The sequence below is a fragment of the Rutidosis leptorrhynchoides genome, chromosome 6, assembly GCF_046630445.1.
Source record: "Rutidosis leptorrhynchoides isolate AG116_Rl617_1_P2 chromosome 6, CSIRO_AGI_Rlap_v1, whole genome shotgun sequence".
Taxonomy (NCBI): domain Eukaryota; kingdom Viridiplantae; phylum Streptophyta; class Magnoliopsida; order Asterales; family Asteraceae; genus Rutidosis; species Rutidosis leptorrhynchoides.
This window is the reverse complement of record NC_092338.1, coordinates 142,726,631-142,798,719: the sequence shown is the minus strand read 5'-3', so window position 1 is coordinate 142,798,719 and position 72,089 is coordinate 142,726,631. Positions and strand designations below refer to the sequence as shown.

The 72,089-nt window shown below is 36.0% G+C and overlaps 1 protein-coding gene across 1 annotated transcript; it reads right to left on the bottom strand.

Annotated features, from left to right (window-relative positions):
* Positions 1–15,842: 15,842 nt before the first annotated feature.
* Positions 15,843–60,562, bottom strand: LOC139851818 (very-long-chain aldehyde decarbonylase CER1-like). Its single transcript, XM_071840996.1, has 10 exons — positions 60,503–60,562; positions 59,573–59,796; positions 58,116–58,348; positions 21,112–21,331; positions 19,852–20,230; positions 19,620–19,727; positions 17,221–17,421; positions 17,029–17,133; positions 16,705–16,878; positions 15,843–16,143 (listed from the first exon to the last, which is right to left on the bottom strand). The coding sequence occupies exons 1-10, from the start codon at positions 60,560–60,562 to the stop codon at positions 15,985–15,987; spliced, it is 1,863 nt and encodes a 620-aa protein (XP_071697097.1). The 3' UTR covers positions 15,843–15,984.
* Between the last annotated feature and the right edge of the window lie 11,527 nt (positions 60,563–72,089).

The following is a 72,089-nucleotide window of genomic DNA, read 5'->3' as shown; positions in this document are numbered from 1 at the left end:
GTTAAATATTCCAACTAATTGGGGATTCGAATTGTAACAAGGTTTTAATACTTTGTTTAATGAATACACCAGGTTATCGACTGCGTGTAAACCAAGGTTTTACTACTTTGTTAACAATTACACCAATTACCCTTGAATGTAATTTCACCCCTGTTTTAATTATTCTAGTGGCTATTAATCCATTCCCGTGTCCGGTTAAATGAACGATTATTCGTACATATAAATACCCCGCCCATCGTGTCCGATCGAGTGTATATGGTAATTTATAGGGACGCCCAATTGTAAATCTTTATATTAACATTAACAAACTTTCATTTAGTTAAACAAATATAAAGCCCATTAATAGCCCATAGTCTAATTTCCACAAGTGTCGTTCTTTTGTCCAAACCCCAATTATGGTACAAAGCCCAATTACCCAATTTTAGTAATTAGCCCAACATCATGATTACTTCGTTTTAAATAAGCATAATAATAACTTAGCTACGAGACATTAATGTAAAAAGGTTGAACATAACTTACAATGATTAAAAATAGCGTAGCGTTACACGAACAGAATTTCGACTTACACCCTTACAATATTCGCTAACATACCCTTATTATTAGAATTATAATTAAAATTAAAATTAAAATATAAATTATATATATATATATATATATATATCGTTTACGTATATATGAGAGAAGAGAGAAAAAGATATCGAATTGCGATCAGAATTCGGTTGCTTTTACAGGAAAAGTCGAATTTTGGGGCTCCGCGACTCGCGGTGAAAACCTCTTCAAACTCCGCGAGTCGCGGAGGTTACTTTTATAGCTCAGAGGAGTTTGGCTCTTTGTTTACCGACGGTTTATAATATATATATAATATATATATAATTATTATAATTAATTATATATTATATTATATTTATATGCATAGTTAACTTGTAATTTTTAGTCCGTTGCGTCGAGCGTTAAGAGTTGACTCTGGTCCCGGTTCCGGATTTTCGAACGTCCTTGCGTACAATTTTATATTTTGTACTTTGCGTTTTGAATCTTGTACTCTTGTGATTTCGAGACGTTTCTTATCAATAATTGGAACCTCTTTGATTGTCTTTTGTTCTTTTGAGCTTTTTGGTCGTTTGCGTCTTCAATTCGTCGAATCTGTCTTTTGTCTTCACCTTTTATTATTTAAACGAATATCTCTTGTAAATAGAACAATTGCAACTAAAAGCTTGTCTTTCTTGAGGAATAATGCTATGAAATATATATTCGTTTTTAGCATTATCACTAATAAGAAAAGGTTGCTATGCTGTTCTAGCACACGTTGAGAAACTACAAACTGAAGAAAAGAGCATCAATGATGTTCCCGTCGCAAAAGAATTTCCCGATGTATTTTCGAAAGAATTACCGGGACTACCTCCACATCGATCTGTTGAATTTCAAATAGATCTTGTACCAGGAGCTGCACCAATAGCTCGTGCTCCTTATAGACTCGCACCCAGCGAGATGAAAGAACTGCAAAGCCAACTGCAAGAACTATTAGAACGTAGTTTCATTCGACCAAGCACATCACCATGGGGAGCTCCTGTTTTGTTTGTCAAGAAGAAGGATGGTACATTTAGGTTGTGTATTGACTACAGAGAGTTGAACAAACTTACCATCAAAAACCGTTATCCACTGCCGAGAATTGACGACTTATTTGATCAACTACAAGGCTTGTCGGTTTATTCGAAGATCGATTTACATTCTGGATATCATCAAATGCGAGTAAAGGATGATGATATTCCAAAAATTGCTTTTAGGACGCGTTATGGTCATTACGAGTTTATGGTTATGCCGTTTGGATTGACTAACGCACCAGCTATGTTCATGGACCTTATGAACCGAGTGTGTGGGCCATATCTTGACAAGTTTGTCATTGTTTTCATCGATGACTGATAAGGCTAAAAAGGAACATATATTTCATAGCAATATCCCTCCTAAATAATAGGTTTTCATATGTAATTGTATTATATTTTCATTGTAATTGTTTAAATAAATAAGTGCGAAGACAAAAGGCGAAAACGAAGATTTGAAGACACAAACGTCCAAAAAGCTCAAATGTACAAAATACAATTCAAAAGGTTCAATTTATTGATGAGAAACGTCTCAAAATGACAAGAGTACAAGTTACAAAACGCAAAGTACAAGATATTAAATTGTACGCAAGGACGTTCAAAAATCCGGAACCGGGACATGAGTCAACTATCAACGCCCGACGCAATGGACCAAAAATTATGAGTCCTTTATGCACAAGAATACAATATAATATATAAATAATTATATAAATTATTTATATATTATAAATATATATATATATATATATATATATATATATATATATATATAATCATGTCGACAAGCTATGAGACAAAGGATCCTGAGCTGGATTTTCAAACTCCACGACTCGCGGAGTTTGAAGGCCAAAAACTCCACGACTCGCGGAGCTGTCAGAAATCAAAACGCCTATAAAAGGCCATGCATTCTGCCGAGTTTAAATAAAAAAATAATAATAATAATAATACTCTGTAATAAATAAATAAATAAATATATATATAATATATATAGTATAGGGTAGTTTTATATTAGATTAGTTCGGGTTATGTAAAGGTTATTTTACGGGTTTTTGAAGTCGAAATTCTGTCTGTTTAACACTACGCGATAAATACTCAATGTAAGTTATGTTCTCCTTTTTAAATTAATGTCTAGTGCTTAAGTTATTATTATGCTTATTTGAGCCGAAGTAATCATGATGTTGGGCTAAAAATTAAAGATGGGGTAATTGGGCTTTGTACCATAATTGGGGTTTGGACAAAAGAACGACATTTGTGGAAATTAGACTATGGGCTATTAATGGGCTTTATATTTGTTAATTAAATGATAGTTTATTAATTAAATATAAAGATTTACAATTGGACGTCCCTATAAATAACCATATACACTCGATCGGACACGATGGGCTGGATATTTATATGTACGAATAATCGTTCATTTAACCGGATACGGGAATGGATTAATAGTCTATGGAATTATTAAAACAGGGGTGAAATTATGTACAAGGACAATTGGCATAATTGATAACAAAGTATTAAAATCTTGGGTTACACGCAGTTGATATCCTGGTGTAATTATTAAACAAAGTATTAAAACCTTGTTACAGTTTAAGTCCTCAATTAGTTGGAATATTTGACTTCGGGTATAAGGATAATTTGACGAGGACACTCACACTTTAAATTTATGACCGATGGACTGTTATGGACAAAAACCAGACGGACATATTAAATAATCCAGGACAAAGGACAATTAACCCATGGGCATAAAACTAAAATCAACACGTCAACCATCATGGTTACGGAAGTTTAAATAAGCATAATATATTTTATTTCATTTTTCCTCGTACTTTTATTTATTGTTATTTTATTTATTGTTATTTATTTTATATTTTTATTTAAATATCGTCATTTACTATACACTTCGCTTAAAATATAAATCGACAAACCGGTCATTAAACGGTAAACCCCCTTTTATATATTATTATATATAATTATATATATTTTGTACAAATATAGTTGTTTAAAAATATAGTGTGCAATAAGCCCGCTCCCTGTGGAACGAACTGGACTTACTAAAAACTATACTACTATACGATTAGGTACACTGCATATAGTGTTGTAGCAAGGTTTAGGTATATCCCATTTGTAAATAAATAATTAAAACTTGTGTAATTTGTAACGTATTTCGTAGTAAAATATAGTACTATCACGTACCCCCACGCTACCACATCAAGTTTTTGGCGCCGCTGCCGGGGACTCGGCGAAACGCTATATTTTTAATTTATTTTTCTATAAATATATTTATATATCATTTTAGAAAAACAATATAAAATTAAAAAAAAAACGTCTTTCAAACTCCACGACTCGCGGAGCCACCCTGACAGGCGCACCCAGGAACCCTACATCGCATTAATTACGGATTATATTAATTATTATTATTTTTAAAACCCTAAATTAGTTTAATTAATTTATTATTTAGTTTTAGTTTTAATTAATTAGTTTTAATTAATTAGAATTAGTTTTATTATATATAAAAATTAATACTTTTATAAAATAAATATAAAAATAATATTTTTATAAAAATAAGTAATTTTATCACTTTTTATTTTTATATTTTGTATCCTTTTATTTAGTGTAATCGTAATATTTTTATTTTTATCGTTCGTAGTTAATTTTAAATTTAGTTTTGCCGTAGCTTATTTTTATTTTCTAGATTTTTAGGCTTTGCCGTAAAATCCCTTAAGTGCTTTTTCTTTAGACTAAGATTTAGGCGCTTTAGAATTTTGCGACGCCGTTTTTAGATTTTAGTGCCTAATTAAGTTATTGCCGTTTTGGATATAGAATTCCTTTAAGCTTTAATACCTTTAGGCGTAACTTTTTAGATTTAATTTTTAGACTTTTAAGTTACGACGCGCTATTTTCTTATTTTTATTTTTCGACGTTTTTCGACGCGCATTCTTTTTCTTTCTTATTTCTCGACGCTTTAGTTTTTAGGACTTAGAAATTTTCTCTATTTCTTATCTAATATCTCAAACGGAAAGAAAAATTATTTAAGTGGTTAAATTAATGGACGTTGACAATTTTCTGCTTCGTAGTAATAGTTGGATTTGTTAGTGGCTGAGTTGTGAGCTTCCGATTTAAAGGGTTCTGGCTCCCTGCTGCATCTTTTAGCTATTCGAAACGTGGGCAAAAGCAGAAAAGTCTATTAATTGGACAACTTATATAAGTTTTTCTATTTTTATAACTAATAGGATAATTAGTAAATGCACCACATTGTAGCTAAAATTTGGCCATCGCAATAAAATGGAAAATTTTGAAAACAAGGCTATGGAAACCCTTTTTGATATCCAAAATCAATTAAATCAATACTCTCAAATGGGTGTTGATGACAATTCGTTCGGTCAATCTTGGATCACGAATGACGAAACAATAACTGGTTGTGAAATCTGTGGAGATTATCACTCAACATGGGAATGTTATTATTACGTTCCTGTGGAAAATTACGCACCCACGGAACCTGAATGGAATGATTATGAGGAATACAATTCTAATTGGGATTATTCCCAAGAATATATCCAAACTCAACAACCAGTAGACGAGGAAAATTATGTGTCTGAAAATTTATTAGACAATATGAAAATCAAACTCGAAGAACTTTATGCTCAAAATGAACAAATGAGAGAGTTTGTAAATAGGCAAGCTAAAACTCTATCAGACTACACACCTGTTGATCTGAGGAGTATTGTGCAAGAAAGTCTCATATCATCGAATTTTGATGAATTCGAGAGCTCCAAAATCACCAACTATCCCGATGATACTTTTTATTCAGTCTTACCAATTTCACAACATATCAACACATTAGCCTCTACCGACGAAATCATCAATCCATCAATGGATGATGAAGAAGAAGAAAGGGTGACAAATTGGTACTATTGGGAAAACGATAACGTTGAAAATTTTTCCCCCGAGACCAATCCAAACTTCTCCATTCCACAACCTTCCAGCCCAATATTCTCAATAGACGAGTCATCTACCAAAGATGAACTACAAGCTGTAATAGATATTGACACCTCGAATTTCACCCAATTGGGTAATAGAGGTGAAAACTTTGATCCCAAGAATAAACGGAAGGAAATGTTAGGAATTATCCACCCTATAGAAATATGTATGTCGGTGTATATCGATCCATTTGATCAAGAACCAGAAAAGAGACATATCCATTTACTAAAAGCTACACTTAAAAAAGAATTAAGTAGTGACGATCGGGTGAGTCTAAACTTTAAACCCATTGATATATTTTATACCACCCGAGATGTAAATAACTGGCTCACTATTCTAATTCGTGGAACTTATTCTACCGACTTCACATGTCGTCAGCTAAGTATGGGGAAGTCTAACCCCACTTAACGTTAAATTAGGGGTTCGGGTTAGTGCATAACTCGTTAAATAAACATGAATAATAAGTAAGGGTAAAAAACGCATTTTCAAATATTAGCAAACAGTTCAGAAAAGCAACCATTTTTGAAGAAAAACATGTGTGATAAAACAAAAAGGAATGACGATGAGGCGCACCATCTATCATTCGACGAGCTTTGTAAGTACAAACTAGGTATTCTTAATCACTTTTCTACACTAATCACCCTCATGAATTTATAATTATAGTCTGATTTCATGCAAATGAGGGCATTGCATGATCTCAAGTGTGGGGATATTAGGGTTATAAATTCTCTCGGGTTTACACTTGGTTTTATTGGCCAAATTTTGTGAAAATTTGAAAAAATTTTAAATAAATGAATTTAAAATCATGTTTATACATATTTATGAACGATGAAAATTAGGTGTTAATACCGAAATTATCGTTACCTCGGAAAGGACATAAATTGAGAAACAACTAAAACGCTTGAATTTATTTATTAGGATATAAAAAGACGCATGAAAAAAGCCAAGTGTGGGGAGAATATACCAAGTTATTCAATAAAAAATTATCTATCACATGTTTCTGTAAAGTTTATTGCAGGTGCTTTTGTTTTGGACTAAATTAACTGTTTTACCCGATTTACTGTAATGAAAGATGGATCTACACGATGAATCAATTCCATTATTAAAAGGAAGTAAAGTCTTCCGAAAAAGACACGCGCTTCTTGATTTAGGTCAGGAAGTTGTCGTCCAGACCAGCTGTAGGTTGACGAAAAATCTAGAAAAGTCATCAATAAAATCAGCAGGAAATCCACGGACCTCAGCATCAAACAGGGTCACCATGTGGTCAGACTTATCCTAGCCATGAGAGGATCTGTCTTGTAAAATGGGGAGGACGCCGTGCAAATTAGCTTGATAAGACTAATGAATCAGACCCCCAGAAAGGATAATCTCCTTAAAAGATCAAAAATCAGCTTTTAAGACTGATATTACTCAATCCTTGAGATTGACCTTAAAGATTGAGAATTACAAACTCATGGAATTCGATGATATCTAAACTCGAGCTTGAACGAGAAAATATTTTGATCAAATTAAAACCGATTTGTTTTCTGAAAACCCATTTTCAATGTGTTCATTACCATTGAACGTAAAATCCTAGGAATTCACCTGGAATTCATTAGGTCACCTGGACCAAATCGGGTGTCAACCGTAAGAACGGTGGTTGCATAGCATGGTCGAAGACAGGACCTTGTGCCAGACCAAAAAATCATAGGATGATCTTTACTATTGCTCCTACAAAGGATAGTTCTAGCATCCGACACATTTATAGACCATAATCAAATGCATGTCATTAGACATTGCCTTAACAGTTTCTTGTTCAACGCTTTCCTTTACAACCGGACGGTAGTTTATCGAAAGGTAATATACGGAGCAAGTATACTGGACGTGTTGCTTTCCCAATACAAGGTTAGCAAGTGGGTGACACTAAACCACAAGTGTTGAGCTAAAATTTTCAAATCTGAAACCCACACAACCCACAAAAATATTTTGCAAACACCGGTGAAGGGTTATTCCGAAAAACTTATCTAGGGTAAAAGCTAGATTGAATTTTCAAAGATCAAATGTTTTCATAAAGATCCAATTTCCTAACGGATCTAAATTTTTATAGTCATGTGGGACTGTAAACCGCCTTTCAAATGTGCACTTTACTTTGGAAACCGAAAGTAAATCGGCTATTTGATTGCAAGTGTCGTTGACCTAAACCCGAGGCAACTGTCGATGACACACCCACCTTTAACCATGGTTCTATCGTTACTATCATTGTTTATACCACCATATCAAAATCACTGATGTACAAAGTGTGATGAATAAAAAAGTGATTCATGTATGTTTTTATTTCAAGTTCTGTATTGCTTGAGGACAAGCAACGCTCAAGTGTGGGGATGTTTGATAAGGCTAAAAAGGAACATATATTTCATAGCAATATCTCTCCTAAATAATAGGTTTTCATATGTAATTGTATTATATTTTCATTGTAATTGTTTAAATAAATAAGTGCGAAGACAAAAGGCGAAAATGAAGATTTGAAGACACAAACGTCCAAAAAGCTCAAATGTACAAAATACAATTCAAAAGGTTCAATTTATTGATGAGAAACGTCTCAAAATGACAAGAGTACAAGTTACAAAATGCAAAGTACAAGATATTAAATTGTACGCAAGGACGTTCGAAAATCTGGAACTGGGACATGAGTCAACTATCAATGCCCGACGCAATGGACCAAAAATTATGAGTCAATTATGCACAAGAATAAAATATAATATATAAATAATTATATAAATTATTTATATATTATAAATATATATATAATCATGTCGACAAGCTATGAGACAAAGGATCCTGAGCTGGATTTTCAAACTCCACGACTCACGGAGTTTGAAGGCCAAAAACTCCACGACTCGCGGAGCTGTCAGAAATCAAAACGCCTATAAAAGGCCATGCATTCTGCCGAGTTTAAATAAAAAAATAATAATAATAATACTCTGTAATAAATAAATAAATAAATATATATATAATATATATAGTATAGGGTAGTTTTATATTAGATTAGTTCGGGTTATGTAAAGGTTATTTTACGGGTTTTTGAAGTCGAAATTCTGTCCGTGTAACACTACGCGATAAATACTCAATGTAAGTTATGTTCTCCTTTTTAAATTAATGTCTCGTGCTTAAGTTATTATTATGCTTATTTGAGCCGAAGTAATCATGATGTTGGGCTAAAAATTAAAGACGGGGTAATTGGGCTTTGTACCATAATTGGGGTTTGGACAAAAGAATGACACTTGTGGAAATTAGACTATGGGCTATTAATGGGCTTTATATTTGTTAATTAAATGATAGTTTGTTAATTAAATATAAAGATTTACAATTGGACGTCCCTATAAATAACCATATACACTCGATCGGACACGATGGGCGGGATATTTATATGTACGAATAATCGTTCATTTAACCGGATACGGGAATGGATTAATAGTCTATGGAATTATTAAAACAGGGGTGAAATTATGTACAAGGACACTTGGCATAATTGATAACAAAGTATTAAAATCTTGGGTTACACGCAGTTGATATCCTGGTGTAATTATTAAACAAAGTATTAAAACCTTGTTACAGTTTAAGTCCTCAATTAGTTAGAATATTTGACTTCGGGTATAAGGATAATTTGACGAGGACACTCACACTTTAAATTTATGACCGATGGACTGTTATGGACAAAAACCAGACGGACATATTAAATAATCCAGGACAAAGGACAATTAACCCATGGGCATAAAACTAAAATCAACACGTCAACCATCATGGTTACGGAAGTTTAAATAAGCATAATATATTTTATTTCATTTTTCCTCGTAGTTTTATTTATTGTTATTTTATTTATTGTTATTTATTTTATATTGTTATTTAAATATCGTCATTTACTATACGCTTCGCTTAAAATATAAATCGACAAACCGGTCATTAAACGGTAAACCCCCTTTTATATATTATTATATATAATTATATATTTTTTGTACAAATATAGTTGTTTAAAAATATAGTGTGCAATAAGCCCGCTCCCTGTGGAACGAACCGGACTTACTAAAAACTATACTACTCTACGATTAGGTACACTGCCTATAGTGTTGTAGCAAGGTTTAGGTATATCCCATTTGTAAATAAATAATTAAAACTTGTGTAATTTGTAACGTATTTCGTAGTAAAATATAGTACTATCACGTACCCCAACGCTACCACATCAATGACATACTTATTTACTCAAAGAATGATCAAGAGCACGAAGAACATTTGAGAAAAGTGCTAGAAGTATTGAGGAAAGAAAAACTGTACGCTAAGTTTTCAAAGTGTGTATTTTGGTTGGAAGAAGTTCAATTCCTCGGTCACATAGTGAACAAAGAAGGTATCCAGGTGGACCCGGCAAAGATCGAAACCGTTGAAAAGTGGGAAACCCCAAAAACTCCGAAGCATATACGTTAATTTTTAGGATTGGCTGGTTACTACAGAAGATTCATCCAAGATTTCTCCAAAATAGCAAAACCCTTGACTGCATTAACGCATAAAGGGAAGAAATTTGAATGGAAGGATGAACAAGAGAAGGCGTTTCAATTATTGAAGAAAAAGCTAACTACGGCACCTATATTGTCATTGCCTGAAGGGAATGATGATTTTGTGATTTATTGTGACGCATTAAAGCAAGGTATCAGTTGTGTATTAATGCAACGGACGAAGGTGATTGCTTATGCGTCTAGACAATTGAAGATTCACGAGCAAAATTATACGACGCATGATTTGGAATTAGGCGCGGTTGTTTTTGCATTAAAGACTTAGAGGCACTACTTATATGGGGTCAAAAGTATTATATATATCGACCACAAAAGTCTTCAACACATATTTAATCAAAAACAACTGAATATGAGGCAGCGTAGGTGGATTGAATTGTTAAATGATTACGACTTTGAGATTCGTTACCACCCGGGGAAGGCAAATGTGGTAGCCGACTCCTTGAGCAGAAAGGACAGAGAACCCATTCGAGTAAAATCTATGAATATAATGATTCACACTAACCTTACTACTCAAATAAAGGAGGCGCAACAAGGAGTTTTAAAAGAGGGAAATTTAAAGGATGAAATACCCAGAGGATCGGAGAAGCATCTTAATATTCGGGAAGATGGAACCCGGTATAGGGCTGAAAGAATTTGGGTACCAAAATTTGGAGATATGAGAGAAATGGTACTTAGAGAAGCTCATAAAACCAGATACTCAATACATCCTGGAACGGGAAAGATGTACAAGGATCTTAAGAAACATTTTTGGTGGCCAGGTATGAAAGCTGATATTGCTAAATATGTAGGAGAATGTTTGACGTGTTCTAAGGTCAAATCTGAACATCAGAAACCATCAGGTCTACTACAACAACCTGAAATCCCGGAATGGAAATGGGAAAACATTACCATAGATTTCATTACTAAATTGCCAAGGACTACAAGTGGTTATGATACTATTTGGGTAATAGTCGATCGTCTCACCAAGTCAGCACACTTCCTGCCAATAAGAGAAGATGACAAGATGGAGAAGTTAGCATGACTGTATTTAAAGGAAGTCGTCTCCAGACATGGAATACCAATCTCTATTATCTCTGATAGGGATGGCAGATTTATTTCAAGATTCTGGCAGACATTACAGCAAGCATTAGGAACTCGTCTAGACATGAGTACTGCCTATCATCCACAAACTGATAGGCAGAGCGAAAGGACGATACAAACTCTTGAAGACATGCTACGAGCATGTGTTATTGATTTCGGAAATAGTTAGGATCGACATCTACCGTTAGCAGAATTTTCCTACAACAACAGCTATCATTCAAGCATTGAGATGGCACCGTTTGAAGCACTTTATGGTAGAAAGTGCAGGTCTCCGATTTATTGGAGTGAAGTGGAGGATAGACAGATTACGGGTCCAGAGATAATACAAGAAACTACCGAGAAGATCATCCAAATTCAACAACGGTTGAAAACCGCCCAAAGTCGACAAAAGAGCTACGCCGACATTAAAAGAAAAGACATAGAATTTGAAATTGGAGAGATGGTCATGCTTAAGGTTGCACCTTGGAAAGGTGTTGTTCAATTTGGTAAATGAGGGAAATTAAATTCAAGGTATATTGGACCATTCAAGATTATTGATCGTGTCGGACCAGTAGCTTACCGACTTGAGTTACCTCAACAACTTGCGAATGTACATAACACTTTCCACGTCTCGAATTTGAAGAAATGTTTTGCTAAAGAAGATCTCACTATTTCATTGGACGAAATCCAAATCAATGAAAAACTTCAATTCATTGAAGAACCCGTCGAAATAATGGATCGTGAGGTTAAGAGACTTAAACAAAACAAGATACCGATTTTTAAGGTTCGATGGAATGCTCGTAGAGGACCCGAGTTCCCCTGGGAGCTTGAAGATCAGATGAAGAAGAAATACCCGCATCTATTTCCAGAAGATTCGTCAACACTTTCAACAACTTAAAATTTCGGGACGAAATTTATTTAACGGGTAGGTACTGTAGTGACCCGAACTTTTCCATGTTTTTATATATTAAATGAAATTGATATTTACAAGATTAAATGTTTCCAACATTTTAAGCAATCAAACTTGTTAAGACTTGATTAATTGAAATAGGTTTCATATAGACAATTGACCACCCGAGTTGACCAGCGATTCACGAACGTTAAAACTTGTAAAAACTATATGATGACATATATATGGATATATATATATATAGTTAACATGATATTATAATAAGTAAACATATCATTAAGTATATTAACAATGAACTACATATGTAAAAACAAGACTACTAACTTAATGATTTTGAAACGAGACATATATGTAACGATTATCGTTGTAACGACATTTAATGTATATATATCATATTAAGATATATTAATACATCATGATATCATGATAATGTAATAATTTAATATCTCATTTGATTTAATAAACAATGGGTTAACAACATTTAACAAGATCGTTAACCTAAAGGTTTCAAAACAACACTTACATGTAACGACTAACGATGACTTAACGACTCAGTTAAAATGTATATACATGTAGTGTTTTAATATGTATTCATACACTTTTGAAAGACTTCAAGACACTTATCAAAATACTTCTACTTGACAAAAATGCTTACAATTACATCCTCGTTCAGTTTCATCAACAATTCTACTCGTATGCACCCGTATTCGTACTCGTACAATACTCAGCTTTTAGATGTATGTACTATTGGTATATACACTCCAATGATCAGCTCTTAGCAGCTCATGTGAGTCACCTAACACATGTGGGAACCATCATTTGGCAACTAGCATGAAATATCTCATAAAATTATAAAAATATGAGTAATCATTCATGACTTATTTACATGTAAACAAAATTACACATCCTTTATATCTAATCCATATACCAACGACCAAAAATACCTACAAATACTTTCATTCTTTAATTTTCTTCATCTAATTAATCTCTCTGAAGTTCTATCTTCAAGTTCTAAGTGTTCTTCATAAATTCTACAAGTTCTAGTTTCATAAAATTAAGAATACTTCCAAGTTTGCTAGCTTACTTCCAATCTTGTAGAGTGATCATCCAACCTTAAGAAATCTTTCTTATTTACAGTAAGATATCTTTCTAATACAAGGTAATACTCATATTCAAACTTTGATTCAATTTCTATAACTATAACAATCTTATTTCGAGTGGAAATCTTACTTGAACTTGTTTTCGTGTCATGATTCTGCTTTAAGAACTTTCAAGCCATCCAAGGATCCTTTGAAGCTAGATCCATTTTTCTCATTTCTAGTAGCTTTATCCAGAAAACTTGAGGAGTAATGATGTTCATAACATCATTCGATTCATACATATAAATCTATCTTATTCGAAGGTTTAAACTTGTAATCACTAGAACATAGTTTAGTTAATTCTAAACTTGTTCGCAAACAAAAGTTAATCCTTCTAACTTAACTTTTAAAATCAACTAAACACATGTTTTATATCTATATGATATGCTAACTTAATGATTTAAAACCTGGAAACACGAAGAACACTGTAAAACCGGACATAGGCCGTCGTAGTAACACCGCGGGCTGTTTTGGGTTAGTTAATTAAAAACTATGATAAACTTTGATTTAAAAGTTGTTCTTCTGGGAAAATGATTTTTCTTATGAACATGAAACTATATCCAAAAATCATGGTTAAACTCAAAGTGGAAGTATGTTTTCTAAACTGGTCATCTAGACGTCGTTCTTTCGACTGAAATGATTACCTTTACAAAAACAACTTGTAACTTATATTTCCGACTATAAACCTATACTTTTTCTGTTTAGATTCATAAAATAGAGTTCAATATGAAACCATAGCAATTTGATTCACTCAAAACGGATTTAAAATGAAGAAGTTATGGGTAAAACAAGATTGGATAATTTTTCTTGTTGTAGCAACGTGAAAATTGGTAACGAATCTGTATTAATTATATCCTAGCTAACTTATATTGTATTATACATGTATTCTAATATATTATGTAATCTTGGGATACAATAGATACGTATGCAAATGTTTTGACATATCATATCGACCCATGTGTATATATTATTTGGAACAACCATAGACACTCTATATGCAGTAATGTGGGAGTTAGCTATACAGGGTTGAGGTTGATTCCAAAAATATATATACTTTGAGTTGTGATCTAGCCTGAGACATGTATACACTGGGTCGTGGATTGATTCAAGATAATATATATCAATTTTTTTTCTGTACATCTAACGTTTGACAACTAGTTGTAGGTTACTAACGAGGACAGCTGACTTAATAAACTTAAAACATCAAAATGTATAAAAAGTGTTGTAAATATATTTTGAATATACTTTGATATATATGTACATATTTGTTATAGGTTCGTGAATCGACCAGTGGCCAAGTCTTACTTCCCGACGAAGTAAAAATCTGTGAAAGTGAGTTATAGTCCCACTTTTAAAATCTAATATTTTTGGGATGAGAATACATGCAGGTTTTATAAATGATTTACAAAATAGACACAAGTACGTGAAACTACATTCTATGGTTGAATTATCGAAATCGAATATGCCCTTTTTTATTAAGTCTGGTAATCTAAGAATTAGGGAACAGACACCCTAATTGACGCGAATCCTAAAGATAGATCTATTGGGCCTAACAAACCCCATCCAAAGTACCGGATGCTCTAGTACTTTGAAATTTATAATCATATCCGAAGGGTGTCCCGGAATGATGGGGATATTCTTATATATGCATCTTGTTAATGTCGGTTACCAGGTGTTCACCATATGAATGATTTTTATCTCTATGTATGGGATGTTTATTGAAATATGAAATTTTGTGGTCTATTGTTACGATTTGATATATATAGGTTAAACCTATAACTCACCAACATTTTTGTTGACGTTTAAAGCATGTTTATTCTCAGGTGAATACTAAGAGCTTTCGCTGTTGCATACTAAAATAAGGACAAGATTTGGAGTCCATGTTTGTATGATATTGTGTAAAAACTGCATTCAAGAAACATATGTCGATGTAATATATTTCTATTGTAAACCATTATGTAATGGTCGTGTGTAAACAGTATATTTTAGATTATCATTATTTGATAATCTACGTAATGCTTTTGAAACCTTTATTGATAAAATAAAGGTTATGGTTGTTTTAAAAATGAATGCAGTCTTTGAAAAACGTCTCATATAGAGGTCAAAACCTCGCAACGAAATCAATTAATATGGAACGTTTATAATCAATATGAACGGGACATTTCAATAGTGTCCTAAAATCCTAACTAAACAAAGGAAAGTGTTGGTGCACAAAAGGCTTGTGCGTATTACACACTTGAGGCTTCAAGTTAGAGGTTCTTATTCCATAATCATCATCATCATCTTGCTCATTCAAAACAGCCCTCAATTAATCTTGAGGAGGTATAATCTTACTTCCTTATTATTATATGTAAGCATATGTTCATGACTTGATATCTACATGGATTCAATTTAAATGGTTAAACATATAAACTTGTTTTCTTAATAATTATGCTTCCGCTTGCTATAACTCTCATAAAATTGTTTTGTGATTATATATACCTTAAGAACTTGTTATGTTGAATCCCATCAAGATAATGAGCAATTAGAATGGTTTTATGGATACCATGTCTTAATAGGTTTTTGTAGTACATATAAAGAGAGAGAATATAATTTGACAATCATACTGTCCAACACAAGAATATAATTTGACAATCATACTGTCCAACACAAATATCTTATCTCCATGTGTACTGCTAATTGATAAACTTAATTATTTCAAGATTTAAAGCTTAAACAAGATCTAGAACCCTGTCACGCATCAACACGTACGTAGATTAAGCTAGTCATTTTACGAAAGGAGTGAACCCATGTTGGATACTTGCTTCCCAAACTTTGTCTATGCTGAAAATTTCATCACCGCACTCATTAACGTTCCAGCTTTCTAACCCATGAAGCATCCCTGCAATTCTCCATACACTCATCACCCTTCTTGGCAGCCAGTTCTGTTAAAACACACAAGTAGTTTTAGATTTATTAATTCCTTAAATTAAATTAGTGTTAGAATTACTTCTAAATGCTTAAATTTAGCAATTAGCATTGTAGTATTTTATTTCTTTTGAATGCATTCATTAGCAATTAACCTAGGGCGTTTAGCCTAGCAGTATATATGGACTAATTAACAGGTTATGCGTTCAAGCCTCGTAAGAGTTAACGTGTGTATATGTGAGACCAGGTCTAGTTTTGCCTTCCTTATGAAAAGATAAATAAACAGAATAATAATGTAATGATATTAATAATAACAATAAGTATTATAGTAAGGGCGACTCTGTATAACGTGAGGTCCCGTGACATCACTAGTTTGAATTTTTTTTTATAAAGTATTCTTTAAATTATACTCTATAGGACACCACTAAATTTAACTATAGGACCTCAGAATTTATAATTTTTTGGAGTGGTCATTAAAGTACCATTTAAATATACTCCGTAATTAGTTTTTTGAAAAAAAATTCAGGACCCCTTTAAGTTTTGATCTTAGATTCGCCACAGCCGGTGTTTGTACTTACCTCACAAGAATCAACATTCTCGAGATATTTAGGAGCGAGCATTGATGGTGTGGTGTAGTAATTGCAATCTTTTCGCAGTTTCTTTGGAGGAAACTGAGAGTAAGGAATGATTAGCGTCCCTTTCGACGCCTTCATTTGTTCTTCTCTAGTTAGTCCATCTCCCACTAACCATGTCTTCACAAAATCAAGTAATCAGAAGATAAATAAACTTCTCAACACAAATCTCATGTGAATGTCATAAAAAGCAGTTTCTGATACAAGAATTAGATGATTATTTTTGAAATTTTGGCAAGTGATTGTAGTTTGTTAATCATAAGACAATACCTTTGGGGAGTAAGTACGTGAAAGGATCAACTTATCGCGGATGTCATACGTAGATTTTAGCTTCGATTTCACCATCTTGTAATCATTCTCTTGAGGTATTGCAACCTATGATTATAAACCCAATTAAGCAAAATAAATGTACCTTGTTAGTTAGCATCCTATTTGAAATTTGATATCGAAAGGTGAAATTACCTGGATGCCCTTTTGACATAGAGCTAGTGCAAGATATAATGCAATCTTGTTGAAGTTGCCCCTAAAAACAACTTGAGTAGTGTCTATTGGAATGCTGTTTAAGACCACTGCAACTGCTAAGCTACTTCCATCCACCAACTTCACTTTTAATTTAGGATTTCTTCTTATGAATAAATTCCCATTTTTATTCAATTCTTCCCCCTAATAATTTACCAAAGTAAAACAAACACAAAAAGTGTCGACATCCTTTTCATTGTTAGGTAAAAATGTTACTCTTTTTATCTCATATTATTAGTTAGTCTAAAAAAATATACATTTTAGAAAAATTTATTATTATAGTATATTTTTTCCTTTACTTTACGGTTACTTCTTACATTTTATATTTTTCATATAGCCTTTTTGTGATGTAATCATAATGTCGAAGCCAAATGGCTTGTCGTCTATAATGTCGAATATTAGTCGTGTTACATCGTTTTTGATTTTCAATTTTCCGGATTCGTGGTCTCGAGATGATTGTCGGAGAGTTTTCGAGAACTATGGGACTCTCAAAGACGTGTACTTCGCTCGGAAGAGATTGTCGAGTGGCCAACGCTTCGGGTACGTCCGTTTTGATGGCGTTTCGGACATTGATTCCTTCACGAAAGTTCTAAACAACATTCAGGTCAATGGGATGTAGATTCGTGCCTATAAGGCCTTAGAGAGAGATGTTTCCAATCGTATAACGAATAAAGATCGTGTTGCCAACCGGAATGATGATAATTATGGTCGAGTTTCCAACGTGAATATTAACAATTATGAAGAATTTCCACACCCTCCTTGGAGTCGTGATTCTTCAATCCCATCTAAACCAAGTTGGAAAGGTAAATCATTCACTGATTCTTTTGTTGGGTCTAACCAACAACCCAATTTGCCTCAGAGTAACAACCCATATCATATCGAGTTAAAAGTCGGGGGTAAATGGATCGAAATTAATCTTCCAGAATCGGTGAGTAATCATAATCTTTTGTTTAGCTTTAATAAGGACCGACTTTCGTGGTCTTTGGTCGAAATAAACAAGTCTCGTCTCGATGAGAATGATGATGGGATTCAATCGGAGCCGGCTAAGGTTTCCACTAGGGGTGATAACGAACCGTCCGAGTTTAGTCCAGACTCGTCATGTGAATCTAATCAAACAGCAAATATAGATGTGAATTGTGAAGAAGAGAAGAAGGAATTTTTTCCTGATAAATCTACCGTAAATATCGCGGAGACCGACGTCGATGAGGTTGAAGACGGAGAATTCAGGCCGGCTCCGGATTCTGATCAGTCTCCGGCCGGCAATGCTTCGATTTTCTCGCCTGATTTCAATTTTACTGGAGTCCCAAGGTCGACTGAGAATTTCCAATCGCCGATGCTGTCTGCTGAAGTTCCCAATGTGGACAGTACAGGCCTCGAGGAAAGAAAGGGCACGCGTGTTGCTTTTTCCAATTCGTGTTATTTTCAAAATCAAAATGGGCCGATATCTCCTATTGGGCCAGACTCCACCTATGATGATACCAGGGACAACCAGGCCCCAATCGAGTTAGAACCGGGTTAAGTCCCTAACCCCAAAGAAAAAGATTGTGTTGATTTACAAGACGTACCTCCCGGTCCAGTATATTCTACGGTTGCTCGATTTCGTGTTAAAAAGAAAAAAGCTCCTCCTTTGATCAAAAGTTGGTTTATTAATCATGTGTGGGGTAGGAGTAATATGAAGCGCAACCGACGTCGTGATAATTTTCGATGGCACGAAAGGTGTTTTATTGAGAAGGTGATGAATAACTCGGAGGAGGATATTGGTTGCTGCTCATGTTGCTCTACTTGCGCGTTATCGGACTCATCAGACTCGGAGGAGGAAACATAGTCCGCTTTATTATCGTGTCGTGCCATCTCTAATGTCCTCGTGATTATGGGTTTAGCTTTGTGTGTGTGTGCGCATTATAATCGTGCAGTTATGTGTTGTTTCGTGTTGTGTCTAGCTCCTTGCTAGTCTTTTCTCGTGTACTGGTTCTTTTTTAATAAAATCTTACTTGCCTTCAAAAAAAAAAACAAACAAACACAAATATTTAAAGTCAAAATTGTACAAAAAAGACTCAAAAAGTCAAAGCGAGACAGTAATTTTGGGACAGAGGGAGTATATCTCTCTCAAGGAGTTGAATAACTAAGCTGATGTCAAATGAGTAATGTACGCTGCACCATTTTAGCAATGTTCATAAAGTCATCTTAAAGTATGCTTAATCACAACGAATAGTTTATGCACGTGCCAGTTTAGATGTATACTGATGGGTCAAAGATTTTGTGAAATGCTAAGTATGTAAGAAGTAACTGGTCGATTATAACGTCTAAATTGTATATTCGCTACTAAAAGTTTGTTTAAGAACCTGATTTAATAGACCAAGACTAAAGACCTTCACCCCCTTCGCATCAGCTTCTAGTATAGCTTCTTCTATCAAGCCATTGATGATTTTCCTTTGCAATTCCATACGGTACTATAAATAAACACAATAATTGAAAATAGGAAAATAATCAGAAAGATTGTCATTGTCATTCTATAATAAAAATAAGAGAAAGAATTGAAAAAGGAAAATGTGATATATGAAATAATGTGCATACTTGTATCCTGTATTTTGGTATGACCCAAGTTTGTAGTTTGAGATTTCTGAAGACATTTCTTTCAACTACGATTGTTTTTCCGTAAACCCGAGTGATCAACATGGACCACACCGTTACAGGCCACAAAATCCACAAGTACCATTTTGAAGAAGTGTGTGGTTTAGATGCTAAAGATGAAAATCCGAGCCTCATATGATAAATTGACTCGGGTGTTGTTAGATGCGTTAAATGCACGACGTTAGTTGATTCTTTCTTTCGGTTAAGTGACTTCTTGTACAATGTGTCCGTAGATTCGTCCATCGTCCCATATAGATAGTCGTAAAATGGCATGAAAAGTGAGTAGTTTGTTCGAAATTGAGTATGGTGCAAAGAGTGGTACCTGATCCAAATATTAACAAACCATTATCAAACTCTAGTTATATACGTTTATTGGTCTTGTTCTTTTACGTACATTTTCATCTCTAAAATTTCTAGATATACACATCCGGTCTCTATATTTGACTTATAGTTTTTGTGTTGGCAACGGTACAAACGATTTATCTTTTATACCCCAACAGTCATGGTTTTGATATCCTGACAAGAGCTGTTAAGCTCAAATTTCACTAGCAGTAGGGTCGGGTCGAAAACGCTCACTAAATAACCCGATTTAATTGCGTATATCCTAGTAAAAATACTTTTTTCTTGACGGAAACCTTATCAGTTAACCCGTTTTATTTAGTGATACTTGGTAGTTTTTACTGTCATATAAATAACACCACATAACACGTATGCAAGGTAAAAAGGTCTTTATGAACTATGACATTAAGTTAAAAATTAAACTTTCTTCTCGGATTCTTCTAAATTAATTTTCTATCAAATATATATAGAGAAGTATGATCAAGTTTACCATTAAAATAATAATAATTACTATAAAGTAATATGAATCATTACGTAACTTGTAGGTTTGACACTTTTTAATGTGTTTTTCTTAAATTTGTAAATATAAGTTAGAAACGTGAAAAATATGACGTCAAAAACTTCGATGCGTGAAAAAATGTGGCGTCAAATTTTTTTAAAGTTTTATTAACTTTTTAGTAGTGAATCTTTATTTAATTAGTTATTAAACATATGAATCCCATTATGCAAAAGTAAGCATTAGCAATGATCGATTATTTTGGCGTTAAATTGTGTTAACTTTTGTTTGTGACAAACGGAGGTACGTAGTATTTTCTATGTTGTATGAATCACCTTACAAAAGTGTAAAGAACGAGTGGGACTTACGATGGTGTGTACATGGCGTACTTAAGTGGCGGGAATAAAGCGAAGAGTGATTTCGGAATGAGCTCAAAGTTGCAGTGACCCAAGTTGTTCATTACATCGATGAAAGTTATATACCCAGCGATCACAGCTAGCGATGACGTACCAGTCAGTATTGTTGTCATTATCGGGATCGCAAACAGAGCGGAGTATACAACATGCTCCGCAAATGGATGAATCACGGCTACAATCAAAACATTATATGCAATAGTTACCATCAAGTTACACATGACGAATATATAATAACTTTTCAAAAATGATGAATGCTAACCTTAGGTGACACTTGTAACATTCATCCTAATGAGTTAATATTAATATGAGTGCAAGATCCTAGATCATGTTTATATTTTCTATCGTGTATATCTCCACAAAAAATATTAGCGTAGTTGAAATAATAGTAATAATTAAAAATATTCTTTTTTAACGATCAATTTTTAATCTGCTTTCCATGCATTATATGTAAAGTGAATATGTGAATTGCTTGTGACCCGACTATTCTTATCCCTAGAAGGAAATTAAAATTGAATAGTAAATATGAATTTTGTAACATCCCGTCTTACCACGACCACAATATTGTCCGCTTAGTTCACAGGTGCACGGCTTTTTCTTGGCGACCACACGAGGCCTTCCCAGGAGATCACCCATCCTACTACTACTCCCGCTCGAGCACGCTTAACTGCAGAGTTCTGACGGGATATGTTGTGCTTGTAGCCCCAAAACGCATTGTGTCTGGTAAGGAAGAGATTTTACCTTATAAGGGACTCAAACTTATGCAAATCGATGTAGGACGAGGTATTACAAACTCCCCCACTTAGAATCCCGACGTCCTCGTTAGGCTGAAACAAATTGATACACAGGATCTATACCTCAGAAAATGCACGAGCCAAGTGCCCGTCACACCCCGAGAACTTGGCTCTGATACCATTTGTAACATCCCGCCTTACCACGACCACAATATTGTTCGCTTTGCCCACAGGCAAACGGCATTTTCTTTGCGACCACATGACGCCTTCCCTGGAGGTCACCCATCCTAGTACTACTCCCGCTCGAGCACGCTTAACTGCAGAGTTCTGATGGGATCTGCTGTGCTTGTAGCCCCAAAACGCGTTGTGTCTGGTAAGGAAGAGATTTTACCTTATAATGGACTCAAACTTACTTATGCAGATCTACGTGGGATGGGGTATTACAAATTTTCAATCTTTAAAACATCAATACAAATAAATTTACATACTATGATCGTAAAAGTTGAGTGGGCCATGTGATGATCAAGCATAAGTTCATACTTGCGGGCTAATCCGGGTAGATTGATTGGTTTTGGGTTGGATTAGTTGACTTAGAAACACTCCGATTCGAAAACCGTAATAACCTTGGCCGAGTTGAAAATATGTTGGAGGGTGGTTTGTAACCAATTCTTATACGGTTATCTTTCTTGGTGGCCAAATGTTTTAATGAGAGAATATATATCTAATTCTTGTTGAGATCCTTGAATGAGAGTTGGCTTTAACTTTTTATAGCTAAACCTTAGTGTGCTCCAAATCAAGGCATACTTCCTCCCTATGATTAGTTGCCACATCAGTGCCACATCACTACTTCCTTCTCAGGACTAACCCTAGACTAAATACTACCAATAATGACATACTCCCTCAAATAAATTGGAACTCATTTAAATTATTTAATTAAAGAGTTTACAAGCTTTAATGCTAATGGTACAAGTAATATATACATTTACATCAGTCCACAAATATTTCAAAGAAGCACGAGAAGGAGGGCTAAGGGACCTGGACTAGCCCATTGACTAGTTGCTGCCAATGGTGTCCTCGAGAGGACTATCCTGGGTGGGACCCAAGACTGGATGGAAAGGTCTAGGAATATTCTGGCTCAACAATAGTTGAATATTGGACTTATTTTTAGGGCTCTAATCTCTATGTTGTCACATCCATATGACAAGACTATATACCCGTTATTCATGTGTTTGACATGTTCGTGCTACTATATACATTGTATGCGTCGACAAGCATGGGTCTGCAAGTGACCTTTTTTGGATCACCCTCTATGCGTCGAGAAGCTCTTTCTTTAGGTAGCCAATTTTGACTTTTCTATTGATTACACAACACCGTATGCACTCTTGTCTGCAAGATCTCTTTATCAGGGTGCTAACTTTGACCCTTTTCAGTGTTTGGTGTAGACTTGGGTCATCTATCCTTACTACTTCTGTGTGAAATTGTCTTCCTCCGCTTCTTGAAAAATCTAACCAATAGTTGAAGAGATCCATATATCTATGTACATATTTTCAACGTTAAAGTACACTATGGTGATTCCTCTTCTTCTTTCATAATTGAATTTTTTTTTTTTGTAGAACTCTTACACGTTCTGGGCAGACGAGATACCCATGGATTATCAATGTTTTCATGCCCACATTTTCGAATTGTTGCAGGATTAGTAAGTTTCTCTTATGTGTCTCATTAAGACAATGTCTTTCGTAATGAATTGCTTTTTAATCTATTTGGATTATGTGTGTGTTTTATTCTATTTGTTTGTATATTTTTGAAGGTTGCTATGTATATATTTATAGACATTTGGATCTTTTTGGGAATTCGAGAGATTTTCCCTTTTTCGCATTAATTAATAACATCTACGTCTGTCATATCAAAGGACATTTCGTAATGATTCATGAGCAGAAATAAACCATCATATTCCTTGAAATTAGTAAAAAGAGTAAGATATGTCTTTTCATGAACTAATACAAAATAGAAGTACATACGACTTTTTTTGACATAGTTACTCTTAGAGGAATTTGTTGATTAGTGATCCAATGATAATATTCAAATGTTAACCACTTTGTTTTGATGATAACACCAAGTCTTATGTGCTTAAAAGCGTATAGAACAACACAAGTTCACAAGCCTACATGATTTCTAGCAAACGACCAATACGCATAATAAATAAGTCAAAAGAATCATTTGAAAAACTCAGATTATGCACGGCTAGGTCCACGGTTGTCCGTAGGTCAGACCGTGGATGTCCTGTAAGTTGGTTCTGAGAAACAAGGTGCACGGTCGACTCCATGGTTAACCGTGGGTCGACCGCTGTTCTCTTTGTCCGATTTTTTGACCAAATAAATTTTGACCACTTCGGAGCATATATAATATATAAAACTCATTTTAACATGCTCACAAATTCACAATAGTTGCCCCATTCATATCCAAAAGAGTTTTGATCACTAGAAGGCTAATCTTGCTTAATCACACCTAATGACAATTTAATAACACTTTAGCTTGTGATCAATGTTAAACACATAATTGTTGCTAAATATCCTTTTGCAAGTCATCCTTTTTAAATCTTAAATAAATGAATACATGATTAGGATGGTCATTAAAGTCCCAACTAAAGAGATGTTCTCCACTTGATTAATCATTAAGCATTACTTACATGCTTAATAAGTGATTAGTGTAACTTCCTAGAAGTCTTCATGTAAAACAAATGGGTCTTATTTGGAGGGTTGCAAGTGACCAATGAATGCATATACTTGCAATCAAATGTTAACAAAAGCCTTGAAGACTCGTGATATGAAGTTTGAAAGCTTGTGGTTTGTCAAAGGATCAATATTCTGCATTTGCCATAAAGGAAAATCATGGACACACTAGAAGTACAATGGGGCTTTCCTCTTTCAAGCCCATGTCAACTTCCAAGAATACATCCAAGATAAAAGGGGTAATGCAGGTCTTTTTAGATGTTTTTAGCTTCTAATTGCAGACATCCAATAAGGGAAAATGACAAAATTAAAGGTCTTAAATGGCTACAAATTCAGAGGTCAGAGACCTGCACGGTCGACTGTGAGGTGAGCCGCATGGTGCCGGGTTTAATTTTCTCTTGCCTATAAAAGTCAAGCCTTGTAGCATTTGAAGACTCACCTCTTGCACTTACATTTTCATATATTTACTAATATCATTCAAATATTATTGTAATCTATTTAGAGTGATTCTAGCAAGAGTGATTATAAACTTAGTTATGAGTTTACTTGTAAACTATCTTCTTAAAGGGATCTAGAAGATAGTTGATATTGCTCTAATTATACATGTTTTATCTTGCAATATCTCCCCCACTTCACTCGGTTTTTGATGATTATGGAGCTTATTTGATATGCTTATGAGCTAAATGGAAATTTGGGGGTTAAAAGCTTGATTTGGTGTAAAATTGACTAAGTCTTGATCAAAAGTGGCAAAGAAAATGGCAAATACAGAAATCAGCTCCTAATCTAAAAGCGCCGCTCCTAATGGGCAAAAGCGCCGCACCTCAATGAAAAACGACGTTCTTGTACACGATTTGGCATCATTTTCCACCAGTAGCCAAGAGCGCCATTCCTTCTAGCCAAAAGCGCTGCTCTTACTACAAGAGCGCCGCAATTCACCATAAAAGCGGCGCTCCTGAAGATCATCAAAAGCGCCGCTCCTGAGCCAAAAGTGGCGCTCCTATCGCTGTTCAGACCAGAATATTCAGCACTATAAAAGGAAAGAGATTAAGTCATTTTGGGGGAGAGCTGATAGAGCTGCAATTCCAAGTTCGATTTTAACTTTCAAAACCATAATTTCATCATCCATTGGAGTTTGAAGGTGAATCGAAGGAAGCAAGCTCAAGTTCCATCATAGTTTCAGCTCTAGATCTTCTTTTCTTTCAATTTGGGTTGTAATCTCCACCTTTCTTACTCTATTTTGAATCAATTGCTTGTAATAACTTAGGAATGATGTTTATTTGTGTTTCAATGCTTATTATTAGTGTAATTTTAGCCATGATTGGCTAAATCCATGGTGTTTGCTTATCTATGAATCTCTAATGAAAAGATTTTCCCCTAAATCAATTGAATGATGTTGTTTGAATGAAATACATGAACAAGTGTTATTGTGTTAGCTATAGATCCATTGATATGCATTTGTTTTAGGCTTTACTTTGATTACATAGGTTGAGTAGCTCTCTTAGTGATTTGAGAAGTGAATGAATTTGTGCTTCAACACCTTAGGTGATCTAGACAACTAGATTGAGGATTTCAAGTGATTGTGTTCTTGATTTGAGTTGGTTTTCAAATGGCCTTTAGTCAACATAGTGGTGTTCGATTATCTTAAGTGATTTCGATAGTTGAAGGGTTCTAAGTGATTTCAACCCAAGAATAATCTCAATAACCGTTCATACTTAACTTGATCTTAGAATACAATGCTTATGTGAGTTTGCAAAGTGTAATTCGATTAAGGTTTGGTAGTAATGCTAAATATTTAATAGTTCAACAACTAGTGCGACAACAATTTGGGTAAAACGGGGCAATCCAAGTGTAACGACCCAAACATCGTTTCACCAAAAACACGACTTAATTTTTTTTTTATAACAGACCATCTGGACGGCGTCCAGACCTCTAGACGGCGTCCAGTAACAAAGGACAGGACGGCGTCCAATTACACTAAAGTGTTCTGAGACAGAAAACACCCAACCCACGTTATACTGGACGGCGTCCATCCCATCTGGACGGCGTCCAGCAGACCTGATTAGCTCCAATTCATTTCAAAATACATTTAACACTTTAAATTAACAGCCAACGCTTTGTAACAACCCAATCGAGTTTTACATCAACAAAACATTAAAGAAAAGTCTTTACACCGCAAATACGGGTTAAGACTCAATAACCCAACCCAATACCAAGAGCATAATCCCGGGGACTACCAAATCCCCAATCCGCGCCCAAATATCCAAAATCTACCCCATCGAGCCCAAACGCTCCTAAGCATCTAGTCTAACAACTAGCTAGCTTCATAATCACAATACATGTAAAAAGGTAAACAACGAGAGGGGTAAGCTTGAAGCTTAGTGAATGCAATAATTATACATATACATATATAATCTACTTACTTGCAATCACTTACACAATTACCGCATATATACTAGCAATATAATTAGCATACCATCGCAAAGTATAACGCTAAATCTCCAATACGCAAGCTAGCACAAACAATAGCATATAACTCGAACAATAATATGCTACACTACAACACATAAAACGTTGATGTTCACAACATCCATTAGTATTCAAGATCTCAAGGCTAGCCCCACGAATGGTATCGTCAACATCGAACTTAAATCCCATCCGTCCCAATAAATGTGGTATCGTCAACATCGAACTTAAAACCCACGTATGAGGTATCGTCAACATCGAACTTAAAACCCTCATCGAATGAATTAATGTGGTATCGTCAACATCGAACTTAAAACCCACATATGAGGTATCGTCAACATCGAACTTTAAGCCCTCATCGAATGTCACTACAATAGTGGTATGGCTTCGTCAACACCGAACTTTAAATCCATACATGAGGTATCGTCAACATCGAACTTTAAGCCCTCATCAACACAACAAAATACTCTAGGGTATGGTATCGTCAACATCGAACTTTAACCCATACCCCACAAGTAAATAAATCATATACATACATATATAATTATTCCACTCACCTTGAAATGCCCGCACAAGTCATGTATAACATGATCTCCGTCCTCAAATCCGAGCAAGTAACCACCTATATCACACATAGGTCCAATATACACATAAATAGTCATTCTCTAAAAGAGAACCCGACACAGACATCCCTTGATCAAGGGATTACACCTTGCTCGCCAAAACCTGCCCATTTAACACCTAATGGACACAAACCAACTACCACTTCGAGTGGTAATTTAAACCCAAAATCACTTCTCGCGATTACTTTCATTCAAAAAAACGCCATTTAACACTTAACAAAAGTGTTTAACATCCATTTAATCCAAAATTAGAGTCATCATCAATTTTGACCCAATTCAAAGTCGACCCATTTTGACATAAGTCCCAAAAATGCCAAAACTAACCAATAATCACTAACACAAGTGAAAATGGCCCTAATATACCAATTAAACCAAATCACAAGTGTTAAACACTTATCTTACCCAATTTGACACATAAACCCTAATTTTGACCCATTTCAAACTAGTATTTCAAACATACCCAAATGGGTTCCAATACTTCCATAATCACTAAACTAAGTGATTACATTCGAGATCAAAGTCTAATCATGGCCAAAACGTCAACCAACCCAAAACCCGCCAAGTATCAAAAATAACAAGTCACAATAAACCCACTTCGTCATCTAAATGGGTTTCATAACTAAACAAGCTCAAACCCTAAATGTACACAAGAATCTTAACAATTAGATTCGGAGTTAGAGCTTACCAACACTACCAAAACGTAGCCGTGAACGAGGTGAACAACATTAACTCTTGCACCTTAACCCGAAATCAACATCCTTCTTCTCCAAATGGAGCTTTCCCTCTCTAAAACTCTCCCTCTCTCTCTAGGGTTTGGAGTGTAAGTGAGGATGGATGTGAAAAATGATCCAAAATTGGATCTAAAACTGATATGAAAGCCCCAAATTCGTCCACAAGTGAAAAGACCAAAGTACCCCTTTTAATTTGAGTAAAATAGAGCTGCTGGCCCGTCAGGCCTCTTGGACGGCGTCCAAAAAGGTTGGACGGCGTCCCAATGAACTGAGTCTGAAACTGAAACTTGTTTTGGCCATAACTTTCAAACCGTAACTCCGTTTTCGACGAATCAAATATCGTTGGAAACGTAATGAGATTTACTATCCAATGGTAAGGTTTTAGAACATCTTCTCCAACTTTATTTGGGATCCAAATATACACTTACATGCCTCGTATTTCGAATGACGTTCGAAATAACGCGTAACTGAAAAACGAGTGTTACAACTCTCCCCCACTTACATTGGATCACGTCCTCGTGATCCGCACCAACACTAGTAGTTAAGCAACTTCTCCCTCGAACATTTTCGCTTCCAACACGGAGTCACACACGTATTAATCACGCCTCCGAATTCTCACTTCGCGCTCTAATGTATCATATTACAACGATATCGGGCAATCAACCCTCGAGTCAAAACAACTGCAACCGTTTGCTCCTACGCCGAGTATCCAAACTCGTACCATACACTTCACAATCGTCTTAAAAGTAGAGCAATTCACCGACAACCATCGTTGTCGTTCCTTTCAATCCTGCGAAACACAACCAAGCCCGACATCCATAACATCTCCCGTGAATTCTAAGATCTCACCACACGCTAATAATCACTAGCGTGCACTACCGCAACAAACGATATCTCATACACTCACGTCCAGAATTTCCATTTAGGAAAATACGAAAAACACTACATATCCCTTCAAGTTCTCTCGGCTACAACTCGCCACAAGCTACATCCGTAACCATATCACTCAATCAATCGATCCGCACACGATCATCCGTCACTGGATTAATCCAGGACAACAATAATACACCATGTGCTGAGCAAAACATCAACACTCGACGCAGGGTTCCTCCTCTAAACCCTACCACACAACCACACAAGACGGCTTCCTAGTACTAGCATGGGACTAATCGTATACTAGAATCCCGTCAATGGCGAATTATCATCACGAAATTTCCGCAATTCACCACACGACTCACAGAATATTTACCAACGCTGGTTGAACCTTCCTACCTAGACCGTCCGTTAAGGATGGTCTCGACATTTTAATATAGCCTACAGGTCACATCACTAGGGTACGCACTCTCGCAAACAAACAACATCTGCGTGTCTCTACGGGAGACAGTCAGAACCGACACTCTCCGCCTCACAATCGTCCATAAAGTGGAATGATCCACTGATAATTTCTAAGATCACTTTTCCCGACAGGGAAAATACAGCATTCGCCACGATATCGAACTCGTTCCCATCCAATAATCCTATCCGGGTTTCATGACAACCCAGATTTTTCACTACGAGAGCTCCCGCAATGACATCTTCCTTTTCTCACTTCCGTGGTCTCATACCGCCCTTTGGTACCACACGACCACCTTACGTAAGAAATCTTACACCACGCTCGATTCTATCATCACAATCTCTAGACATATCATTCCGGAATCGTAACTCACAATCGTAAATGCACGATCTCTAGTCGACATCACCAACCCGTCACTCTTCCTCGTTAGGAAATCCGAATTCCTGCTGAGGCCTAGCACGGTACACCCCGATATTTCACTATACAAACACCACCGAAGCTTCCTCGGGCGACAGTAAAAACTCCCCCACTAAGGATTCAGCTCCATATTCTCACCGCCAAGATGATAACATCCCGGGAAATTGTCGTTCCACGGAACACATGACCATTCTCATTGTTGGTCACATACTCCACATTACTCCAAATTCACTTCAGGCTCTCAGAGCCGACATCCACATTCACTTGGAATGTCGTACACGCGATGACATCACACCTTCATACTACAATTCACAGTCAACTGCCTTAATCGTTCGCAAAGCGAACTCCACCAAAGTCCCACATACGCCTCTAAGCCTACGCATATGCCACTCCGCTTAATCAGTCGTGCATCTCAGTAGAGATCACTCGACCTTCCACTCAACGAACCCTTATCAACAATGGCTCACTCTCATGATGAAGAGTGACCAATCTGACACGATAATTGCGTCGACCGCAATATCAACAATTCATCGAAATCTTCAGCCTAACCGAAGATTAGGTACATCACCGGCTCACCGGTCATCTTTACCCATCCATCACTTAAGAGCAACAAGATTCACTCATCCGCCACTTCATAAGAAGTATTCATCACAATGCTCTTAAACTTCAACTTTCGCAACCGTCGAATTACTATCACCCGTCGATCACTATTATAATCTCCGATGCTTCCAAGGGTATTTCACGGGCACCCTAAGCACAAAGTGATCACACCACTACCGGAGTTGAACATTACACTAGCAGGTATAAAAAGGCACCTGATGCAGTGTCATGCAGACTCCCACCACAATCCATCTCTTTTTAAAAATGGACCGAAGTCATACTTACCCGACAACCTTACGGTTTATTGTCTTATCGAAAGTCCCAAGTGATCACACGCTACTCGCAATTTCCACAAGGCCAAACGATATGGCCTAATGAGGCCCTTCATCTAACACTAAGGAGATGCTCGGGAACACCAAGTCTTACACCCTTCTACATCTCGATAAAACCACTACTACAAGGGATATTCCATTATGAATGTTACCTCATAAGCCACAACACACTAACACAATCATCGTTATACGGTTCCCACTCCCATGAGATTAACGACCCGAAGACTCCTCGATTCGTCAATTCCAAGGCGACTCACAACTAGAATCCTAACAGGATTCTCAAACCACACACTCTACCGAGTGTAACTCAAAACTACAATCATTAGGCTTGTCGCATTCCATTACGAAATTCAAGTCTTCGTCGCACACACGCAAGCGTAAATCGGTCATCCTAGTTACGATGGGTAACTAAAACCAATAACAATCTCAACAGTGCACCCACTCCTTAGGGTGACTAAGCACGCACCAAACTCGTGAGTTGGCTCGCTCACTTAACTAACCGAATCTATCGTAACACTTCCCGGCTCGCAATGAACCCGATGTGACAACAAGCACATCGCTCGAGACCACTATTCCCTAGGAACCAATAAAAGATTCCTAATTCATCCCGTTCTACCCCAACCATGCCACGTTTCCTCCGTTCGGTACTTGTCATGTCATGCTTAGTGTCAAGATACACTTTTGTAATAATGGTGATCGGTCATTATTACAAATGCGTACCTTACCATTTTCACATGGTCACGCAAAGTACTTTACCCGGACTGACGCAACATTCACACAAAATAACACGCGATAAATCCTAGTACTCGAATGACCAAAGTCCTTACTGTGAACTTGATCACTCAACACCGCTAAACATATGAATCTCTCCAATAAATTCATCCCTAGGATACCGCACAAAAGATACTTGTATATATATACACCTATATACAATATAATAATAAATGTACACAAGTACACCGCAACAACAAGTCAACCTATAACCTAGGTGACTATCACTGAAACAACGTCCAAGTTCGCCTACTTACATTAGGCACTAGCTATCTAAGGCACTAATTTATTCGCGAAATAAGGCCCCACAAAATCACACTTTGGACAAACAGAAGTCCTAGCTAGTCACCTACTCTAAGGCACTAACAAATCTCAATCCGACCCGTATTCTACAAGTCCCGCAAATAATTCCTAACTGTCAATAAGTCTAAGACTAGGCACCTATTCCAAGGTCACCTAATTCCCTTAGACTATGCTCTGATACCACTTGTAACGACCCAAACATCGTTTCACCAAAAACATGACCTAATTTTTTTTTTATAACAGACCATCTGGACGGCGTCCAGACCTCTGGATGGCGTCCAGTAACAAAGGACAGGACGGCGTCCAATTACACTAAAGTGTTCTGAGACAGAAAACACCCAACCCACGTTATACTGGACGGCGTCCATCCCATCTGGACGGCGTCCAGCAGACCTGATCAGCTCCAATTCATTTCAAAATACATTTAACACTTTAAATTAACAGCCAACGCTTTGTAACAACCCAATCGAGTTTTACATCAACAAAACATTAAAGAAAAGTCTTTACACCGCAAATACGGGTTAAGACTCGATAACCCAACCCAATACCAAGAGCATAATCCCGGGGACTACCAAATCCCCAATCCGCGTCCAAATATCCAAAAGCTACCCCATCGAGCCCAAACGCTCCTAAGCATCTAGTCTAACAACTAGCTAGCTTCATAATCACAATACCTGTAAAAAGGTAAACAACGAGAGGGGTAAGCTTGAAGCTTAGTGAATGCAATAATTATACATATACATATATAATCTACTTACTTGCAATCACTTACACAATTACAGCATACATACTAGCAATATAATTAGCATACCATCGCAAAGTATAACGCTAAATCTCCAATACGCAAGCTAGCACAAACAATAGCATATAACTCGAACAATAATATGCTACACTACAACACATAAAACGTTGATGTTCACAACATCCATTAGTATTCAAGATCTCAAGGCTAGCCCCATGAATGGTATCGTCAACATCGAACTTAAATCCCATCCGTCCCAATAAATGTGGTATCGTCAACATCGAACTTAAAATCCACGTATGAGGTATCGTCAACATCGAACTTAAAACGCTCATCGAATGAATTAATGTGGTATCGTCAACATCGAACTTAAAACCCACATATGAGGTATCGTCAACATCGAACTTTAAGCCCTCATCGAATGTCACTACAATAGTGGTATGGCTTCGTCAACACCGAAATTTAAATCCATACATGAGGTATCGTCAACATCGAACTTTAAGCCCTCATCAACACAACAAAATACTCTAGGGTATGGTATCGTCAACATCGAACTTTAACCCATACCCCGCAAGTAAATAAATTATATACATACATATATAATTATTCCACTCACCTTGAAATGCCCGCACAAGTCATGTATAACATGATCTCCGTCCTCAAATCCGAACAAGTAACCACCTATATCACACATAGGTACAATATACACATAAATAGTCATTCTCTAAAAGAGAACCCGACACAAACACCCTTGACCAAGGGATTACACCTTGCTCGCCAAAACCTGCCCATTTAACACCTAATGGACACAAACCAACTACCACTTCGGGTGGTAATTTAAACCCAAAATCACTTCTCGCGATTACTTTCATTCAAAAAAACGCCATTTAACACTTAACAAAAGTGTTTAACATCCATTTAATCCAAAATTAGAGTCATCATCAATTTTGACCCAATTCAAAGTCGACCCATTTTGACATAAGTCCCAAAAATGCCAAAACTAACCAATAATCACTAACACAAGTGAAAATGGCCCTAATACACCAATTAAACCAAATCACAAGTGTTAAACACTTATCTTACCCAATTTGACACATAAACCCTAATTTTGACCCATTTCAAACTAGTATTTCAAACATACCCAAATGGGTTCCAATACTTCCATAATCACTAAACTAAGTGATTACATTCAAGATCAAAGTCTAATCATGGCCAAAACGTCAACCAACCCAAAACCCGCCAAGTATCAAAAATAACAAGTCACAATAAACCCACTTCGTCATCTAAACGGGTTTCACAACTAAACAAGCTCAAACCCTAAATGTACACAAGAATCTTAACAATTAGATTCGGAGTTAGAGCTTACCAACACTACCAAAACGTAGCCGTGAACGAGGTGAACAACATTAACTCTTGCACCTTAACCCGAAATCAACATCCTTCTTCTCCAAATGGAGCTTTCCCTCTCTAAAACTCTCCCCCTCTCTCTAGGGTTTGGAGTGTAAGTGAGGATGGATGTGAAAAATGATCCAAAATTGGATCTAAAACTGATATTAAAGCCCCAAATTCGTCCACAAGTGAAAAGACCAAAGTACCCCTTTTAATTTAAGTAAAATAGAGCTGCTGGCCCGTTAGGCCTCTTGGACGGCGTCCCAATGAACTGAGTCTGAAACTGAAACTTGTTTTGGCCATAACTTTCAAACCGTAACTCCGTTTTCGATGAATCAAATATCGTTGGAAACGTAATGAGATTTACTATCCAATGGTAAGGTTTTAGAACATCATCTCCAACTTTATTTGGGATCCAAATATACACTTACATGCCTCGTATTTCGAATGACGTTTGAAATAATGCGTAACTGAAAAACGAGTGTTACACCAAGCATAGAGAGGATTAGGTAAGTGAACACTCTTTAGTTAATTGAATTAGTTCTTAATATTTAGTTACTCGTTACTTGTTACTTGTCTTAATTGTTAAGTTTAAGTTTGTTTACTTGCATACGTTTTAGTTGTTAATTAAAATCAATCAAAACCCCCCAATCAAACAAACTCTAGGACAATTAATAGTTTCAATTATTCTACTTACACCGCTTGATATCGGTCAAAAAGTCACATTTTTACCCCCAATATTAATCCCTAAAATAATAAAGATTCAAACTTTGTCGGCAAATTTATCACTTTTTCGGTTGATTTTGTAGATTAAGTAATTACGAAGGCGATGCAAAAAGAATCAAGTAAAACGGAGCTAAAACGAAGACTTTAGAGCGAAAACGGTGAAAGACAAGAAATCAAGTTACGATCTAGTGAATTTTAGCTGACCAGGCAGCCAAACGGCCTGCCTGGCTTGCAAATGGCCTGCCACACGGCCTGATTAAATGGGCACCTTAAACGGTCAAACCTGGCAAACGGCCCCTGCAAACGGCCTGCCAAACGGCCGGCCAAACGTTTGCAGGCAAATTTCAAGTCTATTTAAAGGGCTCTCTCCATCCATTTCAACACACACTCAATTTGTAATTTACTTTATATTTTCAAGATTTTAGTTAGTTTTTAGTAGTAGTTAGCTTAGCTTTTATTTTCCGGAGGATATCCCGGCGAGTCCCTGCGATATCGGGCAGATTTCTTCAGCCTTTTCAGATTTTTATCCGAAACGCTTGTCTTTTGTATTAAACATGTGTTCTTAATTTTTATGCTTAATAATGCGTTCAGATATTACCATGATAGCTTAATTAATCTGTATGTTGCCATGATAGAAGTTTGGGTTAGCGTAATTATATTAATTTAGTACGATTATTGTCGTAATACTTAACTAGTAAGTCTGATAGATTTTTATGCTAGCATCTTAAGGATTGACCAACCTAGGTTGTGATCAGGACTTGTCCACCAATATGAACTTAGCTACTTCATACAATTAAGACCCCTGGTTATACTATATCTGAAGATTCTATGAACTCGGTATGACCGGAGTTCCCGAGAGGCATTTAATGCGCTTTTAGGACACGAAACTTAGGAATTGAGATATGAATGACCTAGTATGCCTATTGACCATTCCGAAGAGACTTTTAGGAGCTGTTAAGATCTAGTTAGTAACTTCATTTAATGACCCAAGCCTATTGCATGTTCTTGTTTGATTGTTGCCTTAAGACTAAGTCATATAAACTATTTAGGTATTTATTAGGCTTCTATCTGCTTCACTTTCAGTATATCAACTGTAATGTTGTATAATGCTTGAACTGTTATGATCTCATTAGTATGATGAAATGGTTGTTAGTTTTCATTTAAGGTTTTCCCAACTTAAACTGGCGGACTCCTTCTATTTGTGATCAGTGTTCAATCAACACGTCACGTTGTTATTCAGTTAACCAAAATGATAATGAGGGTTAAGATTAGAGCTCAACTCACTAATAAACCTAGTACTTTACTGAGGATAACCTCCAAGGTATAGTCACCTTTCAATTATACAACCAAGTGACATACTTCTCACTGCTCAAAGAGAACTCCGAGAGTTCAAAGACAAGTAGGTCTGTGTAATTGGCTCATCCAACCAGATCTACATCATTCCAAGCATAGCTTTAACATAAGCATAATTACCTTTCCCTAACCCAATACTAATATCTTGGTCAACATTTCCCTGATCTGCATACTCCGGATGTCCTTCCACTTATTTACTTTTTTGCACTTAGGACTTTTAGCTTAAACCAACTAGTATCCTTTATCTAGGTAATTTAAATAAAAGACAATTATCCACTTGATTTTCAATTCGTTAATCTATGCAAAAATACGACACTATGTTAACTTACACCTTCTATACCTTAGAAAGTAAAAGTAAATTTAGGCCCCGCATAATATAAACAAACAAAACTAGTGTGTGCTACCTTGATCAACTGAATCTGACGTCGTGCGGTGTCGTTCGTTCGTTTCGGCCATATCATAGTAGTAACGAGTTTTCTGGCGCCACTGCCGGGGATCGAATATTTTGATTGAGAAAGATTTTGAACAGACAAAAGTATTGTTTGGTGGTGTCTAAGAAAGAAAATTATACACGAATTTGGTTGTTGGATTTTCCGAACAGTCTCCAATTATATTGGAACCAAAAGGATCCCGCCTCTCCGTAGTCGGCCTGGCCACCTAGATACGAAGTAATCTGTAAGAAATCCCATCAGTTAAGATATCCGATAAGGTTAGCAATCAAATTTCAAGAATAATTGTTTTTATTAAATTATCGATCCTTTTAGTCAATTAATATTTCCTAAAAGTTACTTTTAAGACTTTTTAAACAGAAAATATTAAAAAAACGGAACAACAAAATACCCTTGCTTCTATGCATAAGTCATGCTTAGAGGGAAGAGGAGGACCAATCATCTTAGGAACTGAAGGAATTCCTGAAATCAGCTCACACATGATTAAACTAGTCAGTATGATCTGTAAATTTCAAGGATTACCGACTGACGATCCAAATTTTTACTTACACAAATTTATCAGTCTGGTTGACTCTTTTAAGAAGGAAGAAAACGAGAAAAACATTTTGAAACTTCATCTTTTTCAATATTCACTTTCTACACACGCTTTGGCATGGTTTGACGAACTTAACCCGAATTCAATACATTCATGGGAGGAACTAGCCACCAAATTTCTAAACAAATTTTATCCACCCTCCCTACAAACCTGTTTAAGAAATGACATCACAAACTTTTCTCAAAAAGAAAACGAGTCATTGTATCTAGCATGGAATAGAATAAAGATGATGCTTAAAAGATGTCTGAATCATTCGCTAAGTCAGGCATACATAATCTGTACGCTTTATAATGGTTTGACCAAGGATGATAAGTCTCTCCTAGACATGGCCTCGCAAGGCAATTTCATGTCCCGAACAGCAGATGAAGCATGGAATCTCTTGGACACAATAGCTGCACAACAGGAAGATTAGAGCAATGAAGCTGCTGAGAAGGATGACGTCTTCGCTCATACGGTAAAAATGCTGGAAACCAGGTTACAAGATCTCACCCTCACTCTTTAAAGTTTGCCAACTCCTAAAAACTTCGATGCTACTAGAACCAATCTAAGGTACCCTTACCCTAGATGGGCACATAAATAGCAAAATAGCTCGGATCATAATATAATCTTCCCATTACACAAACCTACTCTTCACACTAAGGAAATTTTAGTTGAATTTATGAAAAAGCAATACATGATAAACCTTCAAGTCATAGAATGTCAAAATAAGTTCGACACTTTGATAAAGACTTTTGAAGAATTAATAACCAATTTTCAGCTTACACTTAAACGTTTAACCACTAAAGTTTATATAGAGTGTAGTGAGTTTGATGCCCTAGTAATCACTAGAGGTGGGAAGGAAACAACTGTTAATATACCCATACAAGATTTTTCTGATAAGGAACCTATGTCAATTGACCCAGTTGTCAATCCACCAGAACCTATCTCTCCTAAGGTCCCGGAAATTATTCCGCGCTCCCGCATACCTTTCCCAGGTAGGCTTAGGAAGGAAAAACAAGAAGCACAATTCACTAAGTATTGGGATATTATCAAGAATTTGCATTTGAATGTACGACTAGTAGATGCTTTAGTAGAAATGCCAAATTGCGCTAAATTTTTCAAAGAACTACTTTCAAACAAAGAGAGATTAAGAGAGATAGTTAGCTTGCCCTTAAGTGAAGAATGCTCATTAGTGTTACAACATGGTATTTCCCCTAAGTTAAGAGATACATGAAGATTTACGGTACCTTGCTACCTGCAAGATGTCCAAATTAGCAATGCATTAGCAGATTTAGGAGCCAGTGTAAATCTAATGCCCTATTCATTATTCAAAAAGCTAGGATTAAATGACTTAAGGCCTACCAGAATGACTATCCAACTCGCGGACAGATCAGTTAAGATTCCTTGAGGAATAGCTGAAGATGTCCTAGTCAGAGTGGATAAGTTCGTATTTCCCGTTGATTTCGTCATTATGGATATTGAGGAAGACACGAAGGTCCCACTCGTTCTTGGCAGACCATTCCTGAATACTGCCAAGGCCGTGATTGATGTGTATGAGAAATCATTGAAATTAAGAGTGGGAAGTGAAGAAGTCACATTCAATGTTGACCGTCTCATGAACCATCCTCGCGAAGAAGATGTGAATCTCTCTGATTCTTTTCAAGAACTCATCAACGAATACTTGGAAGAAACCATGGCTATATGTAGTCAAGATCAAATTTCTAAGGATCTGTTCTTTACACCTCCTGAAGAAAATCTCGACATCTATTCAGCAATAAACCTTAGTCAACACAAATATCCCCTCTCTGAAAGTAATTTTCTTGGCAAGACTATCCGAAAAGCACTGCTAGGACAAGGCATTCCCCTACCTCTGTTAAGGAGAAGACCGAATGAAGAAACATACTTCATTCCGGTATTTCAGGAACTCCAGTCAAATGAGGACTATGTTGAAATTCCTGAACCAACCTTGGAAACTAAGGAAGACGTTTCTGAAGAGGAAGCATTAAGAAGGACAATTTCCAAAAATGAAGAACATATAGCATCAGTGACCGCTACTGAAGAATCAGAATTCCAGAAGATATATGACTTATTAGACCGAAAGGAGATAGCCAGAATGAAGCCATCTATCGAGGAACCTCCGGAATTGGAATTAAAGAATTTACTCGACAATCTGCAGTATGCATTCTTAGAAGGAGAATCGCAACTCCATGTAATCATCTCAAAAGACCTCACGCCACAAGAGAAGGCGAAATTGATTCAAGTTTTGAAATCACATAAGAAGGCAATTGCTTGGAAGATCTCTGACATAAAAGGAATCAGCCCCAACTATTGCACCCATAAGATCTTCATGGAAGATGATTTCAAACCATCAGTTCAGAGGTAAAGAAGGGTCAATCCTATGATTCAAGAAGTCATCAAGAAAGAAGTAATCAAACCCTGGACGCCGGTCTGATCTATCCCATTTCCGATTCACCATGGGTCAGTCCTGTTCAAGTGGTACCCAAGAAGGGAGGGACAACCGTAATTCAAAATAAGAATAATGAGCTTATTCCAACATGGGAGGTCACCGGTTGGAGGGTCTGCATAGATTATCGTAAACTAAATGATGCAAACCGAAAAGATCATTTTTCATTACCTTTCATCGATCAAATGTTGGAACGTCTATCAGGAAATGAGTACTATTGTTTCCTTGACGGTTTTTCTGACTACTTTCAGATTCCCCTCGATCCAAAGGACCAAGAGAAGACAACATTCACCTATCCTTATGGAACATTTTCCTATCGACGCATGCCCTTTGGGTTATGCAATGCACCAACAACATTCTAGCGATGCATGGTAGCAATATTCCACTACATGATTGAACGTTGTATGAAAGTCTTCATGGACGACTTCTCAGTCTTTGGTAGTACCTTTGATTCGTGCCTTTCTAACCTTGACAAGATACTCACTCGGTATGAAGATTCAAATTTAGTTCTAAATTGGGAAAAATGTCACTTCATGGTTAAAGAAGGGATAGTTTTAGGACATAAGATTTCAAAAGCAGGAATAGAAGTTGATAAGGCTAAGATTGAGACCATAACTAAACTTCCAGAACCTACCATAGTAAAAGCGGTAAGGAGTTTCCTTGGACACGCCAGTTTTTACCGATGTTTCATTAAAGATTTCTCAAAGGTCACACGACCTATCACTCATCTCCGCGGAAAGGAAGTTCCGTTTGTCTTTGATGAAGAATGTATTAAAGCATTCAACTATCTGAAGGAACAGCTAACATATGCACCCATCATGATAGCTCCTGATTGGAGTTTACCATTCGATATCATGTGTGATGCGAGTGACTTCGCAGTTGGAGCTGTACTCAGACAATGGACAGATAAGCACTTTCATCCAATTTATTACGCCAGTAAAACCTTAATCGGAGCTCAAGAGAATTATACTACCACGGAAAAGGAGCTGCTAGCTGTAGTATTCGCCTTCGACAAATTTCGTTCCTATCTCATCCTGTCCAAAACTACGATTTATACAGATCATCAACCCTTAAATATCTATTCACTAAGCAAGACGCTAAACCAAGACTCCTACGATGGATCTTACTCCTTCGGGAATTCGATATTGAAATCAAAGATAAAAAAAGGAGCAGAGAATGTTGCAGCAGACCATCTCAGTCGTTTGGAGAACCCAGCGATGGAACAACTTGCTGAACAAGATATCAGAGATAAATTTCTGGAAGAACAGCTTATGAGTTTATGACAAGCTCACATAGGAACACAATTCACTGATACTCCTTGGTATGCTGACATAGCCAACTACCTAGTAGCTGGATTAGTGCAAAAGGGAATGAGCACATCTCGAAGAAGGAAGTTCTTCAGGGACGCCAAGTACTACTACTGGAAAGACCCTTACCTGTTTAGAATTTGCCCTGATCAGATAATCAGGAGATGCGTAGATGAGAAACAAGCTGCAGGGATTCTTAACCAATGTCACCACAGACCAACTGGAGGTCATCATAGAGCAAACTTAACCGTAAGAAAAGTCAACGAATCAGGATTTTACTGGCCGTCTAAATTCCGAGATGCGCAAGAGCTTGTAAAGCGTTGCGATGCATGCCAAAGGTAAAGTATTATCTCTATGAAGAATGAGATGCCTCAGACTAATATCCAAGCTTGCGGGATCTTCGATATATGGGGATTAGACTTCATGGGGCCATTTCCAAAGTCTAATGGGAAACAATATGTCCTCGTAGTAGTAGATTACGTCTCTAGATGGGTCGAAGCCCAAGCATTTCCAACCAATGATGTCAAGGTCGTCACCAACTTCCTGAAGAGACCCTTCTGCTGATTAGGAGCTCCTCGCACTATAATAAGTGATAGAGGCACACACTTCTGCAATACCCAATTTATGAAGGTGATGTAACAATACGGAGTTACCCACAAAATGTCCACTGCCTATCATCCGCAGACTAACGGATAAGCAGAGGTCACCAACAGAGCACTCAAGAGAATCCTAGAATGCACCGTCGGCCATCATGAAAATAAATGGGCCGAGAAACTAGACGATGCTCTATGGGCATTCCGGACTGCTTACAAGAATCCTCTAGGAACTACACCCTACCGAATGATCTATGGAAAAGCCTGTCACCTTTCGCTGGAACTAGAATATAAAGCTCTCTGGGCACTGAAGACCTGCAACCTCGACCCTCAGTAATCGCTAGGCATCGGAAGATGCAGATGAATGAACTCGCTGAATTAAGAGACCAAGCATACGAAACGTAATATATCTACAAGGAACGAACGAAGGTGACACATGATGCAAAATTGATCCCTACAAAGTTCGCTCCTGGAGATAAAGTTCTGCTCTTTAATTCTCGATTCAAGAAGTTCGCTGGAAAATTTAGATCAAGATGGAGTGGGCCATACAAAGTTATACATGCTTTTCCACACGGAGCCGTTGAATTAAAAGGACCTACTGGCAACTTCAAAGTCAACGGCCACCGGCTAAAAGCTTATCTAGAAGACCACGATAAGGAGGAGCACCTCTTCTCCTTTGATCCATTCTGAAGATCTGGCAAAGAAAAGTCGAGCTCTAACGACTTGATAAACAAAGCACTCTTGGGAGGCACCCCTTGCTTATCCTTTTTATTTTTCTTTATTTTTATTTCAATTATTTTCAGTCTACAAAAATATTATCTCTGTGTACTAACAACTAAGCGCCATACTTGCGCTTAGTACTTACGAGTTTGTTGAATGTATTCAGGCAAAAATGCCAAGTTCAGGAGCTTCAGTTTACATCTCAGTTCGTAGCAGGAGGACTCCTAGAATTAACTTATCGAAAAGCAGCGCTAATCAGAACAGTCCATCAACAGGGCAATTAGGCCTAAGGCGATTGATATTGGAGAGTGTTGAGGAAGATATTAGTACATCACCACCAGCTCCTCCTGTTCGACGCTCCAGACGTTTAGCTAAGAGACCTGCTGAGCATACACAGCCACTAGAGACACATGAGCCACAGACGGTGATACACTATGGAGCCACCTTGAATGACCCAGATGTTGCATGGGCATTACTCAGAGACCAGCAGAGACTTTATCGAGCTCTTAGAGCATACCTTCAGCGTGAGGGGATGCCACGCAGTACTCTGGGCCCGTCGTCATATAGGATAGCTCGCCGTGTTCAGCTGACACGATAAGTTACCCCCAGGCGTTCCACACCGGTCTCAGTTCACTCAGTCACTTTAGCTGCCATCCCAGCACATGATACTCCCGATCCCATCACGCCGCTTGTCTTAGCCATTTCACCTCCTCCAGTCAGCTAGGCAGTCCCAGTCACTGAGCTAACTGAGGGTTATCACCTAGTCACGATTCGCATATCAGTAGAGCCACCCACAGCCCAGGCCTTTGAGATTACCGGGAACATCCCTAATGAGGAGCCTTTCCCGAGCCTATCACACCTGGAGTTGCCATCAGACCTTTGTCTGGATTCACTACTAGGCCCTGAGTTGGGTGTAGGACAACCACTTGAGTATTTGCCGAGATTAGAGGATGATGATGATCCCTTCGGACTTCATGGATACTTCGTAGACAAGACTCAGCACATTGACCAGGATAGTATTCCGTAGACTACTTTACTTATTTTACTTTTTGATTTATCTTTTTGAAGCATTGTACTAAAAAGTTATATATAGTGGAAATGCTTCCTTTCTCTTTTTGTTCTTCATGCTAAAATTTTATCAAAAGAGACTGGTTCTTTCCAGCAATTAGGAGACCGACCGTACGAGGGCTCAGCACTAGAAAAGTAACCTGACCATAGGGAAGTAATCCTTCCTCAAACCTATTTCAATTATTACGCACTAAAATCTCTAAGTGTGGGGTCACCCCCGCAATTAACTTAGAAATTTTAGAAGACACTGTCCTTAATTTACAAAGTATTAACATATTCTTTTTTCAGAGAACATTAGGGACAATGTTCTTCTAAGTGTGGGGTATTGGGTAAAGGTTTAAAAGACAAGTAACCGTAAAATGCCAAGTTTTGAAAAATTCTTTTGTCTAAAAAGTAATTAGCAATGGATATTGGGTGATTTCGAAAACTTCTTACCTTGTTTTGCCCAAAAGATCCAATAAAAGTGCTAGAAATCGGTTTTCGGAACATTCATTAGAACGGAACGATTAAGCTGAAACTTATGCTTTGTGTCAAAAGATTTCTTTTAAGAAAATATGTAAAAGGCTACGCATGACCAAGCACGACCCCTACTCCCAAAAAGTGAGGACTCTTGGACCCAAAGTATCTGTACGACCCATCAAATCTACAGTACTTTGTCATTTCAATTGATGAGCGTGCCGATGTACGGTTCAACTTAGAACTTAGTTTTGACATACGTTTCAAGGCCAATGGTTAGTAAGCGCCATACGTGGTGCATGTGCGATACTCCTTCTGAAATCATTCTGAATAGAGAAAGATAAAAAGCGATCCGTTTCCGTTTCTACTCCACGCAATTTAAACCCGACCAACTCACACAAAGAGTTGATGAATCAGAAATATTCACCCCAAATTCACTCCCAAAAATACACTACCCATTCACCTCCATTCCCCCTTCCACTTATCAAAAGATCCAGAGATTAATGAAGAGATTGATCGATCAAATTCGCTTCAAAAGCACTTGTTAAAAGATTCTGAACCCCTGATTGTTTTTGATAAGTCAAGGACCTATTTTCAGTGGATTATCACTTCCTCTCTGGGTACCAGGAATGAAAGACAAAAGTTATGAAGAAAGGGTATGCCGAAAAAAAAAATTTGAAAGAGCAAAGTCTCTAGAAATAAAGGCAAAGAAAAAACTCGAGAAGTTACCCCAAAGAAGAGATACCGGAGGAGCCAAAGAAAATTCTAGACAAAGTCTTAGCAAAATCCGCCTCTTCCGAAGAAATTTTTTACGGATTCCAAGCCACTCTCTATCCAAAAATGGATACTCTGAATAATCAAAATCTATAAATTCTCTCTAAATCAAAAGATCTTGATACCTTTCACCATTCCATAAATTTCTAACAAACCCTGTAACCCATCTTCCTCTTGAAAGAATGCCTAGGAAGAAGATCAGTGTAGTCCTTACTTAACCGGTGGAGATATCGATGCTTTACCAAGCCTATGATGAGAACTGTTACACGACTGGCTTCTGAGCGACAATACAATTAGATTGGGGCACCCTAAACACTTGAGTGATATGAGTGATCCGCTAGTGAGGAGCCTGGTCATGTATACTCTACATCTGAGAGTTGGAAAGTTCGCATTTTTCACTATGGACGCAATTGAAATCTAGCAACCAAATCATCGAAGCTCGAAGCTTTTTCTAATACTTTCGAAAGATGTGACGACTTCAGATGAAGGCATAATAAAAAAATCCACGGGTGGGCAAGGAAGAATCTATTAGAAAGAACCTTATATTCCCGCTTTTTGCTTGAGGACAAGCAAAGCTAAGTGTGGGGTATTTGATATCGGCCAAAAAGTTACATTTTTACCCTCAATATTAAGCCCTAAAATAATAAAAATTCAAACTTTGTCGGCAATATTATCGCTTTTTCGGTTGATAATGAGGGTTAGGATTAGAGCTCAACTCACTAATAAACCTAGTACTTTACTGAGGATAACCTCCAAGGTATAGTTACCTTTTAATTATACAACCAAGTGACATACTTCTCACTGCTCAAAGAGAACTCCGAGAGTTCAGAGACAAGTAGATCTGTGTAATTGGCTCATCCAACCAGATCTACATCATTCCAAGCATAGCTTTAACATAAGCATAATTACCTTTCCCTAACCCAATACTAATATCTTAGTCTTCCCTAATCTGCATACTCCAAATATCCTTCCACTTATTTATTTTCCGCACTTAGGACTTTTAGCTTAAACCAACTACTATCCTTTATCTAGGTAATTTAAATAAAAGACAATTATCCACTTGATTTTCAATTCATTAATCTATTCAATAATATGACACTAGGTTAACTTACACCTTCTACACCTTAGAAAGTAAAAGTAAATTTAGGCCCCGCATTATATAAATAAACAAAACCACTGTGTGCTACCCTGATCAACTAAATTTGACGTCATGCGGCCTAACGACACCGCACGAATAAAACCGTCCGTTTCGGCCATATTATCGCTCTCTTGGGACGAACTTGAAATGAATACTTACATTAAAGTGCTATAATAACCGGGTTCTAATTTCTCATTAGTTGTGTGTGCTTATTTGTAGTGTTTGAATCTTGTATAAATTTAGAGGGTAAATGGTGTATTATTCCACAGGCATCATCAATAGTTAAGGGTTTCACTTACTTGTAGCATTAAGATCTTGTGGTAAGAGCATTTGGTGATTGTGAATTCTTCAAAGGGACGTAAGGTTCATAAGTTGTGGCTTATCGAGGAGCTAGTGTTGTATCTGGACACTCCACCGAGTTTGAAGTATCATAGTGAAACAAACTCTTCATTCATTAGAATTGAGGAGTGGATTAGGGAAGATTAGTTAAAATCTTCTCGAACCGCTATAAATCTCTTTGTGTGTTCTCTTATCACTTATCTGTGTATTTACTTTACTTGTGAACAAACAAATTAGATCACACTATAGTTATCTCAAGTTCTAAATCGAAAAACTTTGTAAAATCACTAACTATTCACCCGCTCTATTTACTTACAGAATTGTCACACTTCTTTTGGTTTTTAGTAGGTGCGAATTTTCCCACTTGAGTGCTTTACATGTTGTAACCTCTTGTTGTTGCTTCTCCATTGCTCTTTAGATCCACATCATCTCTTATTTCCCCGGGAGGGTGGGTCGGGTCCTGGTAGATCGCCATCTTCTTGCTTTGCCTCTTCCAGCACCCTTTCCCTTGGGCATTTTGTGCAAAGTGTGTATGTTAATGATGGTTTGGGTGGTGGGAAATTTTAGCATTCCATGAACGGGAATCAACTGCACGAAAATTTTGCAAGAATATGCGTCCACGGAGGATGTCGTATTCCGAGTATGCTGGTACAGTAAAGTATTTAATGATCATTCGTTGCGACCAAAACCCCTTTCCAAGCTGCGTTGTTAGGCATATGCTTCCTCTTAGCCATATTTGTTCCCTAGTGAATCCTTCGATGCAGAACATAGGCACTTGGAGGCATGCTTTGACATGATCCAAGAGGCTCATGAAGAAACCTTCATACATGAGATCTAAAGCATTCCCAGGATCAACTTATGCTTTCACGGAATCGTGTCCCTCAAGGCAGACTCTAACAACTATGGTAGTGTTCTTCCTCCATTCCAAAAAATTTGTATGAAATCTAATCGGGGCATGCTCCCATCCTTTTCTCGCCATCTTGACTACCTACATTTGGATTATTGTTGCCCTTTCCTCAATTCCTTCATGTGACTTTACCACCTAGATCATGTTGATCGTATTGACAACCCCTTTCCATTTGTTATCTTTTTGTTCTTTTCATGAGAAGGCCTTGGTTCCATATACCATTTTATCCTTCTTTTTTGGTTTCAAATATTCCATCTTCCCTACTTTCAGCTGTATTATGACTTGCTCTAGCAACTGCATGCAATCATTTATGTCGTGACCATGATCTTCTTGGAATCACGGAACTTGTGCTTAGTGTGGTAACCAGGAAGATTTGATGGTGTGTTAAAACATTCACTTATAGCTTCTGTCACAAGGATCTCCTTTAGTGACTTGCGTGGATCAACTTTCTTGAAAAGTACGCTTAGTGAGTTGAATTTATGTTATACCTTTGATTTTTATTATTCCTCACTGGCTCAGAACCACCGTATCATTTTCTTCTTCATGTGCCCTGATAGTTGTTATCATCTTTGTTCCTTTTGTCACCACTTTGGTTACCTGAGCGGGGGAAGACATTGTCATCCCCGACCCACATGTATTCCCACTCTTTCTTGAGGGCCTTTGAGTACATTTTCGGGGCCTTGTTGCGCAAAATTTAACCAAGTATGGGTGTATATCTTCAGATGTTCCGAAAACTAACCCCGTGATTGGTTTTATTCATTAAGCTCTGGGACCCGGAGGCATTCATTGGTATATCTCGTAATGAAATCTCCAAAGGATTCCTTTTGATTCCTTTAAACTGTGCACTTCCAGGAATGTTATTCTTCGAGGACGTAAATGCTTATATTGTTGCAGGAAATTTGTTTGCAAGTCAGCGAACTCAAGTATACTTTCTGGTCTTAGCTTGTTGAACCATTCCCTGGCGTATGGTTTGCAATGCTTTTTATGAATTTATGTGTTGTGGTGGATAATTCGAAAGATTGTTTTACCTTTTTGCTCGTCATCATTGAAAACGTGTTTTAATTAGTTCTTATGTCGCTTCAGGATCAGCAAAAGTAGGCACGAGATGTTCGAGCGCCATAGGCTGGAATATCATCATTAGTACTGCCGCTTGCTCCTGGATGAACGATGGAGCGCTCAGTGATGGCACACCATAAGTTGGGGTTAGTGACAGTGCTGCGGATATCAATCTGGTCGCACATTGTGATGTTGCTAATTTTGTGGTCGCGAAGGGATAGCTCGTGGCACTGCTCATTGTATATTCTTGAACTACTACATATCCCTTTCTTTTTACAAATTGATGTGCCGCAGAGGGTGTGAGGTATCACTACACTGGTGGTACGGTTCTGTTGGCTTTAGTTATTCCTTTTATGCGAACGTTCGTTTTAATCAAACAGTCTGCTATTTCCCTATAGTGATGACCTCTTCTTCCTTTTTCACCGTCATTTACTTGTATTTCCACATACGCCACCGCGTCTAATCCTAGTTCACCAGATTCTAGCTGCCTTGGTAGTTAGGTACATTGAGCCTTATTCAGCGGTGGACGCAGGTGTAGTCCTTTTCTAAATTTTCCACCGGCTTTGTAGCCTTCTTAGTCAGTGTTGAATTTGGCGTTGGGTGACCTAATTTCAAGTTGCTGGCCTCTTAGCTAGGGTACTCGAAATCGTACTTATCTACAACTTGTTTGCAAGTCACGCTTTTTTAGCTTAAGAGATGCATTATCCGCCATTGGTAATGCTTGAGGTGACTTGAGTGCTAACCGGGGTAGATTGATTGGATTTAGGTAGGATTGGTCGACTTAGAAACACTCTGGTTCGGATACCATGATAATCCAAGTTGAAATGAGAATCTATTGGAGGATGGTTTGTAGCTCATTCTTGTATGGTTGCTTTTCTTGGCGGCAAAGTGTTTTAATGAGAGAATATATTTTATTCTTGTTAGGATCCCTTCAAATTAAGGTAGAGTTAGCTATTTATAGCTAAACCCTTGTATCTTCGGAGAACAGTAGTTTACTATTGGACTTATTTTTTGGGCTCCAATCCATATGTTGTCACATTCATATAAAAGACTATAATATCATTTGTTCATGTGTTTGACATGTGTGTGCTAATATATGCACTATTACATGACCTATAAATTATAGCGTAGCTCCGTCGCAGGGTCAGTTCGCTACACATCATGTTAGTTGTATGTGTGCAACGATGTTTAATATATTTTTTCCTTTTTTTGCAAAAAATGTAATAACATAAACATATTCGATGATTAAACAAGTACAACCGATGCAATAGGAGATTCACCTAGCCAATCGAGTGAGATAACAAAAATTAACTGATCAAGCATATTCTTGCGGCAAAGGCAAATATACGCTTGAGTGCTAGAGAGGGGTTTTAGATATGAGCGGCGTTAACACTCCGATCCATTTAATGTGATGAAACCTATACGGAGTGTAGGTAACCTTAGGGGATATAGATTCTACGTGATGTGTAAGATTGTTATGGGATATCCTGTTAGTAGGAAGCACCCCTCTATTTATAGAGAGAATTAGGATTTAGGAGGAAAGGCGGTAGGTGCCCCACATGCCAAGTCTAAGTGCAAGTCCGATGTGAAAATACTTACATCATCATTAACCTAATAAGCGATCCGACCAAGAAAGTGAGAAAAACGAGTAATTAGGAAGCTTAACCTCATAAATGTATAATGTATTTGGCATTTACCATATGCTATTGCCATAAACAGCTGTACGTTTGCCCATACAGTTGTAAACATGGTGGTGGAGGATGATGGTTGTCCTCAGGTCAATTTGGGTAAAAAGACAGGGACTGGAGATGGGTCGGGAGGCGGGTGTGGGTTTTAGTCTTGATGGGACCGGGTCTGGGTTGATGGGCCTATATGAAGGTAAGACATCGGGTAAGGCTATTAGGTTTTTTTGTTGAAGTGGCGAATTGAAGGATGTATTAGGGTGGAAGGTAAACTGCTTAATTCGAAGGCGCTTCCGAAACAAATAGTGAAGAAGGGGTTTAAGGTTAAGAAAAGAGGTACTATGAAAGGTTAACGTTGATGGTTTATGAAGTATTTGTTTCGGTTATCTATTAGATTGTTTGATTTAGTTTTTTGGTTTCTTAGTTCTTTGATGTTAGCTTGTTAGGTTACTTGTTGTGGTTTTTTAGTCTTGTGCGGGCCTCGTTGCCTCTGTTTGTTTCTTTGTTGCGGGTTTTCATTTTTTTGATCAAGCTCGAGTTTTATAAAGCTAAAATTTATTGCACAAAAAAAAATAAAAAAAAAAAATTGTAACTTATGCATAAATGCTACTGCTATTCTTTTTTTTTTTTTTGGCGAAAAAGGATTGTCATATATATTAAAAGAAGATTCATCAAAAAGATGAACCTTACCAATTAGAAGAGGAATGAAATACAAATTGGACAAATACAATGAAATTAAAACTAAGAACGAGTTAACAAAGAAGAGCCGGATTTTGTTCCCAAGCATATGATTGAAGTCCATGCACTAGCTTGAAGTTAGAAGCCCATAGGAAGACTTTGACTTTGATATTTCAAACAATATTTGAGCAACACGTGAACTTTCCATTGAAGATTATGTCATTTCTTGCGTTCCAAATGGCCCATAAGGTGGCGGGACCAATCATTTTTCAAAATTTTAAAGAGTTAATCCCCATGCCATAGTACCAATCAAAAGAGAAATCGATAATAGACCCCAGGATAACCCAACAGATGTTCCACCAACGAAATAGGTCCGACCAAATGCACGACGTCCACTTGCAATGGATCACAAGTGTTCGATAGCTTCTATTTCTATCATGCACGAAACACATAAAGAAGATTTGTTGGGAGGAATAATATGTCTTCTAGCCAAGACGTCTTTAACGTGAATGCTTCTTTTAATTGCGAGCCAATGGAAAATCATAATCTTAGACAAGACATTATTAGACCACACCACTTTCGGCCACACAGGAGGAACAAGATTACTAGATTGAACAAGAATTCTAATTGCATCCGCTATCGAGTAAGACTCACTTGGGCTTGCGGCCCAAATAATTTTATCACCCACCGAATCTATAAGCTTGAATCGGCCCAAAAAGATTGAAATTCTTGGGCTTTAAAACAATTGAAAATGGACAATGGGTTGGTTAGATGGAAATCCCATCCTTCTTGGGGCAGATCAGTAGAACAAGGGAGGCGAAAGTGGTTAACAGAATGAGATTTCAATGGACAAATGAAGAATAAAGATAGAACATCATCCTTTAAAATACGCCCATCGGCCCACGGGTAATACCAAAATAAAATACTTTTCCCGTTTTCTAACTTCCACTTCCAATTATTAGGACCACCAATCCCAAAAGCGGATTCGCTTTTATGAAGATTTACCAAGTCTTTCCAAATTGGGGAGAGTTGTGAGGTTCGTAATGATGACACATTATTCATGATTTTACCTCGGAAAAAAGGACCGGAGGAAGTAATAACAATGGACTTCCACAAACTTTGCTTGTTATCATTCAAACGCGCACACCATTTTGCAAGCATTGCTAAGTTCTTTAGACGAATAGGGGTTATGCCAAGCCCACCAAAATCTTTAGGCAAGCACATCGATTCCCATTTAACCAAACACGATTTCTTTTTAAGACAATATCCACCCCAAAGAAAATTCCGTCTATACCTTTCAAGTTGATTAATGATGGAAGCCAGTGCTTTGTAGATTGACATATAGTGTGAAGGGAGATTAGAAATAACCGCGTTGACCATGATTAGTCTACCACCGAAGGAAAGACAGCGACCTTTCCAACCGGCTAGTTTTTGTTGAACTTGTCAATGATCGGAGCCCACATTGTCGATCTTTCTCTATTAAACCCGATTGGAGTCCCAAGATATTCCAATGGAAAAGTGCCAACCTTACAATCAAAAATAGTCGAAAAAGCTATCATATCCGTTCTAGAAACGTGAATGCCATATAACGTAGTTTTAATAGCATTCATTTGTAACCCGGAATGTTGAAAAAAATTGATGCAACAAGTGTTTGATTCAACTAGAAATTGGTTAAGCGAAAATGATGGTGTCATCAGCGAATTGTGAGTGGTTGATCTTCATATTTTGTCAGAGTTTACAACCTTCTAACATACCATTATCAAGGTCGTTGGAGAGTCATTTTCTTAGTACTTCCGCCACCATAATGAACAAGAACGAAGATAACAGATCTACTTGCCTTAAACCACGCTTCATGACACCCTCACGAGAGGGTGACCCATTGATGAGAATCGAAAAGTTGATGTTGGAGATACACGTTTTGATCCAAGATATGAATTTGGTTCCAAATCCCATATTATGAAGTATCTCGAGTAAGAAATCATGCGAAACACAATCATAGGCTTTGGAGAAGTCGATTTTGAATAAGAGAATAGGTTTCTTTCTCTTTTTTGCGGAGTATACAACCTCACTGACGACCATCACACAATTCATTAACAAACGAGAAGGAACGAACTAATTTTGGTTTTCACTTATAATGGAGAGGATTGCAACTTTTAATCTATTTGCAATAGTTTTTGCGATTATCTTGTAAGGAGCATTGATGAGACTAACGGGGAAGGAGATGGTCAATACTTATAGCCGCATTGGAATTGGGAATAAGAACAATAAAGAAAGAATTGAATCCTTTTGGAAAAGCCGAATTTGTGTGGAATTGCTCGAACATCTCCATAACATTGTCTTCGAGAAAGTACCATGATTTTTTAAAGAATTGAATAGAGAAACCATCGGGACCCGAAGTTTTATTCCGTCAAAATTCTTTATAACATTTATGATTTCATCAGGAGAGAATTGGGCTTCAAGGCTGGAATGCATTTGGGCCGGAACCTGGGCCAAATTTAAAGTGACCCAATTAAAATCGAACACAGCAGGCTCAGATGCAGTGAATAAGTTTTCGAAGTGACAGATTGCAAATTCTTTTATAACAGAAGGGTCTTCTTCCCAGTGATCATCGATTCTTAACCCTGCTATATGAGAAGATTGTTTGCTTGTTTCGAGAAACGAGATGAAATAACTTTGAATTTTTATCGCCCAATTTAAGTCAAAGATGGAGCGATTGCAACCTGCGTTTCGATTCAATATGAGTTGAGAGATTCTTTTTGATCAACTTTAACGCAACCAATGAAGCTAATTCGACATTAGAGAGGTCCCTGGTTTTGAAACAGCTTTTGAGAAAGTTGATATCATTGATACAAACTTTAAGATCAATCTCATCTTGAGGTTTCTGATCAATATTCCAATCTTTAATATTGATTTTAAGAAGCTGCAATTTTTTGGAAATAATAAAAGTTGCCCAGCCTTCTACCTGGTAATATGCCCACTTATTCTCACAGAACACTAAAAATTCTAGTTTGGAGAACCACAAATTATTGAATCTGAAAGGTCTTAGGCCCCAATAACATAATTTATTACCCCACACGATGGGCTTATGATCGGGTTTGTCCGATTGACCCGATTGTAGGATTGCATTGGGCCAAAGGATAGTGCACTCAACATTAACGATCATCTGATCAATTCTTGTAAACTTCCCATTAGGCCCTTACCAAGTAAAAAAATCATTGCTTAATGGTTGATCAAATAAAGAGGCATTTAGAATGAAATCGTTAAACTCTGAAATGTTATTATAATCGATGGCTTCTCTTAACCTCTCATCAGGATGGCAAACGACATTAAAATTGCCTATCATACAGATAGGTCCAGGCCATTTGAGAGCAATATCTTTTTTATTTTGTGACCACATAGTTCTTCTCTTACTCTCTTGATTAGGATCATAGACATTAACAATGAGGACAATTAAATTGGAAGGATGATACCTCAAGATGGTTGTGATCCAATACCTTCTTTTCCAAGAATTAATTAAAGAGAAGATATCAGATCTCCATATAGATAGAAGCCCCCCCCCCCCCCCCCCCCCCCGGTCTTCCGCTAGCTTCTACTTGGACATAATCGAAAGCAAAGTGTTTTCAAATTTCGTTGAGAACGGGTTGAGGAACTCCATTAACCATTGTTTATTGAATTGCTAAAAATTAGACATGATGGCGATTGATAAACGAACCCGCAAACCGACCTATTGATTTATTTCCTAGGCCGCGGGTGTTCCACGAGGCGAACCTCATGGTTTTGAATCTTTGATATGTGTATAATCATCGGCCATATTTTCCATAAAAACACCAAAGTTATATAATTCTTTTTTAAAAGTGACCTTTTTTTACCCGAACAATTGGTTTCCTTTTACATTATCTTTTAACGAAGCATCTTGACTTAGAGTGTGGTTTATTTCACTAGTAGTGTCGAAAATGTCTGAGATATTAGGCACCTCATCAATCCATTTAGAAGCTTTCTCTTTGCCACTATTCTTTGATGCAACTTTGGGTTGAAGAAGGATTTCTTTTTTACAAGAAGAAGTGTTACACCGATTTTGTATTTCTTTACATGATTCTTGACAAGCCGTGCTAATAGACTTTGAATTTATCACCGAATTAGAAGCAGGAGAGTTATTGAATTTTTCAACAAGGAGACTTTATGATTGACAAAAGAAGAAGTTTTTGGTATGGAGTTTGCAAGGATGTGAGAAGAATTTGGAAGATTTTTGGGAGAATATTGTTGGAGGGTAGGATAGTCATTATCATTGGGGTTAAAAGGTAATTCTTGGGTTTTGGTAAGGTCAACTGCCGAAAGTTGATGTACTTTGGAGTCCTTTTTGTCACTTGTTTCACCCTTGTCAAAAGATTTGAACAGTGATTTTTTGATATCCTCTGCAAGACCCAATGCCCCATGCTTTCCATTTTTTTGGCTCCATACTGCTTTAGAGACTTTTTTTCCATCAAATTATGGACCTCAGCGGTTACCTTTTCCTTGGTTGGAGTGTGAAATATTTGAATTGTCATTGGGTACCACAAATTCACCCTCTTCCAGCAATTGTTCCGGTGAGTTATCGTTGTGTGCCTGACCGGATAAATTATCTGTAAAAGAAGCTTTTTGTTCTTCTGCTGCCCTCATAGATTGTTGTAGAACACGATTGGATTTGTCAATGCAAGCTTCACCTACAATCTCTATCTCTTGATTATAGGTTATTTCTTCCACCCATAAATCACAGACAACTGAGTTTTTGATGCTTGCAGTGACCATTTTATCAATTGGGCTTGGATTGAAAACTTCTATGAAGGCAAATAGAACATCTGCTCTTGAAGGTTATGGGTGGTAGTATTGATATGAAGAACTCTTCCAAAGTTTTTTGCCACTTCAATGGAACAATTTGGACTGCTATATTCAAAAGGGATGCATGAGATTGCAATTTTGGCAAACCTTGAATACATGTTCTTTCTTTTGATCATTGGAATAACTTCCACAAATTTCAATTCATTCAAAGTAGGGCCCATAGTCATACGCTTAAAACTTTCTTAGTCTGCGCACTCCACAATGTATCCAAATAAGCCCCAAGTTGAGATGGAATTGATGGCTATGAACCTGCTTTTTAGCCATTTGAAGAGTTTTAGGGTTGTGATTGGATTTTTATCTACAATTAAAGCAGATAGGTTTAGGCTATTGCATCACTCTGAATTTTTTGACAAATAAATTGAGGGTAGAGATGGATTTGATTTTTGATTTTGTTGTAAGAGTAGAGACGTTCAATTCCTTTTTTTGCATACCCAACGAAAAGTTTTTTCCCGTTGATGTATCTACCATTCATAGAACTTAAAGCGTTAGCTGCATGTGTTATGTTGGTGAATTTAACAAACGCAAACGATCCCTTGGATTACGCCGTATTCTTGAAAAAGATTTTGAATCGTCTTTTGGTCGGTAAACCGTGAGAGATTTCTTAAAAAGATGGATGATTTTTTTGGGAAGATTGGATGATTGTTGGGGTTGGGTTTTGATTGGATTGAATTATCGAAAAAATTGGGGATGTGTTTGATTGGGAGGAATTTGGAAACGAAGGTTGAAAGGGGGTAGAGGTTTTGGGAGGCATGTTTTTGCATGCTACTGTTATTCTGCATGGATTCGTACTAGGTTGATAGATTTTTTTTTTCGGCAAAAAAAACGGAAACTAGAATTAAACAAATGAGTGCTTCAACAAAATTGAAGACTCACAAGAAACTTACAACTAAAAAAAACCGAGCCCAAACAAAACCTAAACTAACTAAGCTCGCAACAACCTAAAATAAACAAGGGATACATCAACAAAAGGCCAAAATAAAAATGGAAGGCAATCGAACGTAGACCAAACGAAAAAAACCATCTTCACCACAACCCATCTACATTACAAAGGAAAGAAAGAGATCAAGCGTCCTTAATAAATTCACCAAACTTCTCCCTTTCCTCACCTTGAACCCGATGTCTTCTTTTTGGAGCCTTTAATCTAGTCACCTTCGAAGAGGTTACACCGGAAGAGGTGGGAATGTCATCACCATTAACAGTTTCGGCCGCCAAATTAGACATCAAAGTATCAAATTCGGCGTAAGAATTAACCGGCCCCGAAAAGTCCTCATCCGTATGTGAAATCGAGGGTAATATAACCGAACTAGCATAAGGTTTACCAAATTTGGATGCAACCGTCTCAAAATCAACCGTACTCCTTTTATCACAATCCCCCATCGGGATTGATTCGGAAGAATCCAAACCATTCAAACCCATCGAAGAAGAAGATCCATGTAACACAACAGGTGGATTAGCCACCTCACAATCAACCTCGAGTACGTTGTCCAAATCAACAACTGGGGTACAAATTGGGACGGTACCCACAAGCAACTCCTTATATGGTGACTTTGAACCCGACAACATGACATTACGATCCGATTCAGAAACCACTTTAGGGTGATCCTCAATGACAGAATGGTTTCACTTTTACTAAATTCCTACACATTTCCAATTTTTTTTTTTTTTTTTTTTTTTTTTTTTTTTTTTTTTTGTTAAAACAACGAAGCTATAAATCAAAAACGAAATCATCAAAAGATGACCCGAACAAAGATATAAAACGCTATAACAGTCTGGTTCGAAACTAGAAATTGGAATCGCCTATCCGCTTTCTATAATCGAGCGAGCAGGTGAAGTAAACCCAACAACTAAAACAAAACAACATACTAAATGCCTACAGGTGTCACCATTTCCAACCTTATACGGAGTATATGCATTGCTTTTGCGTGTAAGCTACAACATTGTGCTTTATCAGTTGTAACATATGCATATTTATGCGTACACATTTCTATTCTATCTTCAACATAATTGTCTAAACCTCGAAAAGTACGTAGTACTGAAAAATCAGAAAATAATTGCTCATTGGTACTCGTTACAGGCTATTTCTGGATATCTGTATGTTTGGAGATCAAACCCATGTATATAAATAACGGTCTCTTGCATGAAAGGTCAATTTTCCCTTTTCATTTACGTGCTTTAATAAATCAAATTTTGTTATTTTACTCTACGTGATTTCAACACCATAAATACACCTAATTAGAAATTATTTTGACCGTCAGCACAATTTTTTTTTTTTTTACCGGGACACATCAATCGACTCATGTATCCAAAACAATGTACATAAAGACGTCTTCCAAAACATGTATAAACTGCGCAATCAAATATGACTCAAAATTTTAAGTGTCCAAATTTTAAAATGAATGTACAATTTCTATTTGTTTATATGCCGTGGCAGAAAGACGATGTTTTAAATTCTAATTAACTAGTTTAATTTATAGATCATGAACCAAAATATACTCCATGTATTTCTTAATATAAATCAAAAAGTTAAGAATCTATTTTTTCATCTATGAACTTCTAAATTATTGAGACGGTCCTATATATTAACATCTTATTATAATAAATGCAAGATACTTATAAGAGAGAAAGAGACTTACAAGTGATTGGCTCGGTGACTATGGACGAATGGTGGTGAGAATGATACCGGTTGTAGAGGAAATGGTGGTGAAGAGCTCTATGAAACCAGTAGTAGAAGAATTCTACCGCTCCGGCATGTAGTAAAATTACAATAATAACCCCATCTAACCTCCATACCGGCAAGTGTTTAGCGTCTTCCAAAATGTAATTACCGATATAATACAATAGCCCGTTAAATATTATTTGATCATCCCTGTAAAATCAAATATTAAAAGCTATAATCCATGATTAATTGGATGATCTAAAATGATAACCAACCAATAAAATGATCTAAACTCCTTAATATTTACCGGACTGAATGGGTGACCGAAACACAACCATGAATCATGATTGACGGGCCATTATAATTTTGTCTAGATTTTAAATATAAAAATAATTTAATCTTCAGTAACTCACAAAGTATCCTTCGTAGTTTATATTGAACTTTTTATTATTAGTATTTTTCTTTTGACGTACATTTGAGTAGTAACTACTAAGTATTATTTATCCAGCTTTGGCATTTTAGTTCGACTAAGTAAGTTACGATTCTCATAAAAAAATCGTGTTATTTGTATGCAAATTCTAAGACTGTTACAATATTTCTTTATTGTCTCGTTCGGGGCATCATGAAACCAGTGGCGAATCTAGGATGAAAATTCAATGGGATCTCAAATTTTTTTTTAAAAGCTAATCATATTTAAAAGGTACTTTAGTGGTTGTTTAACTCTAAAAAAACATAAATTTTAAAAATATATGAAGTACTATAGTTAAATTTAGTGATTTCCCAAATAATTTGAAGAATACATTGTTCTAAAAATTTTTGAGATAGCGGGGTCATAGGACCCTACCCCTTCTATGCTACATTCGCCCCTCCATGAAACATTGTAAAATGTCTCAAAATAACTACTATCCACGTTCCATTAAAATATCTTAAAATAATTAACGTTCCATATTAATAGTTTTCATACAAAAAACACAGTTTAAAAAATCTAATTATTTTTACTTTAGAGTTTTATCTCTTACTTTTTACATATATTATGTTTTATATGTAGAAGTTAAAGACATATAGGAACTTTACCTTATTATTATTATCTATTTAATAAAATAGGACATGAGAGAGATCGATGACATGCCGTTTTCAAACTTGGCCTGGGTCACATGACAAAAACATTCCTGGGTATCCGTAACTTGTACTGGTCCTGGTGGTTTGGTCGTTTGGATATATTAATTAATTAAAAATGACACTTAAAAGAGATAATAATAGGCCAACATGGGTTAGATCATTCAACTCAATTATCTTTTTGTTACTATGCATAAAAATAAACTTTTTTGTTAAGGCCAAAAGAAACCTACCAATTACTGTACGTAGTTCCTAACAAAATTGACATGGAGTATTAGTTTTACAACATACTAGTAAAAGAGAAGAACAGAAATTAACCAGTTTCTTTCTCGGTCAACTTGCTCAAACTCGATGGTCTTGTCAACGATCAGGTTTTTTCCTTTTGCGGTTCGGTATCGAGAAAGTGTAATCCAAATTTGATTATTGAGTATTCTACTCAAAACAATTGGTAAAATGAGGATTGATGTTGTATCTCTCTTGTTATTGTCCATTGTCACAAAGTCATAGATGCTTTTCATCACCCACGGAGCTATCACAACGTACTTTGATAGTTCCATAAATAAAATGAAATAAACTTGTTAATTAATATATTTAAAATGTGTAACGAACAATAAAAAACAATATTGTGTTGGAAACTCAATTTAAATGACATTTTAACTTTTAATTTGTAATTGTTTATATAACCAAAATGAGGGTAAAACTCATCTAGGCATTGAGTTGTTGAATATATGTATAAACATAAAAAACAAATAATCTTATTATCAAGTAAGGTTTACTTGAGACGTTATAAACACTCTCATGCCTATCGAATTAGTGGTATTGAGGTGTCATTCTAGCAACAAGTATATATATTCAAAAAAAAAAAAAAAAAAAAAATTGTGTTGCGTGAATTGTCTTTCTAAAAAGTAATGTAGCGAAATAGATTATACGTTTCACATCAAATTTGGGATAACTTTAATGTGTATCGTGTATCTTTAGTACTCGTAATGCTTATAAACATATTCGTTGAAAGGGTTTTTAGCTTATCGAAGTAACATGTATTATAGTTTAAAACTCTATATGCAAAGTTTTGAGGCGTATTTGAAAAAGCTTGCTACTATATTACAGTGTAGAGAAGTTCAAAAGTAAAATTAAAGGATGATTTTTGAGGCCTTTTCTTATGGCTTAAGCTCATAAGCATACAATTAAGCTTAATTAATTTAACCAAACACTATGTGAGAAAAGGTGGCGTGCAATTGAGAGTTGTACCTTGAAGCTTCCAAGAGGTGTCCATGGCCAGTCTGTGAGAAGTCCAGGAGTAGCAGCCATTGATGAACCCAAATCTAACTTATATTTCTGTGTTTTTATTGTATTCGAGTGAATATATATTTATACACAGGTCCATAAGCTCTGGTTAGAATAGGTGGCACTAAATATTATAGTAAAATCATTAATGCATTTTTTACGTGTAAATACAAAATATTGTGGAACGAAAGTTATTTGGATTTGTGATTTAAAAAAGTAATTAAGTGTTTTGTTTATGGATGATGATATGAACACAAACTATTTTTATTATGTACACAACCATCATACTTTACAGTGTTGTACAGTACAATACTATAAAGCATTTTGGTTGTGTACATAACAAATTGAGGTTGTGTACATATCATTCTCCTTTGTGTATTATTATGATTATGATGATTGATAAGGTTTTTTTTTTTTTTTTTTTTTTTTTGAAAGGCTGATGATTGATATGATTATCACTATATAAAATATTGTTTGGCGGAGCCACTCAATGGTTTATGGGGCACAGGCAACCAGTAATACTTTCATTGTAATGCAAATTTTGATGCACTTTTATAGAATTGTAGTAACAAATCCCACCATTTCATTGGTCTAGATTTAATTGTGCCACCATTCCATTGGCCCAGTAACAAATTTAGAGCCACTATTTTTGACTTTTCTTCCTCTCAAATACGGAGTAACAATTAAATTGCAAATATCAATTTTTGGAGTTTATAATCTTCTATAAAGTTTGTATCCACCATTTTAAAATATCTGGTATGTTAAAGGTTAGTACATATTTAGGTATTATCCTTTATAAGTATCTAAAATACTCAAGCGCAACACTCGAAATAATCTTTTTCACATGAAGCTTACAAAATCAAATTTGTGTAATTGAATAAAATCGTTATTTTCTGAATGGGTATCTTCTTGTTGCCATATAAAACATAACCATTCGGTAGTTTTACAAAGAAGAAATTATTAATCGTTTGCAACAAAGGAAAGGTTGTAAGTAGGGATGACAACGAACATCCGATCCAATGGACATTCATCCGATCCGCTTAAAGCGGATATGGATGATCTTAAATGGATATGGATAGGGATATGGATGAACCTAAATGGATATGGATATGAATACGGATGCAAATTTTCACCCATGAATATATTCATTTACACCCGAAATGCATATACAAATACATGAATATAAATATATATGCATATACAATAACTATTACATATGTAATTACTATTTGCTTGCAACCATATATTTAGTTCACTATGAGGTACTCACAGTAAACATGTATAACTAACTTAATAAACATATAAATTACACATTTAATTTGTCATAATCTATGTTTGATAGTATATATTTAACAAATTGTGTTCAATCTTCGACAAAGATTACACATTTCGGTGGAAGGATTTCAATTTAGGTCATATTATATTTATTTTTGTTATACAATGTTTTTGTTTTCGTTACGTACTAGAAAATTTTATAACATTTCTTAAATATCTAACGGATGTCCAATTACCCGCTTAATCCATTGGATATGGATATGGATGGATGAATTGAATTTAAATGGATATGGATATGGATGAACAAAGACTAAATGTATATGGATATGGATATGACAGCACCCGATCCATATCCGATCCATTGCCATCCCTAGTTGTAAGTAATTTTTGTTTTGAAATGTTTAGGTTTCTATTAAATTATAACTTATTAATTGAATTCTATGGTTCAAAATTTTGGTATTATATTGTGCCACCAGTGATCTAATATTCTGGCTCCGCCCCTGATTTTTATGGAGGGAAAATTTGAGAGTGTTCAACAAGTGTGCTTGCACATGGCTCATAAGGGCCTATAATCCAACAATACGTAGTATTTATGAAAAATATTGTTATGATTGATGCTGGTACTTAACCTAATTTTTTAATATTTATTGAACTTATTCTTACTATATTTAAAACTATTGTAAAAAATTCCGTTTTCTATTAATTGAACATGGCCTATATGAAAAATTGGAATCGACGGAATTCTTCTGAATTTTATGACACTTAAATTATTTTTGAAGCCTTAAATGTAACCATTTGACATGGTACTAACACTTATGGGTGTCACAAAGTTTTGACACTTAAAAACGTCAAATATGAAAACTCATTAACACTTAAAATTGTAAAAAAAACTGATAGCACTTAAATTCGACAACACATTTTTTAACATTTTAAAATTTTTACACCATATTTTTTTACGATTCAAACTTTATGACACTTATAGGTGTCAAACACATGTTAAGTTATTTATGTATAAAGCGTCAAAATAATGAAAACGTCAATATAATTGATATCTACATATACATGTGATATTTTAAAATCCCTAAGGGAGAAATATGTATTTTGTATTAAATGGTGTGTATAGACTAAATAGTATATAATGTGTGACCTCCCATCTTTTTTTGTAATGTTATAATTATAATTATAATTATAATTATTACAATTATTGCTAAAATATAATAATTATCTATATCGAAAGTTGGATTTGATGATTTATTATTTGAGTACTTGACCCCAACCAAGCGACAAAACAACCCAAGTAAACAAGGCCTTTACGATACATTGAATGATGAAGAACTAGTATTGGTGGTCCGCGCTTCGCCTTGGAAGCTAAATCCACATGATTAAATCATCAAAAAATGATATTCTTTAGGGTTGTAGTGGAAAACTCCAAAACGTTATGTATATCAAATGTTGTCCGTGTTTTACCACAGAGCGAAAAAAAATTGTTTGCAACATTAAATTTTTTACGCACTTTAAAATAGTATATTCAATTTCAAATAATGACTATGCATTTTCAATATACAATTTTTAATAATGAATGAAATTTTATATAATGATAATAAATTTTCGAACCCCAGATATGAATTTTAAGTAATGATAATGCAATTTTGTGCATCAGTACGACATCAATATGCAATTAAAAATTATGACTATTCAATTTCGAATAATGGCTATGAAATTCAAATAATAATGGAATAATGGCTACGAAATTTATATTTAGGTGATTATTAAATTGAAATTGTATATTCATTACATGAAATTCCTTAGTCCTTATTCGAATTTGCTTAGCCATTATTCGAAATTATATAACCATCATTTGAAATTGTATATTAAGTTTATTGTTATTGTACGTTGTCGTTAGTAAAATCCTAATTTTCATAGTCATATAGGGTTGTTATTTGTATAATAATAATAATAATAATAATAACAATAATAATAATAATAATAATAATAATAATAATAATAATAATGTGTAATAGTTTTATTAATATTTATACACATAAATTGCATATTGATTTCATAGTCATTAAAAAGTTGTCGTTAGCAAAATTCTAATAATATTTCATAGTCATATAGGGGTGTCGTTAGTATGATCAAGATAATAATAAAGTGCTAAGAGTTTTGTTAATATTTATGTACATATATACATTTTTGGTCTCTGCGATTTTTGTTGTTTATCAATTTTGTGCCCTAAAAAACTGTTAGGATGTTTCACCGCCACAAAGGGCCAATAAAATGTTACAACCAGTTACGTGAATTAGAGATATATACTAGTTAAAGACCCGCAAATTTGTGGGATTTTTAAAAGTAAAGTACAACGTTTTAGTGAATTGAAAGATTCATTAGTATACATTATATTTAGTTTGTAACTTTTTTACTTAGACAAATCAAGTTGGATTGGGGTATATGTAAGATATGTGTGCCAGTAGTTGGAAACTTATATCCATACTATTGATAAGATGTTACTGGTATACTTATTATCAAAACAATGAAATTCTAAACACAATTAAAAACTTGTTTTGATAAAAAAGATCATTCAAAACACCATCCTCGTCAATGATTGTTAATTACTAATTTAATTTTTTAGATCATAACATAAATCATTACTATAACTATACATGGGAATTCAAGTATATCAAAAGATTTTGGTATGCAATCCTATGAAGGAATACTAAGCTGCTCTTAAAAAGTCATTTTGTTTCTAGGAGGTGCCCTTGGGTCTTCCTTTTCAATATCGTTAGGCAGAAGCCTTGGAAAAATTGTCCCCATTATTTTATCTTCATCTTTCACACTTTTCATCTTCTCTCTGTCAAATCAAATACACACTATCCGAAGAAGAAAATTTAACTCAAGTTCAGAAAAATCAACATATGATCCAACATATCTGTTTGTAAAAATTTACAAACTGAACAATTGTTCAAAGGTCCTAGGCCAATGTTGGGATTGCCTCCAACTTGTTATTCCTAACAATAACGATAAACATGACATACCTATTAACCTAAAAAGTAATCCAAATCGATCCACTTTTGGGCTAATCTTGAGTCCATTTTCTAACCTAAAACACGTAGAAAAACACAATGTTATCTAGATTGAATAACTATAAACCTAATGCCCTAGAGCATGTGTACATATAAACCTAATGCCCATATGTATGTGTCTTCTAAACATATAGTTTTATGATGTTAATTGCCAAATTAAACTCTTTACTGGGTTTAACAATAAGCTACAATGTTAGCAAGGAAACTATGTATGTCATCAAGGCATATAGCATCAATTCAATAAACAATCAATGATGAGCATTAAGATATTAAGAAATGAAATACTAAATCATGAACGTACCTGACAATGGTGAATTTTTACTCGAAGACAAATCTTTTTAGTGTACTGAGAACAAAGGATGAAGATAACTGTTACAAACAGTTTGAAAAAGAAAAGAACAATAAACAATTTTATTTTATAAGTATTTATACCTTAAGACATCTGCAATAGTTTCATCAACATGAGAAATCACACTCTGCATTTTAGAAAACTTAGTAGTAAATAAATAAACAAACTATATTGAATTAGAGTAGTGTTAAGCTTCACTATACCCAATAGTACTATGATGGATGATCATATATATAGCATTGTATATGTATATTTTATTTTCTAAAAAGGTAAGGACAGAACTACGCGGATTATAAGGCATAGTTATGCAATATACGCTGAAAATAAATACTGCGGTTATGTATTCGCTGAAATGCCAAACTGCGGTTTGATCCGCTGACTTTCCGCGGAGAGCCGAGCATCTCGCAGACCGCGGATATCACGGATACTATAAATAGGGAGCTTGGCCTCTCATTTATAGGTTGTTGATTCTCTGCCATTTGCCTAAGCCTTTGTAGATTTCACTTGTGACTTTGCCCAAGGACTTCTTACATTGAGTTAAGGTGAATCATGCTAATCGATAACGAAGACCGGGTCGGGGTGGTTGATCACTTGATAGTTAAAGTGAAAAACGATCATCGGGGCCCAAAATAATCATCGAACATCCCATCCTCCATTATAATCTTATTGCACTCAATCCGTAATTAAGCAACATCATTAATTAAGGATTGATCAATTGGCGCCATCCGTGTGACACGTTTTACAAATTAAACTGAAAATTTTTTGTTTTACGCCGATTAAACAATTAATTCAACGGTTTAATTTCAAATCGTGTTTTTGTTGTGATGATTTGCAGGTGTTTTTTCCAATACGCAAATTGTTAATCTGCTTAACAATCATGATGTCGAATGCAAAACAAACTGGCGTCTCTGCGAATGCTGATGCATTGCCTGGCAATTCGCAGAACGTTATCGTATTTCCAATGCAAACAGATGCAAGTGTTACTGCGGGAAAATCGGTTCAGGAAACGAATGCTAAAAAATCTAATGCAAACAATGCTAACGATTCGCAGCCTGAAGCTGCCGCTGAAAAAATGATCGCACGCAGAACGTTATTGCAAAATCGCGAAGAATCAATCGCTGAAGGAAAGCGAGCGAAAATCTTATCGGGAAAATCCAGTTTACGCACTGAGAAAATTGTTAATACTGCTATTGAGCAAGCCAAAAGAGACGCTAAGCATATTTGTGAATCTCGCATACCGCGCACATACTTATGGCCATTAAGTGGTTCAGGATCACAAAGTGATCGGTTGGTTCTTGAGCACAATGACAGCGATAGTGATAACGCGGATGATCAAATCCACGCGCGCTCCGCACACAAGTCCAGATTGGCGAAAGCGCCAAGGCAGGAAGATGAATTTTCTGATGACTCAGACAGCGCAGAAGAGTTTGTTAAAAATCCATATGTCAAGCGAAAGCGACCACCAACACCTTTCCCTCGCTATGGGGAGGAAGGTGAAGCGTCTGAAGCTGCGCGCAGAGAAAACGCCCAAAAATTTTTAGCGGATGCTTTCAGAAGCATTGCGCCGAAATCAATGCAGCATAAGTTCGATCAGCCAAATTTTATGCAAGATATGCTTACCAAATTCTGTGCGGATAACACAGACATTCGCGCAAAAAAGGCGACAGAAATTACCACTGCTGCAGATAAATTTGTCCAGCACATTTCTGACTATCCAATTGTTTCTCCGCCGATTGTGCCGGCGACGTTGGGAGTTTACTCAGGCCTCACTGATCCCTTGGATTTTCTGCAACGCTTTGAGGGCGTCGTAAGCACTTACAACTGGGATAAACCAGTCGCATGTAGAGTGTTTCCTATGGCCTTGCAGGGGTCAGCAAGGGAATGGTTTCACAGCTTGCCATCTCGCAGTATCGTTGGCTTTGTGGATCTACGAGAAAAGTTTTTGCTGCAGTTTCAAAATTTATTACCGCAGAAAAAGACACATATAGAGTGTCACGATATTAAACAAGGCAACAAGGAGACTCTAAGTGCGCTACTTACGCGGTATATTTATGAGTGCCAGAAAATTCCGCAGTTGAATGAAGATCAGAAAATTTCTGGTTTCTTGCATGCTATCAACCTACAGCGAGACCCTACGCTTGTGCGGCGATTAAGAAGAGATGTCCCGCAGACATTCGCAAAAGTGCAACAGGAAACTTATGATTATATTCGCGGAGGAGAAGATAGCAGTATTACCCCTGCATGTGGCTGGGGTAGAGATAAAAGTTGGCGAGATGACAATGACTCTTTCAGAGATAGAAACAGCGATAGCTATCGCGGTCCAGGCTTTTCGCGAAGAAATGGCAGCCTCATATACCGTAATCATCCCCTTAGGGGGAGTATCGGCTCGGTCCTCGTGAAGGGGCACGGTTGGAACAAAATGCCCAAGTGGCGGATACCACTCTCTAAGGGTTTGTAGTTTGGCCTCTGTCATATATGACACAAAATCGCCGGGAGTATGCATCGATGCAGAAGCAGCCATTAATAATATGCAAGGAAAAATTGAGTATGGAAGTGATGAAATTGAAGGTCGAATTGAGAAAATCAAAGGCTGAATTGGCTAATTGTCAATTACGATTGCGGTTGTAAGATTGCAAATTGAATGCGAAATTGGGAAAGGAAAGCGTAAAGTTTTTGTGCGGCGTTGTCTGCTATTTATAATTGGGATTAAGGCGAGCAAGTTGAAAAGGTAATCATTGAATTTTAACGGCTGTAATTACTGTGACGCGTAAAACGGTAAAAATCTAGCTGTTAAAATAAGCTGATTTGACAGAATAGCGAAAGTTACCGTTGTAATTACGCGTTTCGCCTAATTAAAATAACGGTAATATGGACAGTAAAAAATATATAATAAAGTTCGCGAGATATTTTAAGATGCACTTCTTTATTTTTAGAGTTTATCATGATGCATTTGCTTCGCGAAAATGCATCATAATAAACTGGGGGGACTTGATCATATACATAGCATTGTATATGTATATTTTATTTTCTAAAAAGCTAAGGACAGAACTACGCGGATTATAAGGCACAGTTATGCAATATTCGCTGAAAATAAATAATGCGGTTATGTATTCGCTGAAATGCCAAACTGCGGTTTGATCCGCTGACTTTCCGCGGAGAGCCGAGCATCTCGCAGACCGCGAATATCACGGATACTATAAATAGGGAGCTTGGCCTCTCATTTATAGGTTGTTGATTCTCTGCCATTTGCCTAAGCCTTTGTAGATTTCACTTGTGACTTTGCCCAAGGACTTCTTACATTGAGTTAAGGTGAATCATGCTAATCGATAACGAAGACCGGGTCGGGGTGGTTGATCACTTGATAGTTAAAGTGAAAAACGATCATCGGGGCCCAAAATAATCATCGAACATCCCATCCTCCATTATAATCTTATTGCACTCAATCCGTAATTAAGCAACATCATTAATTAAGGATTGATCAATGGAAAACCGTGTGTACTTTAAAATTTATAAACGCAGCGGAACATGAAAAATAAACATCTTTTATTAACTTTAAAATAAACATCATTTATTTTATTATAAACTTTCAAGTAAAACATTCACACGATTAACGATCCCAACAAGATCCAATTACACCACTAATAATTGTCAAGTAAATAATTCACAAAGTAGAGTTTAGATATACCTTTAATGAGCGATGCAAGAATGGTAGAAAGAACTCTACATGTCTAGGTAGAAACATATATTCAAAGTGTATGAATATCTCTATGGTTGATCCACACAGCACGTCGAACAACACCAATCGGATGCTAGTTCGTATATAACCCGAAACAATATCATATATTGCTTAGAAATTAGTTAAAAACATAAACCAAAATCATCTTTGGTCTCATCTGTTTACCTCTAACTCTCAACAACAAAGAACAAACTTCAAAAGGATAATTAATTCAATAATCAATATAATTGATCATCTAATTAATTTAAAAAAAAAAAACAAACACATGTATATGTGTTGTTTTAGTAGTGGATGCAAGATGAAGTAAAAATAATTTCTTTCTTTTTATTGTACGTCCATCTAATGATACCAATTGTGATGATTAAGATATTGTGGAACAGATGAGAAAAACCATGATATTTATTTTAGCTTTCTTTTTCTACTTTATTGATGTGTATCTGATTTTGTTTAACTACTCCAAATATATAGATCATGTTTTTGACTTTTTCAATTTGAAGTTGTTCACCAAATCAATAATTCAACCACTCCATTATTTTAAATCTTTTTCTTTAATAAATTTAATTAGATCATATTTAATTAAATAATGCTTTTCAAATTATAGGTTATAAATTATATATCAACAATATATAATAATTGGTATCTAAATGCTAAAGTGTGTGACCCCATAAGCCTGTACATATTCGGTAGTATAGATTTGTGTTATGACGTGCACACTGAACCAACAAACTCCCACTTGTGCATGACATAACATCTAGAAAACTATACCGACATATATTGGCGTCTAGCAACGCGTCAATGCCCCCAAAAATATACAAGTGTTTGTTTCAACTAAACGAACTATCATCATTATTATTAAAAATGATGTAATGATTGAGTGTCTATTGTCCCTTTATTGCCGATACCGAGTTGACTTGAGACATGGATCCAGTCATTCTCATTTGTCAACCAATTATGTTTCTCGATCTAGAAAATTTGAATGTGATCACCAAGTTAAAATTGATCTACAATCAATATAGCTTGGACACGGCCGTGTAAATATCCATTCACTTTCATCGAGGGGCCCAGTGGTATAATACTCTCATATAGAGGAATAAATCCCATTTTGATTATATGCGTTCGTCATGTACTTCATATCATACCCATTGATGGCCTTTATAACTACCTTGTTCAGGATAACGTTTAACCATATCAAAGTATAATATGTCATACAATCAAAAACCAACATATACATCTCAAGTCTAAGGACACAAAGACATGCCCATTTTGAGATTCACTGTTGACGACGATCCATGTAGTGACATCTCATGATTGGGTCATTCCAATATTCATCGTCAATGAATACATATGAATTTTGGCCTCAACAAGTTAAATATTCATCATCAATGAATAAAACCAACATTCATAATAATCTTAATTCATGTTATTCCCATAACATGATCGATTATGGAGATTTAGAATAATCAACAATTATTCATGGATTAAACATGCTAATATAGATCACATGTAACGACCCTGAATTTTCCAACGTTTAATTATTAATAATTTATTATTAATGCTTGCGTTTTAATAAACGTGTTCTTATACGCGTTACTTGTTACCGTATTTAACTTTACATGCCCGATTTGTCTTTGTGACACACGTACTTTACACGAATAATATTTTGGAATATTATTTACATTCATGATTAATTAATATTAATCATTTTTAATTAACTAGTGTAAGTAGTTAATTACTTGGGCTTATTTATTTAATTTGTTACATACTTGGACTTGGGCTTTTATTATTTGAAGATGGACTTAGAAGCCCACCCTACTCTCTTAATGGATTAATTAGGAGCCCATTTTGTTACAAGTATTTCATTAAGGCTTAAACTAGTTTAGTTGGTGAATGAAAGACTAGTTACAAGAATACTTACAACACTTTCCCACACCATTTAACCTTATTACCATTTTGAGCTAACACCTTCACGCATGCATGAAAGAAACTAGTGGACTTTTTCCCATTTTGGCACACCCTTAGGCCGTCGGCCTTGAGATGGATAAAAGGGTGGTTCAATCTTTTTTTTTTGTAATACTTATCTACTAGTATACTTCACTTTTTACACACACATAATACTTGCAACTTCTTTTCTCTCAATATTCTCTCAAACTTGTAAGTAACATGAACTAGTTTCTTCTTCCTTTTTCTTAAACAAAACCGCCACCATCATCATTTATTTACTTGTCTTTGTTGTTGTTTAATTACTTGCTTTGTTAGTTTGTTGTTTGTTGTTGTTAAGAATCAAACTATCTAGTTTATTCTTCATATTATCTTGTTTATACAAGAACATACAAGAATCAAGGAGAATCAAGTTCATAGTTTGATTTCTCCATAAAACTTGTTAAAGAAAGGTTCATGAGTTTTAAAATCATACTTGTGCTCATGTTTGTAAACTTAAGGTTTACTTTCTTAAAGATCAAAGTCTTGACTTGAATCTCTAAAGTATGAACAACCATGAACTTATTACTTGTAAATTTAGCTTATTTCTTCATGTTATGTACTTTTAAATTCATGATTCTTGTTATAATGATCAAGTGTTACTAGTTAATCTTGATCTCATTTATCTTGAACTAAAGTTAACTTTATAAGTTCAAGAACATGAAAGTATAACTTTTTAGTTATAACTTCATATACTTATGTTAGATCTAAGTTTATATAACTTATGGTCTTCTAATTTTGTTGTAAATAAGAGCTTACAAGCTTACATACATTTTACAAGTTGAAAATCTAAGTTTCATAACTTATGGTTTCATTAAAGTGTAGATCCAAGTTTTGTAACTTAGGATCTAACTTAAGAATACTAGATCTAGACTTTTTAGTCTAGGATCTTTAAGATCTAGCTAAGATCTAAGTTCTACAACTTAAGATCTTGATTATTTAGTTTACTTTCAAGTTTATAGCTTAATATTACTTTTGTAACTCATGTATGTGTCGGATCTAAGATCTTGATGTAACTTTGGTTCATCAAACTACATACAACTCTTAAGTGAGTTGTGCAACTTATCTTAGACTTACACTAGTGTTATTATGGTCAAACCTTGGTTAAGATGATGCAAACCCGTCAACGATTTG

Excerpts from the sequence above, each read along its gene's own strand:
- LOC139851818 (XM_071840996.1), bottom strand. The coding sequence starts at position 60,562 with ATGGCTGCTACTCCTGGACTTCTCACAGACTGGCCATGGACACCTCTT. Across the intron at positions 59,797-60,502 it reads CACCTCTTGGAAGCTTCAAG|TACGTTGTGATAGCTCCGTG; the intron begins GTACAACTCTCA and ends GAACTATCAAAG. Across the intron at positions 16,879-17,028 it reads CACGTACTTACTCCCCAAAG|ACATGGTTAGTGGGAGATGG; the intron begins GTATTGTCTTAT and ends GATTTTGTGAAG.